Consider the following 72,089-nt stretch of genomic DNA (forward strand, 5'->3'; position numbering starts at 1 on the left):
ATATACAGTGTTGTGAATTCTGTGGCTGAGTTCACTTCTGTGGTCACAAGTGGTATTGCAGTCTCTGGGCTTCCTCCCTCAGGTGTTTTGGTGAGCTCGTTGGCTGCCTTGCTATTTAGCTCCACCTGAGTCTGTCTTCCTTGCTCCTTGTCAATGTTCCAGTGTTGGATCTGAGCTACTGCATCTTTCCTTGGGCCTGCTGCTCTGCTAGATAAGTGCTTCTAGTTTGTTTTCTGTTTTTTCTGTCCAGCTTGCTATTAACTTTTGCTGGAAGCTCTGAGAAGCAAAGGGGTGCACCGCCGTGCTGTTAGTTCGGCACGGTGGGTCTTTTTGCCCCTTTGCGTGGTTTTCGTTTTAGGGTTTTTTGTAGACTGCATAGTTCTCTTTGCTATCCTCGCTCTGTCTAGAATATCGGGCCTCACTTTGCTGAATCTATTTCATTCCTACGTTTGTCTTTTCATCTTGCTAACAGTCATTATATGTGGGGGGCTGCCTATTCCTTTGGGGTATTTCTCTGAGGTAAGTCAGGCTGTATTTCTATCTTCAGGCTAGTCAGCTCCTCAGGCAGTGCCGAGTTGCATAGGTAGTGATAGGCGCAATCCACTGCTGCTTATAGTTGTGTGAGGATAGATCAGGTACTGCAGTCTACAGAGATTCCACGTCTCAGAGCTCGTCCTATTGTTTTTGGTTATTGCCAGATCTCTGTATGTGCGCTGATTACTGCACGCTGTGTTGCCTGATTGCCAGCCATAACAGTACAAGGAGCCTCACCAATGATTCCCAATAGAGGGAAAAAAGAAATCCTGACATCATTTTTTTTTTCTTAGCTCTGTCTTCAGTCTTTTTTTTCCCCTAGACATTAGAGTGCTTCAGGACACAGCTGTGGACATGGATATTCAGGCTCTGTGCTCCTCAATGGATAATCTCGTTGTAAATGTACAAAAGATTCAAGATACTATTGATCAGAAATCGATGCTAGAACCAAGAATTCCGATTCCTGATTTGTTTTTTGGTGACAGAACTAAGTTCCTGAGCTTCAGAAATAATTGTAAGCTATTTTTGGCCTTGAAACCTCATTCTTCTGGTAATCCTATTCAACAGGTTTTGATTATTATTTCTTTTTTGCGCGGCGACCCACAGGACTGGGCGTTTTCTCTTGCACCAGGAGATTCTGCATTGAGTAATGTTGATGCATTTTTCCAGGCGCTGGGATTGCTTTACGATGAGCCTAATTCAGTGGATCAGGCTGAGAAAAATCTGCTGGCTTTATGCCAGGGTCAGGATGATGTAGAAGTATATTGTCAGAAATTTAGGAAGTGGTAAGTACTCACTCTGTGGAATGAATCTGCACTAGCGGCTTTGTTCAGAAAGGGTCTCTCTGAAGCTCTTAAGGATGTAATGGTGGGATTTCCTATGCCTGCTGGTTTGAATGAGTCTATGTCCTTGGCCATTCAGATCGGTCGTCGCTTGCGCGAGCGTAAATCTGTGCACCATCTGGCGGTATTGTCTGAGAGTAAACCTGAGCCTATGCAGTGCGACAGGACTATGACTAAAGTAGAACGGCAAGAACACAGACGTCTGAACAGACTGTGTTTCTATTGTGGTGATTCTACTCATGCTATTTCTAATTGTCCTAATCGCACTAGGCGGTTCGATAGCTCTGCCGTTATTGGTACTGTACAGTCCAAATTCCTTTTGTCCATTACCTTAATGTGCTCTTTGTCATCGTATTCTGTCATGGCGTTTGTGGATTCAGGCGCTGCCCTGAATCTGATGGATTTGGATTATGCTAAACGTTGTGGATTTTTCTTGGAGCCTTTGCGGTGTCCTATTCCGTTGAGAGGAATTGATGCTACACCTTTGGCCAAGAATAAGCCTCAGTACTGGGCCCAGCTGACCATGTGCATGGCTCCTGCACATCAGGAAGTTATTCGCTTTCTGGTACTGCATAATTTGCATGATGTGGTCGTGTTGGGGTTGCCATGGCTACAAACCCATAATCCAGTATTGGATTGGAACTCTATGTCGGTAACCAGCTGGGGTTGTCAGGGAGTACATGGTGATGTTCCATTTTTGTCTATTTCGTCATCCATTCCTTCTGACATCCCAGAGTTCTTGTCGGACTTTCAGGATGTATTTGAAGAGTCCAAGTCTGATGCCCTACCTCCGCATAGGAATTGTGATTGTGCTATCGATTTGATTCCTGGTAGTAAATTCCCTAAGGGTCGTTTATTTAATTTGTCCGTACCTGAACACACCGCTATGCGCAGTTATGTGAAGGAGTCCCTGGAGAAGGGACATATTCGCCCATCGTCGTCACCATTGGGAGCAGGGTTCTTTTTTGTAGCCAAGAAGGATGGTTCGCTAAGACCGTGTATTGATTACCGCCTTCTTAATAAGATCACTGTTAAGTTTCAGTATCCCTTGCCATTGATTTCTGACTTGTTTGCTCGGATTAAGGGGGCTAGTTGGTTTACTAAGATTGATCTTCGTGGTGCGTATAATCTGGTGAGAATCAGGCAGGGAGATGAATGGAAAACGGCATTTAATACGCCCGAGGGCCATTTTGAGTATCTAGTAATGCCATTCGGACTTGCCAATGCTCCATCTGTTTTTCAGTCTTTTATGCATGACATTTTCCGTGAGTATCTGGATAAATTCTTGATTGTTTACCTGGATGACATTTTGATCTTCTCAGATGATTGGGAGTCTCATGTGAAGCAAGTCAGAATGGTTTTCCAGGTACTGCGTGCTAATTCCTTGTTCGTGAAGGGATCAAAGTGTCTCTTCGGTGTGCAGAAAGTTTCATTTTTGGGGTTCATCTTTTCCCCTTCTACTATCGAGATGGATCCGGTTAAGGTTCAGGCCATCCAGGATTGGACTCAGCCGATATCTTTAAAAAGTCTGCAGAAATTCCTGGGCTTTGCTAATTTTTATCGTCGCTTCATCTGTAATTTTTCTAGCATTGCCAGACCATTGACCGATTTGACCAAGAAGGGTGCTGATTTGGTTAATTGGTCTTCTGCTGCCGTGGAAGCTTTTCAGGAGTTGAAGCGTCGTTTTTGCTGTGCCCCTGTGTTGTGTCAACCTGATGTTTCTCTTCCGTTCCAGGTCGAGGTTGATGCTTCTGAGATTGGTGCAGGAGCGGTTTTGTCACAGAGAGGTTCTGGTTGCTCAGTGTTCAAACCATGTGCTTTCTTTTCCAGGAAATTTTCTGCTGCTGAGCGTAATTATGATGTGGGCAACCGAGAGTTGCTGGCCATGAAGTGGGCATTCGAGGAGTGGCGTCATTGGCTTGAGGGTGCTAAGCATCGCGTGGTGGTTTTGACTGATCATAAGAACCTTACTTATCTTGAGTCTGCCAAGCGCTTGAATCCTAGACAGGCCCGTTGGTCGTTATTTTTTGCTCGTTTTGATTTTGTGATTTCATACCTTCCGGGCTCTAAAAATGTGAAGGCGGATGCTCTGTCTAGGAGTTTTGTGCCCGACTCTCCGGGGTTATCTGAGCCGGCGAGTATCCTCAAGGAAGGAGTCATTGTGTCTGCCATCTCCCCTGATTTGCGGAGAGTGTTGCAGAAATTTCAGGCTAATAAACCTGATCGTTGTCCGGCCGAGAAACTGTTCGTCCCTGATAGGTGGACTAGTAAAGTTATCTCTGAACTTCATTGTTCGGTGCTGGCCGGTCATCCAGGAATCTTTGGTACCAGAGAGTTGGTGGCTAGATCCTTTTGGTGGCCATCTCTGTCGCGGGATGTGCGTTCTTTTGTGCAGTCCTGTGGGATTTGTGCTCGGGCTAAGCCCTGCTGTTCTCGTGCCAGTGGGTTGCTTTTGCCCTTGCCGGTCCCGAAAAGGCCTTGGACACATATCTCTATGGATTTTATTTCTGACCTTCCCGTTTCTCAAAAAATGTCGGTCATTTGGGTGGTCTGTGATCGCTTTTCTAAAATGGTCCATCTGGTGCCCTTGGTTAAATTGCCTTCCTCCTCTGATTTGGTGCCTTTGTTCTTCCAGCATGTGGTTCGTTTACATGGCATTCCTGAGAATATTGTTTCTGACAGAGGTTCCCAGTTTGTCTCGAGGTTCTGGCGAGCCTTTTGTGGTAGGATGGGCATTGACCTATCTTTCTCCTCGGCCTTCCATCCTCAGACTAATGGCCAGACCGAACGAACCAATCAGACCTTGGAAACATAACTGAGATGTTTTGTTTCCGCTGACCAGGATGATTGGGTGTCATTTTTGCCGTTGGCTGAGTTCGCCCTTAATAATCGGGCCAGCTCGGCTACCTTGGTCTCTCCATTTTTCTGCAATTCTGGGTTCCATCCTCGTTTCTCTTCAGGACAGGTTGAGTCTTCGGACTGTCCTGGTGTGGATTCTGTGGTGGACAGGTTGCAGCAGATCTGGACTCAGGTAGTGGACAATTTGACCTTGTCCCAGGAGAAGGCTCAGCTTTTCGCTAATCGCAGACGCCGTGTGGGACCCCGACTTCGTGTTGGGGATCTGGTTTGGTTATCTTCTCGTCATATTCCTATGAAGGTTTCCTCTCCTAAATTTAAACCTCGTTTTATTGGTCCGTATAGGATTTCTGAGATTCTCAATCCGGTGTCTTTTCGTCTGACCCTCCCAGACTACTTTTCCATACATAATGTATTCCATAGGTCGTTGTTGAGGAGATACGTGGCACCTATGGTTCCATCTGTGGAGCCTCCTGCCCCTGTTTTGGTGGAGGGGGAATTGGAGTATATTGTGGAGAAGATTTTGGATTCTCGTGTCTCTAGACGGAAACTCCAGTATCTGGTCAAATGGAAGGGTTATGCTCAGGAAGATAATTCCTGGGTTTTTGCCTCTGATGTCCATGCCCCAGATCTTGTTCGTGCCTTTCATGTGGCTCATCCTGGTCGGCCTGGGGGTTCTGGTGAGGGTTCGGTGACCCCTCCTCAAGGGGGGGGTACTGTTGTGAATTCTGTGGCTGAGTTCACTTCTGTGGTCACAAGTGGTATTGCAGTCTCTGGGCTTCCTCCCTCAGGTGTTTTGGTGAGCTCGTTGGCTGCCTTGCTATTTAGCTCCACCTGAGTCTGTCTTCCTTGCTCCTTGTCAATGTTCCAGTGTTGGATCTGAGCTACTGCATCTTTCCTTGGGCCTGCTGCTCTGCTAGATAAGTGCTTCTAGTTTGTTTTCTGTTTTTTCTGTCCAGCTTGCTATTAACTTTTGCTGGAAGCTCTGAGAAGCAAAGGGGTGCACCGCCGTGCTGTTAGTTCGGCACGGTGGGTCTTTTTGCCCCTTTGCGTGGTTTTCGTTTTAGGGTTTTTTGTAGACTGCATAGTTCTCTTTGCTATCCTCGCTCTGTCTAGAATATCGGGCCTCACTTTGCTGAATCTATTTCATTCCTACGTTTGTCTTTTCATCTTGCTAACAGTCATTATATGTGGGGGGCTGCCTATTCCTTTGGGGTATTTCTCTGAGGTAAGTCAGGCTGTATTTCTATCTTCAGGCTAGTCAGCTCCTCAGGCAGTGCCGAGTTGCATAGGTAGTGATAGGCGCAATCCACTGCTGCTTATAGTTGTGTGAGGATAGATCAGGTACTGCAGTCTACAGAGATTCCACGTCTCAGAGCTCGTCCTATTGTTTTTGGTTATTGCCAGATCTCTGTATGTGCGCTGATTACTGCACGCTGTGTTGCCTGATTGCCAGCCATAACAATACAGTATAGAGCGCACTGAAGGTCTCTGCATGGCTGCAGCCTGCTATATACAGTATACAGTGCACTGACAGTCTCTCTGCATGGCTGCAGCCTGCTATATACAGTATACAGTACACTGACAGTCTCTCTGCATGGCTGCAGCCTGCTATATACAGTATACAGTGCACTGACGGTCTCTACATGGCTGCAGCCTGCTATATACAGTATACAGTGCACTGAGGGTCTCTGCATGGCTACAGCCTGCTATATACAGTATAGAGTGCACTGAAGGTCTCTGCATGGCTGCAGCCTGCTATATACAGTGTACAGTGCACTGAAGGTCTCTCTGCATGGCTGCAGCCTGCTATATACAGTATACAGTGCACTGACGGTCTCTGCATGGCTACAGCCTGCTATATACAGTATACAGTGCACTGAAGGTCTCTGTGCATGGCTGCAGCCTGCTATATACAGTATACAGTGCACTGACTGTCTCTGCATGGCTGCAGCCTGCTATATACAGTATACAGTGCACTGAAGGTCTCTGCATGGCTGCAGCCTGCTATATACAGTATACAGTGCACTGACGGTCTCTGCATGGCTGCAGCCTGCTATATACAGTATACAGTGCGCTGACAGTCTCTGCATGGCTGCAGCCTGCTATATACAGTATACACTGCACTGACGGTCTCTCTGCATGGCTGCAGCCTGCTATATACAGTATACAGTGCACTGACGGTCTCTCTGCATGGCTGCAGCCTGCTATAGACAGTATACAGTGCACTGACGGTCTCTGCATGGCTGCAGCCTTCTATATACAGTATACAGTGCACTGACGGTCTCTCTGCATGGCTGCAGCCTGCTATATACAGTTTACAGTGCACTGACGGTCTCTCTGCATGGCTGCAGCCTGCTATATACAGTATACAGAGCACTGACGGTCTCTCTGCATGGCTGCAGCCTGCTATATACAGTATACAGTGCACTGACGGTCTCTGCATGGCTGCAGCCTGCTATATACAGTATACAGTGCACTGACGGTCTCTCTGCATGGCTGCAGCATGCTATATACAGTATACAGTGCACTGACGGTCTCTGCAGGGCTGCAGCCTGCTATATACAGTATACAGTGCACTGACGGTCTCTGCATGGCTGTAGCCTGCTATATACAGTATACAGTGCACTGACGGTCTCTCTGCATGGCTGCAGCATGCTATATACAGTATACAGTGCACTGACGGTCTCTCTGCATGGCTGCAGCATGCTATATACAGTATACAGTGCACTGACGGTCTCTGCATGGCTGCAGCCTGCTATATACAGTATACAGTGCACTGACGGTCTCTGCATGGCTGCAGCCTGCTATATACAGTATACAGTGCACTGACGGTCTCTCTGCATGGCTGCAGCATGCTATATACAGTATACAGTGCACTGACGGTCTCTGCATGGCTGCAGCCTGCTATATACAGTATACAGTGCACTGACGGTCTCTGCATGGCTGCAGCCTGCTATATACAGTATACAGTGCACTGACGGTCTCTCTGCATGGCTGCAGCCTTCTATATACAGTATACAGTGCACTGACGGTCTCTCTGCATGGCTGCAGCATGCTATATACAGTATACAGTGCACTGACGGTCTCTGCATGGCTGCAGCCTGCTATATAAAGTATACAGAGCACTGACGGTCTCTGCATGGCTGTAGCCTGCTATATACAGTATACAGTGCACTGACGGTCTCTGCATGGCTGCAGCCTGCTATATACAGTATACAGTACACTGACGGTCTCTGCATGGCTGCAGCCTGCTATATACAGTATACAGTGCACTGACGGTCTCTGCATGGCTGCAGCCTGCTATATACAGTATACAGTGCACTGACGGTCTATGCATGGCTGCAGCCTGCTATATGCAGTATACAATGTACTGACAGTCTCTGCATGACTGCAGCCTGCTATATACCGTATACACTGCACTGACGGTCTCTGCAGGGCTGCAGCCTGCTATATACAGTATATAGTGCACTGACGGTCTCTGCATGGCTGCAGCCTGCTATATACAGTATACAGTACACTGACGGTCTCTGCATGGCTGCAGCCTGCTATATACAGTATACAGTGCACTGACGGTCTCTGCATGGCTGCAGCCTGCTATATACAGTATACAGTGCACTGACGGTCTATGCATGGCTGCAGCCTGCTATATACAGTATACAGGGCACTGACGGTCTATGCATGGCTGCAGCCTGCTATATACAGTATACACTGCACTGACGGTCTCTCTGCATGGCTGCAGCCTGCTATATACAATATACAGTGCACTGACGGTCTCTGCATGGCTGCAGCCTGCGATATACAGTATACAGTGCACTGACGGTCTCTGCATGGCTGCAGCCTGCTATATACAGTATACAGTGCACTGACGGTCTCTTCATGGCTGCAGCCTGCTATATACAGTATACAGTGCACTGACGGTCTCTCTGTATGGCTGCAGCCTGCTATATACTGTATACAGTGCACTGACGGTCTCTTCATGGCTGCAGCCTGCTATATACAGTATACAGTGCACTGACGGTCTCTCTGCATGGCTGCAGCCTGCTATATACAGCATACACTGCACTGACGGTCTCTGCATGGCTGCAGCCTGCTATATACAGTATACAGTGCAATGACGGTCTCTGCATGGCTGCAGCCTGCTATATACAGTATACAGTGCACTGACGGTCTCTCTGCATGGCTGCAGCCTGCTATATACAGTATACAGTGCACTGACGGTCTCTCTGCATGGCTGCAGCCTGCTATATACAGTATACAGAGCACTGACGGTCTCTCTGCATGGCTGCAGCCTGCTATATACAGTATACAGAGCACTGACGGTCTCTCTGCATGGCTGCAGCCTGCTATATACAGTATACAGAGCACTGACGGTCTCTCTGCATGGCTGCAGCCTGCTATATACAGTATACAGTGCACTGACGGGGTCTCTGCATTGCTGCAGCCTGGTATATACAGCATACAGTGCACTGACGGTCTCTGCATGGCTGCAGCCTGCTATATACAGTGTACAGTGCACTGACAGTCTCTCTGCATGGCTGCAGCCTGCTATATACAGTATAGAGTGCACTGAAGGTCTCTCTGCATGGCTGCAGTCTGCTATATACAGTGTACAGTGCACTGAAGGTCTCTGCATGGCTGCAGCCTGCTATACACAGTATATGCGGCGCCCCAGGGTCCCTGTCATCGCAGTGGTATTGCTTTCCTCTCGGAGAGAGTGATGCTACGTTTGGAGGCAAAGGAGGATAACTGCATCCATGTATCACAAATATGCAACACATTTAACACTCCAAGCCACCAGGGGGAGCTTCTGCTCCTCTTTATTAGGTCATTACCCATAAATATATATGCCCCCTGAGGAAGGAAGTCCCTACTTCCGAAACGCGCGTCGGGGAGGGCGGGAGTGCGCGTGTGAACCTGCTATACTACTAGGTATGTTATTAGAGACACGGCCACTGTGCAATATGGGAACTGTCTATTAGTTGCTATGGTCATGTGTTGTCTCTCAGGGTTGGTCCACATGCTCCCTCACCTGTTATGGACCTGGTGGTTAGGAGCACCCGGCACGACCTGATAGTTAAACTGACACAGGACAAGCTCTGGGATGTGGGAACTCTGCTGACCGCAACCCCTAATCCTATCACAACAACTAGAAATAGCCGTGGAGCGTTCCTGACTCTCCCTAGACGCCTCTTCACAGCCTAAGAGCTAGCTAGCCCTAGAGATAGAAAATAAAGCCTACCTTGCCTCAGAGAAATTCCCCAAAGGAAAAGGCAGCCCCCCACATATATTGACTGTGAGTAAAGATGAAAGTCACAAACGCAGAAATGAAACAGGTTTCAGCAAAGGGAGGCCAGACTTACTAAACAGACAGAGGATAGGAAAGGTATCTTTGCGGTCAGCAGAAAAAGCTACAAAAGACCACGCAGAGTGTGCAAAAAGACCTCCGCACCGACTAACGGTGCGGAGATGCCACTCTGCATCCCAGACCTTCCAGCTAGTAAGGCAAAATCATGATATACAGCTGGACAAGGCAACAATGAACAAATAATAACTGGCAGGAACTTAGCTTCTGCTGGAGTAGACAGGTCACCAGAAAGATCCAAGAGCGAACTGAACAAATGCAGGAACATTGACAGCTGGCATGGAGTAACGATCTGAGTGGAGTTAAATAGAGCAGCCAACCAAAGGATAAATCACGTCACCTGTGGAAGGAACCTCAGAAGCAGCAGCTCCACTCACAGCCACCAGAGGGAGTCCATGGACAGAACTCGCCGAAGTACCATTCACGACCACAGGAGGGAGTTCAACAACAGAATTCACAACAGTACCCCCCCCATGAAGAGGGGTCACCGAACCCTCACCAGAGCCCCCAGGCCGATCAGGATGAGCCAAATGAAAGGCACGAACTAGATCGGCAGCATGAACATCAGAGGCAAAAACCCAGGAATTATCTTCCTGACCATAACCCTACCACTTGACCAGGTACTGGAGTTTCCGTCTCAAAACACGAGAATCCAAAATCTTCTCCACCACATACTCCAACTTCCCCTCGACCAACACCAGGGCAGGAGGATCAACGGAGGGAACCATAGGTGCCACGTATCTCCGCAACAACGACTTATGGAATACATTATGGATGGCAAAAGAAGCTGGAAGGTCCAAACGAAATGACACAGGATTAAGAACTTCAGAAATCTTATATGGCCCAATGAAACGAGGCTTAAACTTAGGAGAGGAAACCTTCATAGGAACATGACGAGATGACAACCAAACCAAATCCCCAACACGAAGTCGGGGACCAACACAGCGCCGGCGGTTAGCGAAACGTTGAGCCTTCTCCTGGGACAATGTCAAATTGTCCACCACATGAGTCCAAATCTGCTGCAACCTGTCCACCACAGTATCCACACCAGGACAGTCCGAAGGCTCAACCTGCCCTGAAGAGAAACGAGGATGGAAACCAGAATTACAGAAAAAAGGAGAAACCAAAGTAGCCGAGCTGGCCCGATTATTAAGGGTGAACTCAGCCAAAGGCAAGAAGGACACCCAATCATCCTGATCAGCAGAAACAAAGCATCTCAGATATGTTTCCAAAGTCTGATTAGTTCGTTCGGTTTGGCCATTAGTCTGAGGATGGAAAGCCGAAGAAAAAGACAAATCAATGCCCATCTTGGCACAAAAGGACCACCAAAACCTCGAAACAAACTGGGAACCTCTGTCCGAGACGATGTTCTACGGAATGCTATGCAAACGAACCACATGCTGGAAAAACAATGGCACCAAATCAGAGGAGGAAGGCAATTTAGACAAGGGTACCAAATGGACCATCTTAGAGAAGCAACCACCCAAATGACCGACATCCTTTGAGAAACAGGGAGATCAGAAATAAAATCCATGGAAATATGCGTCCAGGGCCTATTCGGGACCTGCAAGGGCAAAAGCAACCCACTGGCACGAGAACAGCAGGGCTTAGCCCAAGCACAAGTCCCACAGGACTGCACAAAAGAACGCACATCCCGTGACAAAGAAGGCCACCAAAAGGATCTAGCCACCAAATCTCTGGTACCAAAGATTCCAGGATGACCAGCCAACACCGAACAATGAACCTCAGAGATAACTCTACTAGTCCATCTATCAGGGACAAACAGTTTCTCCGTTGGACAACGGTCAGGTCTATCAGCCTGAAACTTCTGCAGCACGCGCCGCAAATCAGGGGAGATGGCAGACAAAATTACCCCCTCTTTAAGAATACCCGCCGGCTCCGGAACACCCGGAGAGTCAGGCACAAAACTCCTTGACAGGGCATCAGCCTTCACATTCTTAGATCCCGGAAGGTATGAAACCACAAAATCAAAACAGGAGAAAAAGAGCGACCATCGAGCCTGTCTAGGATTCAACCGTTTGGCAGACTCGAGATAAGTCAAATTCTTGTGATCCGTCAAGACCACCACGCGATGTTTAGCTCCTTCAAGCCAATGTCGCCACTCCTCGAATGCCCACTTCATGGCCAACAACTCTCGATTGCCAACATCATAATTGCGCTCAGAAGGCGAGAATTTCCTAGAAAAGAAGGCACATGGTTTCATCACCGAGCCATCAGAACTTCTTTGCGACAAAACAGCCCCTGCTCCAATCTCAGAAGCATCAACCTCGACCTGAAACGGGAGCGAAACATCTGGCTGGCACAACACAGGGGCAGAAGAAAAATGACGCTTCAACTCCTGAAAAGCCTCTACAGCCGCAGAGGACCAATTGACCACATCAGCACCTTTCTTGGTCAAATCAGTCAATGGTTTAGCAATACTAGAAAAATTAGCGATGAAGCGACGGTAAAAATTAGCAAAGCCCAGGAACTTCTGCAGGCTCTTCACAGATGTCGGCCGAGTCCAATCATAAATGGCCTGAACTTTAACAGGGTCCATCTCGATAGTAGAAGGGAAAAAAATGAAACCCAAAAATGAAACCTTCTGAACTCCAAAGAGACACTTTGACCCCTTCACAAACAAGGAATTCGCACGAAGGACCTGGAACACCATTCTGACCTGCTTCACATGAGACTCCAAATCATCCGAAAAGACCAAAATGTCATCCAAATATACAATCATGAATCTATCCAGGTACTCTCGGAAGATGTCATGCATAAAGGACTGAAACACAGATGGAGCATTAGAAAGCCCGAATGGCATAACCAGGTACTCAAAATGGCCCTCGGGCGTATTAAATGCTGTTTTCCATTCATCGCCCTGTTTAATTCGCACAAGATTATACGCCCCTCGAAGATCTATCTTGGTGAACCAACTAGCCCCCTTAATCCGAGCAAACAAATCAGACAGCAGCGGCAAAGGATACTGAAATTTGACTGTGATCTTATTGAGAAGGCGGTAATCAATACAAGGTCTCAAAGAGCCATCCTTCTTGGCCACAAAAAAGAACCCTGCTCCCAATGGTGACGACGACGGGCGAATATGACACTTCTCCAAGGATTCCTTTATATAAATAGCGGCGTGCTCTGGCACAGATAAATTAAACAGTCGGCCCTTAGGAAACTTACTACCAGGAATCAAATTAATAGCACAATCGCAATCCATATGAGGAGGTAGGGCACCGGATTTGGGCTCTTCAAATACATCCCGGTAATCTGATAAAAACTCAGGGACGTCAGAAGGAGTGGAAGGCGAAATTGACAACAATGGAACATCACCATGTACCACCTGACAACCCCAGCCGGACACAGACATAGATCTCCAATCCAACACTGGATTATGGACCTGTAGCCATGGCAACCCCAAAACGACCACATCATGCAGATTATGCAACACCAAAAAGCGAATATACTCCTGATGTGCAGGAGCCATGCACATGGTCAATTGAGTCCAGTACTGAGGCTTATTCTTGACCAAAGGCGTAGCATCAATTCCTCTCAATGGAATAGGATACTGTAAGGGCTCCAAGAAAAAACCACAGCGCCTGGCAAACTCCAAGTCCATCAAATTCAGGGCAGCGCCTGAATCCACAAATGCCATAACAGAATAGGACGACAGAGAGCAAATCAGAGTAACGGACAAAAGAAATTTAGACTGTACCGTACCAATGGTGGCAGACCTAGCGAACCGCTTAGTGCGCTTAGGACAATCGGAGAAAGCATGAGTGGATTCACCACAGTAAAAACACAGCCCATTCCGACGTCTGTGTTCTTGCCGTTCAGATCTGGTCAAAGTCCTATCACACTGCATAGGCCCAGGCCTATGCTCAGGGAATACCGCCAAATGGTGCACAGCTTTGCGCTCACGCAATCGCCGATCGATCTGAATGGCCAAGGACATAGACTCATTCAGACCAGCAGGCGTGGGAAATCCCACCATGACATCCTTAAGGGCTTCAGAAAGACCCTTTCTGAAAATTGCCGCCAGGGCACACTCATTCCACTGAGTAAGCACAGACCACTTTCTAAACTTCTGACAGTACACCTCCTATTGAGATGCATTAATACTTTGGGCCAGCTGTACTGTTATGGACCTGGTGGTTAGGAGCCCCGGCACGACCTGATAGTTAAACTGACACAGGACAAGCTCTGGGATGTGGGAGCTCTGCTGACCGCAACCCCTAATCCTATCCCAAAACTAGAAATAGCCGTGGAGCGTTCCTGACTCTCCCTAGACGCCTCTTCACAGCCTAAGAGCTAGCTAGCCCTAGAGATAGAAAATAAAGCCTACCTTGCCTCAGAGAAATTCCCCAAAGGAAAAGGCAGCCCCCCACATATATTGACTGTGAGTAAAGATGAAAGTCACAAACGCAGAAATGAAACAGGTTTCAGCAAAGGGAGGCCAGACTTACTAAACAGACAGAGGATAGGAAAGGTATCTTTGCGGTCAGCACAAAAAACACTACAAAAGACCACGCAGAGTGTGCAAAAAAACCTCCGCACCGACTAACGGTGCGGAGATGCCACTCTGCATCCCAGATCTTCCAGCTAGTAAGGCAAAATCATGATATCCAGCTGGACAAGGCAACAATGAACAAATAATAACTGGCAGGAACTTAGCTTCTGCTGGAGTAGACAGGTCACCAGAAAGATCCAAGAGCGAACTGAACAAATGCAGGAACATTGACAGCTGGCATGGAGTAACGATCTGAGTGGAGTTAAATAGAGCAGCCAACCAAAGGATAAATCACGTCACCTGTGGAAGGAACCTCAGAAGCAGCAGCTCCACTCACAGCCACCAGAGGGAGTCCATGGAAAGAACTCGCCGAAGTACCATTCACGACCACAGGAGGGAGTTTGACAACAGAATTCACAACACTCACTGCCGGTTTTTTCTGTGGGAGGATCTGTCACTCATTTACTATGTGTCCTGTCTGTACGTCTTTTCTGTATGATTAATAAACTTTTGCATTGATTTTGGTGTCAGTCTCTGGACATTTGTACACTGATTTGTGTTTGTGGTGCTCTATTTATGGACTTCAGTGTGTCCGTGTACGTCCTGTAATATACCATGGGTTACGCTTATATGTATGACATTTTATATTAACATGATGCCCCATAGTTTTATGTGTTTTCTCATCTATCATATATAACTTGTAGTCTGTAGGGAAAGTTAGTCAGTTCCAGACGTAGTTCAGTTCCTGGTAGAGCTCCAGACAGGAGTTCTGTTAGTTCCAGACCAGAGTCTGAGGAGGATTGAAGGTTAAAGGAGCTGTGCATGCCCTCAAAGCTGCAGCTCCCAGAAAGAAACATTGAAAGGCAGAACTGTATTGCATGAAGGAAGTCGAAGCAAAGGAGAGGATACCAGAAAGGGACCAGTCCGCTCAAGCTGTCTCCTTGTGAGGTGCAAAATCCCGACAGCCAGAACACCGAGGGAGTAAGGACCTCTATGGCTTATTTCAGAGACCAGCAGGACAGCTAATTGCAGGTTACCTGTCCGGACTTACACCCAGGAGGCACGGTGACAACTACAGAGCCGGGTTATCTAAGAGACCCTATTAACAGGCTCAAGTCACCAGTCATACGAGTATTATCCTATCCTATATGGGGGACAGAGAGAACGAAACATGACATCTGTGAAACCCTTATGTGAAGCCATAGGCAGTAAGGGACTACACCACCGCAGCGCAAGGGAAGGCTACCGATTTCCACCTGGATAAGGGGACTCTGGACTTGCCTCCAAACTGGACAGATTCTGCCTGCCCTGTGATCTGGTACTCTGGACTGGGTCAGCCACTGTGACATCCCCCTGTGAACCGCAGGACCCGGTATCAAGTACCCCAACTATCTCACAACTTTGCAGTCCCTACAAAGTAAATTTGTACCCACGCACTAAGATACTGCTTTCATGGACCCTATAGTATGATATCATCAAATATGCCCCCAAACACAGTAAGGTACCACCACAGTGAATTCCTCCACAATATTCTCCACATGCACAGGATGATGACCCAATATTACCATCCCCCCTCAGAGTATGATACCTCAACACTGACCCCAACACAATGTGATGGTGCCCATAGTCCCCTACACACACAGTATGATGGCCCCAACAGCCCTCCATACAATGATAGCCCCACACAGCCCTCCATACAGTATGGTGGCCCCCATAACCCTCCACAATGTATTATGGCCCACACACATAATAATGGCCCCCACTAACCCTCCACACAGTATAATAGCCCCCAGAAAGCCAACTCAACAATAAATTAGCTCTCCAAATAGCTCTCCAAATAGTATGATGGTTCCCAAATAGCATGATGGTGCCCAAATTGATTTCCAAATAGTATTATGGCCTCCACATAGCCTTGAGGCCAACCGGACACCTGAGGTGCGGAAGCCAGCCGTCACCAGCTAGAAGAGGCTTAAGCTGATACTCAATGCCCCTGCTAGACAGTCATCAAGAGGTCTCGTCCCATCTTCTAGCATCCGACCTGCATCTGACTGCCGCCAGTGCTATAACTGCGACTGACCTAGAGATATTAGCATCACCTGCCAAGAGAAATAGAAGAAGATCCTCACATCCAAGGCTCAGGGGCCTAATGCAGAAATCCATTTTATGGGTGAGGCGGACCCGTGGAAACTTGCAAACGGTTACGCTTGGTGACACCATTACTGTAAGGCTGAGAGACACCGGTGCAGAACAAACTCATCCGCCATGAAATTTTGTTCCCTGAAGGATTTACCATTGGGACGAGCCTGTCACAGGGATTGGGGGTGTTCACCCACCTTTACCAATGTCGCAGGTTTTCCTAGGCTGGGGTGCCGCAAGGGATTTAAGGGAATTTGGGGTGTCCGAGAACCTCTCCACAAATGTTTTATGGGAGAGCGATCTGGGATGGTTGGTCACTCAATGTGAGGGAATGTTTCTCAGGATACTGTAAAAGGAGCGATCATCAGTGCTAAGGGTGATGGGGACAGGCACATGGATTCTAAAGAAGGTGATGATTGTGTGCAGCTGACCATTGTCACGATGGGAGCTGCCCATTTAGCAGCACTGCTCCTGAAGTATTAGGGGAGGATGGGGACTGGTATGGGGATTATTAAGAAGGTGACTGCGTGTTGCTGACTAGTGCAAACACAGACTGAAATGGCCGTGGTTGCTGCCTCATGATTAGCACTACTGAGCTATTATGGGAGGATGGGAACAGACGCGGGGATCATAAAGAAGGTGGTCATGTGCAGCTGGCTAGTGTAAAGACAGACTGTGATATGGCTGGTGGTAGCTGCCTTATTATTAGCACTGCTCCTGAGGTATCAGGAAAGGCAGGGCAAGTTTTATCCCCAGCCTATCAAAATTGTGGGAAAGTGTGTCCCATAGGCTGTCAGGGAAAAGGAAAAGTGTTACCCACAGCCTGTCAGGGTGATGGGAAAGTGGTACCATAGACTGTCAGGGTGATGGGATAGTGTTATCCACAGTATGTCAGCATGGTGGGAAGGTGTGTACCACAGCCTGTCAGGGTGAGGGAAATGTGTGACCCACAGCTTATCAGAGTGATTGAATAGTGGTACCCACAGCCTTTCAAGATGATGGGAAAGTGCTATCCACAGCCTATGAGGGTGAAAAGAAAGGGTTACTCACAACCTGTTAGGCTGATGGGAAACTGTTGTTATCACCGGAGAGACAGTCTACATAGCTCCTTTCACCCTCAGGCAGAGTACCCAGAAGGCAGGCATTGCGCTGCCTTCTGGACATTTATCTTCCAGCAATCTAACAGAAACAGTTACTGACCCAGAGCAGGTCACAGACGGTTCAAGTGAAATTGGGGTCTTAACGTCATAGAGAAAAATTGTAAAATCCATAAATACATGTCCGGAGAGGGGACATATCACCCTCACATTGAACATATGGGATTAATTATATCTGGGGAAGTGAGAAAGAGCTGACACTTCAACCTACATTGAAGTAGTACCTTCTGCTGTGAACAGGTAATTAAACAGAAGAATCTGATGAGAACCAGTCAACAAGCCTAAGTTTCGTATACTCAGAGGCAGAGAAGTACAGGGGCTTTCTCTGTTCAAAGGAGTCAGTTTCCTCTGTTTAAAGGAGACAGTGGTCAGTGATGAATAATGGGGTTTGCATCGATCCGATATTTATAAGATATATATATTTGGCATCGTAGTGCAGGGACAAACATAACGCATTCACTCACAACGCCTCCAACTTAATGTCAACCAGATGGATGATGCTATCCATGCCATGTTTCATCCTTATAGACAGCTAAAATCATGATAGGAAACATGACAATGATATCTCCTGCCTGGGGCTTCCAGGAGCAAAGATAGCCTGAAAGTTGGGGATCTCATAAAATGCTAAAAACCTAGCACACAACCAACCCCTATATGGGCTCTCCAAGGTGAGGTACATGGCGTAACCTTGATCTTGCTGCAGTTCTGTCAGTTTTCCTAAGAAGTACCTTCCTCCACTAACCTATAATCCATTGACACAGATTTAGGACTTTTTCCCTTGTTATTCCTTTTATTTTATGTGATTGTTTATACCATGTTATCTTGTTCCCACTTTTTAATATCTTTGTATATTTTTTTATAAACACTGCCTACTTTTCCAGATTTAATACATAAAATCCAATACCTCAGTTCCTCTTGCTCTGTAAACTGCACCCCTTAAGCCATACACTACCTGTAATGGTTGTCCAATCGGCCTGTATAAAGAATTAGTGGCGGCAGCTGGTAACGTATATACTCGTGTATAAGTCGACCCGAGTATAAACCAAGGCACCTAATTTTGCCACGAAAAACTGGGAAAACTTATTGACTCGAGTATAAGCTGGGTATGTATTGTCCCCTCATCCCTATGCTGGTATGCATGGCTCCCCATCTCTATCTTTGTATGCATGGCTCCCCATCCTTGTCCTTACATGCATGGATCCCCATCCCTGTCATTGTATGCATGGCTCCCCATCCCTGTCTTTGTATGCATGGTTACTATAAAAAAAACACATCCTACTTATCTTCCTTGCGCTCCCTTGCTGTATCTCGTTCCGATGCCAGCAGCTCTTCCAGCCGAGCGATCACGTGTCCCTGAATATTCACTCCACGCCTATGGGAGTGGAAATAGGTGAATATTCATTACCTTAATGAGCAGGGGACACGTGATCGTCTGCTAGCACTGCAACAAGATGCAGCAAGGGCGCGCAAGGAAGGTAAGTAGGATGTGTGCTGGAAGCTGGCAGCTGCGGCTGTAACTGTGCGCTATAAGAGAAATGAATATTCACTGCCAGAGCAGTGAATATTGATTTCTCTTTAGCAATGGGCACAGGCTTTAGCCGCAGCCACCAGCTCCTGCCTCCTGTGACCCAGTGCTCTACAGCTCCCCCTCCCTGCCGTCTTTCTAGGACAATGACTCGTGTATAAGCTGAGGGAGGCATTTTCAGCACAAGAAAATGTGCTGAAAAGCTCAACTTATTCACGAGTATAGGGTTGAACGAAACGGATCGGTCATTTTCATAAATCGGCGACTTTTAGGCAAAGTCGGGTTTCATGAAACCCGAACCGATCCTACAGTGGGATCGGCCATGTGGTACACGATCAGAGCGCCAAAGTCGCTTTTCATATGACGCTGTCACCGCCGTTTTTCATCCAATGAAGGAGGACGCAGAGTGTGGGCAGCGTGATGACATAGGTCTCGGTCCCCACCATCTTTGAGAAGGGCATGGCAGTGATTGGCTTGCTGTCTGTGGCATCACAGGGGGTATAAAGGGGCGTGCACGCCGACCGCCATCTTACTTCTGCCGATCTGAGCATAGGGAGAGGTGTTGCTGCAGTTAGTCAGAAGCAGGGACAGAGTTAGGGAGGAAATATAAACCCCCAAACCACTTGTGCTGGAGCGATTTTCACTGTCCCACACCACCTTTTTGTGCAGGGACAGTGGAGGTCGTATTTTAGTGCAGCAGCTGCATAGCTGTGTGCACGGTGCTGTGCAAACCAACTGCATTTTTTAAAGCAAAATTCCTGTTGCTCCTTTCTGCACAGTTACCTATCTTGTTTATTTGTCCACATTTTTGTGTTAAGCAGTCCTTTTTATTGCTGCCATACTTGTCCTGAGCTCATTGTAGGGAGCTTGTTATTTTTATTTATTTTTTTTAAATAATAATTCCAGCCACTTTCTGGCACGTTCATAGTTTACTGTTATACCACTGGGCCAGAGTTGTGCTTCTGTGTCTCCCCCCCAAAAAAAGGGAGATTAAAATTTGCACACAGTGTATATTCTGCTGTACTGCTAGTGTGTCGTATATATCAGGCAGCCACTTTCTGCCACGTTCATAGTTTACTGTTATACCACTGGGCCAGAGTTGTGGTTCTGTGTCTCCCCCCCCCCCCCCAAAAAAAAAAAAAAGGGAGATTAAAATTCGCACACAGTGTATATTCTGCTGTACTACTAGTGTGTCATATATATCAGGCAGCCACTTTCTGGCATGTTCATAGTTTACTGTTATACCACTGGGCCAGAGTTGTGCTTCTGTGTCTCCCCCCCAAAAAAAAGGGAGATTAAAATTTGCACACAGTGTATATTCTGCTGTACTGCTAGTGTGTCGTATATATCAGGCAGCCACTTTCTGCCACGTTCATAGTTTACTGTTATACCACTGGGCCAGAGTTGTGGTTCTGTGTCTCCCCCCCCAAAAAAGGGAGATTAAAATTGGCACACAGTGTATATTCTGCAGTACTGCTAGTGTGTCGTATATATCAGGCAGTCACTTTCTGGCACGTTCATAGTTTACTGTTATACCACTGGGCCAGAGTGTGGTTCTGTGTTTTCCCCCAAAAAATGAGGAAGTCTGGTGGAAGAGGCCGTGGGCGGGGGTTGTCAGCTGGTACTGATGGTGGTGCTGCATCTGGTGGTAGTGGCAAAAGCACAGTAGCACCTAAGGCTGGAGGTGTTGAGCCTGCGTCATCATCTGGCTACACAAGGCCTCGAAGGCTCCCTTACCTGGGAGTAGGAAAACAGCTTTTAAAGCCAGAGCAGCAGGAAAAAGTTTTGGCTTTCCTTGCTGACTCAGCCTCTAGCTCTTTGGCCTCCTCTTCCCAAAGTTCAAAATGTCACAGCAGCCAGTCGTCAGTGGATGCTCCCGGTCAGGAACAAGACGTTTCCTTGTGTCCTTCTCCCAAACCAAAAGTGAAGAATGCGTCAGGCGACACAACAGGTTACTCCATGGAGCTCTTTACACATACCGTGCCTGGGTTAGAAAGGGAAATTGTACCCTGCCCATTACAAGAAGAATCGGACATGAAGTGCACTGATGCACAGCCACAGCTAGATTATGATGCTGTTCCATCGAGTCAGATCACTACATTGCCCTCGCAGTTTGCTGAGCCAGAATCTGACTCTGATGAGACTATGGTGCCCTGTCCCGAACGCTATAGCACCTTACACGGTGACACTAAGGAAGGTGCACATGACATTGAGGAGGAGGAGGTGATAGATGACCCAGTTGTTGACCCAGATTGGCAGCCATTGGGGGAAGAGGGTGGCGCTGCAACTAGCTCAGAAGCAGAGGAGGGTTATCCACAGCAGCACCAATCTACATCGCAACAGCTGTCATCTGGCAGGCGCGTATCAGGCAAAAAACATTTGACAAAACCAGTTTTAGGACAGCGTGGCCATCCTGTGATGACCAAGATCCCAATGATCAGTCAAAAGTGATCTGTAAAAAATGCTCAAAGACCTTTAGCAAAGGGAAGATTCTTAAGAATATAAATACAACGTGCTTGCGTAGACATTTAAACAGCATGCACTTGCAAGCCTGGACTAACTACCTAACGTCCCGTACCGTTGGTGCACCAGGTCTGAATGAAGGTAGTCAGCACTGCAACATTGCTTCCCTCACTGTAAGCCCACCGGTTAGGACACCAGCAGCAAATGTGGAGGGATCGTCGCTAGGCCAAAGCAGTCAGGGAGTCAGAAGGTTATTGGTAGGAAGCACTGTATGTAGGCCAACATCACCAACTCACTCTCAATCTGCCATGTCCACAACCACCACCACCGCTAGTTCCACCATAGGCAGCTCTCCAGTCCAGCTCACCCTAGAAGAGACTCTTGTAAGGAAACGAAAGTACTCATCCTGTCATCCGCGTACAAAGGGTTTGAACGCCCACATTGCCAGACTTATCTCGTTAGAGATTATGCCCTACCGGTTGGTTGAAAGCGAAGCTTTCAAAGCCCTGATGGCCTACGCAGTACCACGCTATGACCTACCCAGTCACCACTTCTTTGCGAGAAAAGCCATCCCAGCCCTCCACCAACATGTCAAAGACCGCATTGTTCATGCACTGAGGCAGTCTGTCAGTGGGAAGGTGCACCTCACAACAGATGCATGGACCAGTAGGCATGGCCAGGGATGTTACGTGTCCATCACGGCGCACTGGGTTAATGTCGTGGATGCAGGGTCCACAGGGGACAGCAATAGTGGGACAGTTCTGCCTAGCCCACGATCTAGGAAACAGTTGGCTGTAGACGTTTGCCACCCCACCTCCTCCTCCTTCTCCAGAAGCGAAAGCTCATCCACAGAGCGCTGTCGCACGACCACTCCATCCGCAGCTGCCAGTGTTGCACACGAGGTGTCCCATTACGGAACAGCTAGTGGGAAGCGTCAGCAGGCCGTGTTTGAAACGAAGTGTTTGGGCGACAACAGACACACCGCGGAAGTTCTGGCCGAGTTCTTGCAGCAAGAAACTCAGTCATGGCTGGGCAGTGTACATCTTGAGGCAGGCAAGGTAGTCAGTGATAATGGAAGGAATTTTATGGCTGCCATAGCCCTTTCACAACTCAAACACATACCTTTCCTGGCTCACACTTTGAACCTGGTGGTGCAGTGCTTTCTTAAAAATTATCCAGAGTTACCAGCCCTGCTCCTGAAGGTGCGAAGACTTTGCTCGCACATCCGCCGGTCGCCCGTACACTCCAGCCGTATGCTGAACCATCAGTGATCGCTCAATCTTCCACAGCATCGCCTAATTATCGACGTTGCAACAAGGTGGACCTCCACATTGCACATGGTTCAGAGGCTGTGTGAACAGAGGCGTGCTGTCATGTATTTGTGGGAGGATACGCATACACGGGCAGGCAGTTGGATGGCAGACATGGAGTTGTCTGGTGTGCAGTGGTCTAAGCAACAAGACCTCTGTCAAGTCCTTCAGTGTTTTGAATAATGCACATGGCTGGCAAGTGCAGACGACACCATCATAAGCATGAGCATCCCACTTATGCGTCTGCTGATGCAAAGTTTGACGCACATCAAGGAGCTGGCGTCTGCAGCCGAGGAGGAGGGAATCCTTGATGACAGTCAGCCATTGTCTGGTCAGGGAACTGTCCAGAACGAGGTGGCGGTCGAAGAGGATGAGGAGGAGGATGAGGGGGATGACTATATATGGGAGGAGGATGCTTCTCAGGGGCCACTTGAAACTGGTGGCGTTGCAAGGTCAGGTACAGGTTTCTTGCGGGACACTTATGATGTGGATTTCCAAGAAAGTGCTCCTCAACCCAGCAGGACCAGTGAATTGACACCAGGAACATTGGCCCACATGGCTGAGTATGCCTTGCGTATTCTAAAAAGGGACCCCCGCATTGTTAAAATGATGACCGATGACGATTACTGGTTGGCCTGCCTCTTGGATCCACGCTATAAAGGGAAAATGCAAAACATCATGCCACATGAGAACCTTGAGCAAATATTGGCTACCAAACAAGCAACTCTTGCAGACCGTTTGGTTCAGGCATTCCCAGCACAAAGAGGTTGTGATGGTCCTCACACTTGCCGTAGGGGGCAACACGGCAGAGGTGCTAGAGGTGCAGAAATCTGAAGTGGCGTTGGACAGAGGGGTTTTCTGACAAGGTTGTGGAGTGATTTTTCAATGACCGCTGACACAACAGGCACTGCTGCATCTATTCAAAGTGACAGGAGACAGCATTTGTCCAGTATGGTTACAAACTATTTTTCATCCCTTATCGATGTTCTCCCTCACAGGTCATTCCCCTTTGATTACTGGGCATCTAAACTAGACACCTGGCCCGAATTGGCAGAATATGCATTACAGGAGCTCGCTTGCCCTGCTGCCAGTGTGCTTTCAGAAAGAGTCTTCAGTGCTGCTGGTTCAATACTGACCTGAAAAAGGACACGTCTGGCTACCCAAAATGTAGATGATCTAACCTTCATTAAAATGAACCAATCATGGATTGCCAATTCTTTTGCCCCACCTTCCCCTGCTGACACGTAGCTTGGGTAATAAATGACTCGCTTTTGCCCTCCTCTTACTGATTTTGCCAATTCCTCCATTTGCAGCTGCTGAATGTCCACCATAGGCCATTTTTATACCTCCCTAAATGGGCTGACTCCCCCCACAGGACCGTGGTCACCACTTAGCGCAAGCACCCTTGCAAGTGCCGTTTGCCTGGACAGGTGGGTGCGCCCACTCTACCTCTACTAAACAAAGCTGAGTTTCAATCTACAGGCTTTCGGCCTCTATCAACAATATGAAACTGCATTTGGCCTGGTTCTTGGTTTGGGCCTAGTGACGTCTGCTGCTGCCTCTTGGTTTCCTCAAAGAAACAAAGCTGAGTTTGTATCTACAGGCTTTCGGCCTCTATCAACAATATGAAACTGCATTTGGCCTGGTTCTTGGTTTGGGCCTAGTGACGTCTGCTGCTGCCTTTTGGTTTTCTCAAAGAAACAAAGCTGAGTTTGAATCTACAGGCTTTCGGCCTCTATCAACAATATGAAACTGCATTTGGCCTGGTTCTTGGTTTGGGCCTAGTGACGTCTGCTGCTGCCTCTTGGTTTCCTCAAAGAAACAAAGCTGAGTTTGAATCTACAGGCTTTCGGCCTCTATCAACAATATGAAACTGCATTTGGCCTGGTTCTTGGTTTGGGCCTAGTGACGTCTGCTGCTGCCTCTTGGTTTCCTCAAAGAAACAAACCCGAGTTTCAATCTACAGGCTTTCGGCCTGTATTTAGAATTTGAAACTGTATTTGCCCTACTAGTTTGGTTGGGCCCTACTAACAGTGTCTGCTGCTGCTTGTTGTTGTCCTCCACTGAACAAAGCAATGCTGCCTGTTTACTCCTGTTACCATTTTTTTTCTGCTTTTAGCCTCCTTTTTTATTTTGGGCCTATATCTGTGTTTCCTCCTCATCCTGCCTATTACCCAGCCACTGCTTGATGGGTCTGCTGGTACGTTGACCCAGACCACTACATTCCCCTTGCACTCTACACAGCCAGAATCCGACCCAGGTCCCCCTTCCCGCATACTATACCACCTTACACGGGGACAAAGAGGAAGGTGCATATGAAAGTGCAGGTTCCTTCATCAGGTGGGGGGGCATACTCGTTGGCGACGTCACTGTCACAGGGCCCGTCATAGTACGCAAAAGTGTCACTGCCAGTGGGAGGCGCCCCTGCCATCAAACACAATGCCGTACTTTGAGGGGCCCTGTGTCAGTACCAATGAAAAAAGAAAAAATTGAGCCAGCCCTCCCCCCCACAACTTTAACCAAATGACCCCCAATTTTCAATAACTAACTATTATTATAAGGTTAATTAAGATTGACAAGCTTAAGTAACAAGAATTGATGTTTTTAACATTAAAATGGGCTCTGTAGGTGTTTTTCTGTCCTCCACTCACTGCCGACTTTTATTCCCCATTGACTTGCATTGGGTTTCGTGTTTCAGTCGGCCCCCCGACTTTTCGCAATGATCGGCCGATTTCACCCGACCCGACTTTTGACAAAGTCGGGTTTCGCGAAACCCGACTCGATCCTGAAAAAGTAAAAGTCGCTCAACCCTACACGAGTATATACGTAGTTCCTTTTATTATTGTGCAATTGGCAGTGATCGTATCGGGGTATATACAGTATCTATATTCCATGTGTTGGATTCGGAGGTGTATATACCATATTAGTTGCTTTGAGTACCATAGTGCAAGTCCAAAAAACCTGTATTTCAACATGCATGACATTAGTGAAAGGACAGAGGTAAATTTCCCTATAGTGGTGAATTTCCAAGTATGGAGTCCAGCGCGTTGGTGCGGGACTCTGCCGTGGGGGTGAAGGGAAGGTTTTTTGACTTGCACTAATAACACTATATGGGCACTTGTACACTTCTGATTTTCGTTCTCAGTTCAAAACAAAATCACTTGGCACAATAAATTCAGTTTTTGTGTATTATGGCTTTTTACATGGTGGATAAGTTGTGTTCATATATAAAAGGGACATAGTCTAGCAAAAATTATATGGGCATTCATTCTTACATAGTATATGTGGTTTTTGGCATGCCTTCCCTCACACGAAAGGCACCTTGTTGATATTGTTAAGTTGTTTACATGTGTGTTTTTTTAGGATAATGTGTAAATAAAATATTGTAATTTATTAAATGAACACATTGTTTCTAGTGGTCGTTATTGTGTGTTCTTGGCAATTTGACTATGCTAGGTCACACTGTTGGATTATATATATATATAAAATACATGTAGTGAAAAGGCGTAGGGCTAGATGATACAAATATCATGTCCTAATGTATCGTGAGCTGTGGCCCAGGGCATAGTCAAGAAAAGGGGTATCCTATGAACAGACAGTTAAATAGATAGAAAAAGTAAGTAAGTTCAATACCTGAATATGCACCTGGAGCACAGCATAAAGACAGATGGAGTTCCCCCCCCCCCTCACCATTTGCTTCTTCCAAGGGTATCCCACCTACACCTTTTCAACAACATGTGTCATGATCCCAATGGCAGGGGATCACAAAAGGACAAGCACAAAAACAAAACAAGCTCTAGGGTGATGGAACCTGAGCTGACCGCGATCCTGAACCTAAACACACAACTAGCAGTAGCCGGGGAACGTGCCTACGATGATTCCTAGACGTCTCGCGCCAGCCGAAGGATTAACTTCCCCTATTAGAAGAAACACAGACCTCACTTGCCTCCAGAGAAACACCCCACAGAAATAGCAGCCCCCCACATGTAATAACGGTGAAATGAGAGGAAAGCACATACGTAGTTATGAAAATAGAATCAGCAAAAATGAGGCCCGCTAAAGCTAGATAGCAGAGGATACAAAAGTGAACTGCGCGGTCAGCGAAAAACCCTTCAAAAAACCATCCTGAAATTACTTGAACTCATGTGCCAACTCATGGAACATGAGGAGTAATTTCAGCCCACTAGAGCAACCAGCAGCAAGGAATCACATATCTGCAAGCTGGACTAAGACAAAAACAAAGCAAAACGTGGAACAGGAAAATCAAAACTTAGCTTGTCCTGAAGATAACAGACGCAGGGAGCAGAGGTAAAAAGACACGCTGATTACATTGATAGCCGGCGAGGAAATGACAAAAAAGCCAGGTTAAATAGGAAACTCCCATAACCTGATGGAACAGGTGGAAACCAGAGACCGCAGAGAACACAAGTCACCCAGTACCATCAGTAACCACCAGAGGGAGCCCAAAAACAGAACTCACAACAGTACCCCCCCCTTGAGGAGGGGTCACCGAACCCTCACGAGAACCACCAGGGCGACCAGGATGAGCCCTATGAAAAGCACGGACCAAATCGGCAGCATGAACATCAGAGGCAATCACCCAAGAATTATCCTCCTGACCATAACCCTTCCACTTGACCAAATACTGGAGTTTCCGTCTGGAAACACGAGAATCCAAGATCTTCTCCACAACATACTCCAATTCACCCTCCACCAGCACCGGAGCAGGAGGCTCAAGCGAAGGAACAACAGGTACCTCATACTTCCGCAACAACGACCGATGGAACACATTATGAATAGCAAACGATGCCGGGAGATCCAAACGAAACGACACAGGGTTAAGAATTTCCAAGATCCTATAGGGACCGATGAACCGAGGCTTGAACTTAGGAGAAGAGACCTTCATAGGAACAAAACGAGAAGACAACCACATCAAGTCCCCAACAAGAAGTCGAGGACCCACGCGGCGACGGCGATTAGCAAACTGCTGAGCCCTCTCCACATGACTCCAAATCTGATGCAACCTATCCGCCACCATGTCCACTCCAGGACAATCAGAAGGCTCCACCTGACCAGAGGAAAAACGAGGATGAAACCCCGAATTACAAAAGAAAGGAGAAACCAAGGTAGCAGAACTAGCCCGATTATTAAGGGCAAACTCGGCAAGCGACAAAAAGGAAACCCAGTCATCTTGATCAGCAGAAACAAAACACCTTAAATAAGTTTCTAAAGTCTGATTAGTTCGTTCCGTCTGGCCATTCGTCTGGGGATGGAATGCAGACGAAAAGGACAAATCAATGCCCATCTTAGCACAGAACGTCCGCCAAAATCTAGACACAAACTGGGATCCCCTGTCAGAAACGATGTTCTCCGGAATGCCATGCAAACGGACCACGTTTTGAAAAAACAGAGGGACCAACTCAGAGGAGGAAGGTAACTTAGGCAAGGGTACCAGATGAACCATCTTAGAAAAGCGGTCACACACAACCCATATGACGGACATTTTTTGAGAGACAGGGAGATCCGAAATAAAGTCCATGGAAATGTGCGTCCAAGGCCTCTTCGGGATAGGCAAAGGTGACAACAATCCACTGGCCCGAGAACAGCAAGGCTTAGCCCGAGCACAAACCTCACAAGACTGCACAAAAGAACGCACATCCCTCGACAAGGAAGGCCACCAAAAAGACCTGGCCACCAAGTCTCTAGTACCAAATATTCCAGGATGACCTGCCAACACAGAAGAATGGACCTCGGAGATGACTCTACTGGTCCAATTATCCGGAACAAACAGTCTTTCCGGCGGACAGCGATCAGGTTTATCCGCCTGAAACTCCTGCAAAGCACGTTGCAAGTCTGGGGAGACAGCCGACAAAATCACCCCATCCCTAAGGATACCAGTGGGCTCAGAATTTCCAGGGGAGTCAGGCACAAAACTCCTAGAAAGAGCATCTGCCTTCACATTCTTTGAACCTGGCAGGTATGAAACCACAAAATTGAAACGGGAGAAAAACAGTGACCAACGAGCCTGTCTAGGATTCAGACGCTTGGCAGACTCAAGGTACATCAGATTATTGTGATCAGTCAAGACCAGCACACGATGTCTAGCACCCTCAAGCCAATGACGCCAGTCCTCAAATGCCCACTTCATGGCCAAAAGCTCCCGATTACCAACATCATAATTCCGTTCAGCGGGCGAAAATTTTCTAGAAAAGAACGCACATGGCTTCATCACTGAGCCATCGGAGCTTCTCTGTGACAAAACCGCCCCCGCTCCGATCTCGGAAGCATCAACCTCAACCTGAAAAGGAAGCAACGTATCTGGCTGACGCAACACAGGAGCAGAAGAAAACCGGCGCTTAAGTTCCTGAAAGGCCTCCACAGCCGCAGGAGACCAATCAGTAACATCAGCACCCTTCTTAGTCAAATCCGTCAAAGGCTTAACAACACTAGAAAAATTAGTTATGAAGCGACGATAAAAATTAGCAAAGCCCAAGAACTTCTGTAGACTCTTAAGAGATGTAGGCTGCGTCCAGTCACAAATAGCCTGAACCTTGACGGGATCCATCTCAATAGTAGAAGGGGAAAAAATATACCCCAAAAGAGAAATCTTCTGGACTCCAAAGAGACATTTAGAACCCTTTACAAACAAAGAATTGGCCCGCAGGACCTGAAACACCTTCCTGACCTGCTGAACATGAGACTCCCAGTCATCAGAAAAAAACAAAACATCATCCAAATACACGATAATAAATTTATCCAGATATTCACGGAAAATATCGTGCATAAAAGACTGGAAGACAGAAGGAGCATTAGAAAGTCCAAAAGGCATCACCAAATACTCGAAATGGCCCTCAGGCGTATTAAATGCGGTTTTCCACTCATCACCCTGCCTTATCCGCACAAGATTATACGCACCCCGAAGGTCAATCTTAGTGAACCATTTAGCCCCCTTAATGCGAGCGAACAAATCAGTCAACAATGGCAAAGGATACTGATATTTGACTGTAATCTTATTCAAAAGACGATAATCTATGCAAGGCCTCAAGGAACCATCTTTTTTGGCCACGAAAAAAAAACCTGCTCCCAAAGGGGACGAAGATGGACGGATATGTCCCTTTTCCAAGGACTCCTTAACATAATTCCGCATAGCAGTATGCTCTGGCACTGACAGATTGAACAAACGACCTTTAGGGAATTTACTGCCAGGAATCAAATCTATAGCACAATCGCAATCCCTGTGAGGAGGAATCGAACTGAGCTTAGGCTCCTCAAAAACCTCCCGATAATCAGACAAAAATACCGGAACCTCAGAAGGAGTAGATGAAGCGATAGAAATCGGAGGTGCATCATCATGAACCCCCTGACATCCCCAGCTTAACACAGACATTGTTTTCCAGTCCAGGACTGGGTTATGAGTTTGTAACCATGGCAGACCAAGCACTAAGACATCATGTAAATTATACAGTACCAGGAAGCGAATCACCTCCTGATGAACGGGAGTCATATGCATGGTCACTTGTGTCCAGTACTGAGGTTTATTCATAGCCAAAGGTGTAGAGTCAATTCCTTTCAAAGGAATAGGAACTTCCAGAGGTTCCAGACTAAACCCACAGCGATTGGCAAATGACCAATCCATAAGACTCAGGGCAGCGCCTGAATCCACATAGGCATCGACGGAAATGGATGATAATGAACAAATCAGAGTCACAGACAGAATGAACTTAGACTGTAAAGTACCAATGGCAACAGACTTATCAACCTTTTTTGTGCGTTTAGAGCATGCTGATATAACATGAGCTGAATCACCACAATAAAAACACAATCCATTTTTCCGCCTATAATTTTGCCGTTCACTTCTGGACTGAATTCTATCACATTGCATTATCTCAGGTGCCTGTTCAGAAGACACCGCCAAATGGTGCACAGGTTTGCGCTCCCGTAAACGCCGATCAATCTGAATAGCCATAGTCATGGACTCATTCAGACCTGTAGGCGCCGGGAACCCCACCATAACATCTTTAATGGCCTCAGAAAGGCCATCTCTGAATTTTGCAGCCAGAGCGCACTCATTCCACTGAGTAAGCACCGACCATTTCCGAAATTTCTGACAATAAATTTCTGCTTCATCTTGCCCCTGAGAGAGAGCCAATAAAGCTTTTTCAGCCTGAATCTCTAGGTTAGGTTTCTCATAGAGCAAACCCAATGCCAGAAAAAACGCATCCACATTGAGCAACGCAGGATCCCCTGGTGCCAATGCAAATGCCCAATTCTGAGGGTCACCCCGCAGGAAAGATATAACAATCTTGACCTGCTGAGCAGGGTCTCCAGAGGAGCGAGATTTCAAGGAAAGAAACAACTTGCAATTGTTCCTAAAATTCAGAAAACTAGATCTATCTCCAGAAAAAAACTCTGGGATAGGAATTCTAGGTTCAGACATAGGCGTATGTACAACAAAATCTTGTATATTTTGAACCTTAGCAGCAAGATTATTCAGGCTGGAAGCCAAACTCTGGACGTCCATGATAAACAGCTGAGGTCAGAGCCATTCAAGGATTAAGGGGAGGAAAGAAGCAGCCAAGCTGCAATTAAGGCTAGGCAGCAAACACTGAGGAGGGGAAAAAAAAAAACAAAAAACTTCCTCAGACTACTTTTCCTCCTACTTCAGCCAAAACGATGACCAATTTTTTAGGCCGGCTATACTGTCATGATCCCAATGGCAGGGGATCACAAAAGGACAAGCACAAAAACAAAACAAGCTCTAGGGTGATGGAACCTGAGCTGACCGCGATCCTGAACCTAAACACACAACTAGCAGTAGCCGGGGAACGTGCCTACGATGATTCCTAGACGTCTCGCGCCAGCCAAAGGATTAACTTCCCCTATTAGAAGAAACACAGACCTCACTTGCCTCCAGAGAAACACCCCACAGAAATAGCAGCCCCCCACATGTAATAACGGTGAAATGAGAGGAAAGCACATACGTAGTTATGAAAATAGAATCAGCAAAAATGAGGCCCGCTAAAGCTAGATAGCAGAGGATACAAAAGTGAACTGCGCGGTCAGCGAAAAACCCTTCAAAAAACCATCCTGAAATTACTTGAACTCATGTGCCAACTCATGGAACATGAGGAGTAATTTCAGCCCACTAGAGCAACCAGCAGCAAGGAATCACATATCTGCAAGCTGGACTAAGACAAAAACAAAGCAAAACGTGGAACAGGAAAATCAAAACTTAGCTTGTCCTGAAGATAACAGACGCAGGGAGCAGAGGTAAAAAGACACGCTGATTACATTGATAGCCGGCGAGGAAATGACAAGAAAGCCAGGCTAAATAGGAAACTCCCATAACCTGATGGAACAGGTGGAAACCAGAGACCGCAGAGAACACAAGTCACCCAGTACCATCAGTAACCACCAGAGGGAGCCCAAAAACAGAACTCACAACAAACATGTATTTTGCATATGATATACCTAGGATTTCTTACTGGTGGTGAGACAAATCTTACTAATGATATATCAGAACATTTATAGGCGGATATCACCTGACTTTAAAGTCACATTAACCTTATTGACATTTGTTTTGACAACAGCTTATATTGTATACCTAACTTATAGGACAGTAGAGCTTCCCTCCTTCTGCGCACTGTGTTTTTGGGATACCTTTTATGTTGCATTTACTCTATTTTTGGATTAATAAAGATTGTTTTCATATTCTACATTCTGGTTCTCTTCCTCAGCTATGTTATGTTAGTCTGAATCTGTGTGTGTTTACAAAGAGAAGTCAGGACCTGGAATGGAGCAGGTAATTGAGGAATGGGGCACTGGTAAATATATAACTTATTAGTTAAAGATGATTTATATTTATCTTATTACTTTTGATTAGCTGTAAAACCATTTGACAGAATACTGATATTGCAATGATTTCATACTTTGGAATTTAATACGTGTTAAGAAAATATGAATTCAGCAAGTTAATGGTTCATTTTATCTTTCACAGACTAGAGAAAAGTATTGACCCTTGCAACATAGATTGAAATATTTTTTTCACTGACTTGTTTATACTTTCCCACCAAACCTCAATTTTCAAAAGGGTAATGTAAGATAAGGATCACTACAAATATAAAAACAACTCATAATGAATGTGCCATGCTGTGACTGTACGTGATTCGGGAAACGAGTCCTGAAGCATCACTAGGACTGGGGCCCTTACTATCCCTAATCCCAAAGGTACCTCTAAAGGTGAGGAGGTTTCGACAACCAGCCTTACTGTTCTCCTGTTGTTCCCTAAGCTGTCCCCTCCCCCAGGGGGGCTGAGACAGATATGCTAGTGTATAAACACGCAAGACAAACAGGGATAACAAAAGCAACTGACATACAAAAACACTCAACAAAGGTTGAGAGGTACATAGGGAAGGGTAAGTATGTACAAACCAAATGGGAATAGGTAAATGAGGAATGCATACACCCCAAAACAGCATGGAAAAATCTCCAGCAGCAATGCGAACTTCAACTCAGTACAGTGACTCCAAGGAGTTAGGAAGTAAAACTTTCACTGGTAACAAAGAGAAGATCTTCCCAGATTTTATAGGGAGAGAAAATGACCAGGTCAGGAACAGCTGTGAGATGGAGCTGCAAGTTTCTAACCAGCATAAAAAGGGTTGTGAACTCTTCAGCACCAAAGGAAAAAAAATGAATTTAATATGAAACACAAACACACAGGCTAAATGGAAGATCTGCGATTCACAATATGTAGTGATCTTCACACTCCAGATCACCCAGGAGGACATGACCCACTCATGATTGAACATGTACATCAAGGACAGCTGATGTACATTTTCTTGCTGCAACTTCCAGGATTTGGGAAAACTCTCCTTCCATTGTTTATCTCCTGAAATAGAATAAAATAAAGAAATAATAAAAAAGTAATAATGAATAAAGTCCTAAGTGCTTTTAAAGAGGACTTTTCACCAAATTTTCCATATTAAGCTGGACACACGCTATAATGGTGGTTGCAGAGAGGAATAAAACATTTTTTTTTAATCTTGCCTCTCCGAGTCCAAGAAGGCATTACCAGAGAGATGTCACTGAGGGTGTGGGAAACACCCGCCAGGGCCGTGGGTTACTCGGTACCAGGTCTAGTACTTAAAGGGATATGTTACGGCAGCGGTGACCCAGTCCGTGGCCCTGGGCACTTATGTTAAAGGAAAGGTCTTTAAAGGGGTTTGTTAAATGCCACCTGTGGCATTCGGTCAGGGAAGACCGATGCTGCTTAAAAAGGTCCGCTGGGATTATGTTATGGCAGCAGGGATGGTATGGCTTCCTATAGGTGAAGCTGGGTCCCCCAGGGCTCCTGGTGTAGTAAATAAAGATGGCAGATGTTGTAGAAAGAAACAGAGGACACAAGTTGCAGTCTCTTTACTTTTTTACTGAAGAATTCAGACAGCCACAGTCCAGGGTACCGGATCACAGGTGCTGGTATGGTCCGGCCGGCTTTGAAGTGAGTCTGGAATCCCCCTAACCAGGTGGGGTTGGAAGCCTTACTTCTAGTGCTGTGTTGTAGTCCCTTGCTGCCTTAGACTACTTTCACACTTCCATCGGTACGGGCCCGTCGCAATGCGTCAGGCCGACGTACCGATGGACATTGTGAAATAACTGCATGACATGGGCAGCGGATGCAGTTTTTCATCGCATCCGCTGCACATTCTGCAGTCCGGGGGGGAGGGGGCAGAGTTTCGGCCACGCATGCGCGGTCGAAAATGGCGGACGCGACGCACAAAAAAAGTTACATGGATTTTTTCTGTGCCGACGGTCCGCCAAAACATGACGCATCCATCGCACGACGGATGCGACGTTTGACAATCCATCGTGATCCATTGCTTATACAAGTGTATGGGAAAAAAACGCATCCTACAAGCACATTTGCAGGATCCGTTTTTTTCCCAAAACGACGGATTGCAATGGAGCTCTAAAGATGGAAGCTTGAAAGTAGCCTTAGGGCTCACACAAGGTCCTCACGTTTTCTCTGTCCCCCTTTAGGTAGGACACTACCCACATGACAGGTAACTTGAGCCTTTTTACAGGATCTCTATCATGACCAGGGCTCTATCTGCTACAGTTTCTTCAGGTGTTAATGGTGGACAAGTAATTTGCAATCTGCTGTCCGCTGGTTTCTGCGCTCAGCGTGGAGGAAGCTCAGTCGCAGCTTCTCTCCAGCTCTTAAAGGGAAGGTGCCACCAGTTTTCTTGTATTTTGTTTTTTTGTGAAATTAAGCTTAAAATAGTAATTAAAATGTATTAATGCAATGTTTGCACTGTTTGCAAACATTTCTATATGAAAAATATTATATATTTTTCTACAAATATACATATTTACCACTAGGGGGAGCATTTTCCGTTTTAGACCTCAAGCAGCTATAGTAAGATTTAGCAGCTCTGCCCCAGGGATATTAGACCACCCAAAAGGGGAGGGAAATGGTGATGTCAGCAGTTACTGCCCCAACAGTAAGAATGAAGAGCAGCATCACAGGGCAGCACCATTTTGTGCAGCAGTTACTGCATCAGAGGAGCAGAACACAGTGGGCTCAGCAGCATCTGGACCCAAGAAGAGTGAAGACATGTGGTGTGCATGGAGCAGCATTAGGAGCTGTCTGGGAGCTCCAGCTCTGCAGTGAATAGCCAGGCATTATGGAGGGAGGGGAGAGATGCATTGTATGGCTAAGGCCGGGGTCACACTAGACCGTAATACGGACGAGTGCAATGCGATAAAAAAATCGCATAGCACTCGTCCCAATGTTAATCTATGGGGCAGCTCCCATCATCCGATATTTTCTCGGCCGTATTCAGGATCCAAGTGAAATCGCAGCATGCTGCGATTGTCAGCGAATCTCGGCCGAGAATCGCCAATGAAAGTCTATGGGGGTGAGAAAAAATAGCACAGCACACGGACCATCAGTGTGACTTGTGAGAAATTCTCAGGCATTGGGCAGGTGACAGGAAAGGCTCAGCCATTATTTGCTCATTTTGCAAGTGTTTGAGAAAATCTCACCATACGGATGCCATACGGATGTCACACGGATCATTGGATGTGAGAAAATCGCTTCCTCGCACTGCACACGGATCACTGTTTTGGTAACATTTGTGCGATTCTCGTCCGTCAAAAACGGACCTTTTTTTATACGTTGTGTGTGTCCCCGGCCTAAGAGTGACTGATGGGAGAGAAAGAGACGTGAAGTATGATGAGTGAGACACATATGGAGTGTGATGGGGAGATACACATTGAGGCTGTGTGCACACGTTCAGGATTTTTCGCTTTTTTTGCGTTTGTTCGCTATAAAAATGCGATAAAAACAATTTAAAAATGCATACATATGCATCCCATCATTTATAATGCATTCCGCAATTTTTGTGCATATGTTGCATTTTTTCTGGGGAAAAACGCATCGCAGTAAAAAACGCAACATGTTCTGCGCATGTTGTGTCTCCTCCTTTGATGTGGGCTCCGGCGCTGAGCCCACATCAAAGTCACGACATGTCGGCTGTTTTGTACAGCTGACATGTGCGCGCAATAGCGTCAGGATGGTCACCATAGAGGTCCTTGAGACCTCTATAGTTACTGATGCCGGCCTGCTGTGAGCACCACCCTGTGGTCGGCACTCATAGCAAGCCTGTAATTCAGCTACGGAGCAGCAATCTGATGATCGCTCCTATGTAGCTGAGCCGATCGAGTTGTGCCAGCTTCTAGCCTCCCATGGAGGCTATTGAAGCATGGCAAATGTAAAAAAAAATGTTTTTAAAAATATGAAAAAAATAAAAAAAAATAAAAAATAAAAAATTAAAGTTTAAATCACCCCCCTTTTGCCCCATCAAAAATAAAACAATAAAAAAAATCAAACCTACACATATTTAGTATCGCCGCGTTCAGAATCGCCCGATCTGTCAATAAAAAAAAAACATGACTGTCATGTGCCTGCAATAGCGGCGGGTGAAATCGCGATTCAACCGTTCCTCTGTATGTGTTTTCCGTCCGGCGGAAACAGCTGTTTTGACGGATCCTGCAAAAAACGGATGAAACGTGTGGCCATCCGGCGCTAATACAACTCAATGAGAAAATAACGGATCCGGCGAAAAAAAACTGATCTGGCAGAAAAAAAAGGAACTTGTGGAAAAAACGTATCTGGCGGGAAAAAACGGATCCGGCGGAAAAAACTAATCTGGCAGAAAAAAAAGGAAATTGTGAAAAAAAAATGGATTCGGCGGAAAAAAATGGATCAGGCGGGAAAAATAGGATCCGATGGAAAAACACTGAGCTGGCAGAAAAAAAAGGAAACTGTGGAAAAAAACGGATCAGGCGGAAAAAAATGGATCAGGTGGAAAAAAACTGAACTGGCAGATAAAAAAAAGAACTTGTGGAAAAAAACGGATCCGGCGGAAAAAACTGATCTGGCAGAAAAAAAGGGAACTTGTGGAAAAAAAAACGGATCCGACGGGAAAAAAAAGGATCCGATGGAAAAAAAACTGATCTGACAGAAAAAAAAAGGAAATTGATGAAAAAAACGGATCAGGCGGGAAAAAATGGATCCGATGGAAAAAAAACCTGATCTGGCAGAAAAAAAAGGAACTTGTGGAAAAAAACGGATCAGGCGGGAAAAAATGGATCCGATGGAAAAAAAACCTGATCTGGCAGAAAAAAAAGGAAATTGTGGAAAAAACGGATCCGGCGGGAAAAAACTGATCCGGCAGGAAAAAAGTGGATACGGCGGGAATTAACGGATCCAGCAGGAAAAAATGGATCCGGCGGGAAAAAACGGATCCGGCGGAAAAAACGGATCCAGCGGGAAAAAATGGATCCGGTGGAAAAACGGATCTGGTGGAAAAAACGGATTCTGCAAATGTGCTCGCAGGATGCGTTTTTTTCCCATAAACTTGTATTAGCGACGGATGGCCACACGTCGCGTGATCGCGTCTGTCGTGCAACAGATCCGTCGTGTTTTGGCAGACAGTCGGCACAAAAAAAGTTCAAGTAAACTTTTTTTGTCCAGCGCGTCCGCCATTTTCTACCGCGCATGCGCTGCCAAAACTCCGCCCCCTCCTTCCAGACTTCAGAATGGGCAGTGGATGTGTTGAAAAATTGCATCCGCTGCCCACGTCGGGCACAAATTTCACAACGTGCGTCAGTACATCGGCCCGACACATAGCGATGGACTTGTACAGACCCAAGCGTGAAAGAGGCCTTTATGAGGGTTGAATTAAAACAAAACAAAAAAAACGCGTGGGCGCCCGTGCAATTTTCTGCGCCAGAGGGGGAAAGCCGACGGCCGGGGACAATATCTGTAGGCTGCTATGAATACCAGCCCACAGCTATCTGCGTAGCCTTTACTGGCTATTAAAATAGGGGGACCCCCCCCAAAAAATGACGTGGGGTCCCCCTATATTTTATTGCCAGAAAGGCTACGCAGACAGCTGCGGGCTGATATTCATAGCCTAGAGAGGGGCCATGGATATTGCCCCTCCCCGGGCTACAAATACCAGTCCGCAGCCGCCCCAGAAATTGCGCATCTGTAAGATGCGCCAATTCCGGCACTTAGCCCCTCTCTTCCCACTCCCGTGTAGCGGTGGGATATGGGGTAATGAAGGGTTAATGTCACCTTGCTATTGTAAGGTGACATTAAGCCGGGTTAATAACGGAGAGGCGTCAATAAGACGCCTATCCGTTTTTAATCCAATAGTAAGAAAGGGTTAAAAAAAACACGCACACATTAGGAAAAAAGTATTTTAATATTCTTCATTTCACCATACTTACCATACTTCAGCGCCTGCAAAAAACGTAAAATAATAAACCGTATACTACCTGTCCGCCGTAGTCCAATTAATATCGAGTGTCCCACGACGATCTCCCCTATAGAACAGTGATATCGGGTGATGTCACTGCTCTATAGGACCCTCAGTGACACACTGACAGGAGACAATGGCTCCTGCAGTGCATCACTGAGAGGTTACCTTAGGACAAGGTCTCACTTTATGGCAATTGCTGCCTGGGAAAATTTCTCATACAGCAATGGCATAAAGTGAGACTAGGGACTTTTTTTTTACAGCGGTGGAGGAATACAGTGGTGGAAGGATAACTTCCTGCTGTCATTGTGTTCCTGGAGCCCCTAGAGAGCAGTCGCATTATCTGATGCTGCTGCTCTCCACGGGAGATCGTCGTGGGACACTCGTGGATTTCTGCGGACAGGGAGTATATTGGTTGTTTGTTTTTTTCATATTTTTTTTATAGATGACACTGGCTTCGGGGAACAAAGTGACAAGTAATGGTGAGTATGAAATCTATGTTTAATGTACTGTATGTCTATAAGTATGTAATGTATTGTATGCAGCATGTATGTAGCATGTATGTATGGAGTATATATGGAGTATGTATGGAGTATTTTTTTTTTTTTTCATTCAACACATTAGCCGGATGATGGGACTATTACTGTCCCATAATTGGCTAATGTGTCAATCACTGTAATTGTAGCAGGCATCGTCCGATGGGACTTGTAGTCCCATCGGACGATGCTTGCATACACGAATAGAGACCCCCCCACGCCGCACAGACCCCCCCACGCCGCACAGAGACCCCCCCACGCTGCACAGAGACCCCCCCCACGCCGCACAGAACCCCCCCACGCCGCACAGAGACCCCCCATGCCGCACAGAGACCGCCCCACACCGCACAGAGACCCCCCAAGCCGCAGAGACCCCCACGCCGCACGGAGACACCCCCACGCCGCACAGAGACCCCCCAAGCTGTACTGAGACCCCCCACGCCGCACAGAGACCCCCCATGCTGTACTGAGACCCCCCACGCCGCACAGAGACCCCCCACGCCGCACAGCAACCCCCCCACGCCGCACAGAGACCCCCCCACGCCACACAGAGATCCCCCACGCCGCACAGAGACCCCCCACGCCGCACAGAGATCCCCCCACGCCGCACAGAGACCCCCACGCCACACAGAGACCCCCCCAAGCTGCACAGAGACCCCCCATGCCACACAGAGACCTCCCATGCCGCACAGAGACCCCCCCACGCCGCACAGAGACCCCCCCACGCCGCACAGAGACCCCCCCACGCTGCACAGAGACCCCCCACACCGCACAGAGAGGGAGAGCGACACAGGGGGAGAGTGCAGTTTACCGGAGATCACTGGGATTGTGGGGAGGCGGAGACAGAGCAGAGGGAAGCACACAGGGCAGCATGTGAGAGCAGAGGATGTCTGCCCAGAACCTGCAGTGCCTGCAGTACAGAGGAGCAGTCAGTGCTTCTCTCCTGTGATAGAGAGCAAGTGGAGCTCAACAAATAGCACTGGACTATAATAAAATGGCAGCCAATCACACCTACAGCAGTGAGTTGTGCAGCCCACAGAGGCGTGCCCAGCTCACTGCTAATGCTGCTGCAATGTTACAGATAGGGTCCGAGCCGGTCTATTATCTCCTATGTCCATGGGGTGCCGTAATCTGACACTGATAATGCCCTGCTACTGCTGCAAAACCAAGATGTCAGCCCCCAGTGCATTCTTTCTACTCTTATAACACACGGAATCTGTTTTACATGCATTCAAATCTGGGTTATAACAGCATGTTATGCTACATTACATTGATTAATTAATGATCTACAAACGCGGTACCTTCCCTTTAACTCTCCTTTGCTCTTTTTCCTCCTTCACGCTCTCTACAGCATGTTCCTGCCTTTTCTCTCTCCTTTCCAGGAGCTGCAGCACCTCACGTGGCTGCACGGCTCCACATTTTCCTCACAGAAGCTGCAGATCTTCTTGTCTGCACAGCCCCTTTCCTCTGTCTCTCTCACAGACTTACTGACTACTTTCCCCCCAGCCAGAATATATATAGGGGAGCCACTCATTAACTGTGTCAGAGCTCCCCCTTCTGGCCTGGAGTAAGAACATGTTGAATGTTTGTGAATACCTGATAAAAGGAATCTTTTCTCGTTTCCAAGCATGACATCACTCTCCCCGTGAGGAAAGCAATGCCACTGTAACAACCAGGAACCTGGGGTGTTACATGTGCACTTCTTCCTCTTTCTGATGCTGACTAATCATTAGCAGGCAGCAACACACTGGGCAAAGACGAAAACACCCAAGTAATAGCATTGACAATCAGTCTGCTCTTCTCATTGCAATTTGATGACATTTGCTGGAGCAGAGCAGAGCTGAGTGTGATTAGCAGACAGCTTTTAGCTCTCATCTTTGACAGTCTCATTACATGCACTTCCATTAACTCTCCTCACATAGTCCTGCCAGCTCTACCAATCAAAAGCAGGCATCCACAAACAAGTGAAAAAATAACATGCCCCCACAATAGCATTGACAAAATAATCAGCATACCTGAACGAGATTAACAGCTTTCCTCTCTCATCTCTGGCATTTAGTGTGGGGGTAGGGGCAGTGCTGCAGATATAGAGTCTAATTACAAACACATCCAGTAGCTCTCCTCTCAAATAGATGCAGCATATATTGCATTGTATGTCCAGATCAATAAGAATTTGAGGAAATGTATTGAGGAAAATTACCCGATTTGCAGGTCTGTCAGTGGCAAAAATATGATTTATCTAGAGAGGGGAGTGAGGGAGTGGTTAACAGGGCATTTGCCTTGGGTACCACTGGCCGATCTGGTGCCTGGCACAGGCACTTTTGCTGTTCCCCGGTGACATGCCCACCAGGGCCGTGGGGTACTCGGAACTGGTCGGACAGTTCTTTGGGGAAGTCACAGGGCCGTGACCCGACTCTGTGGCCCTGGCAGGGCCAAGTGCCATAAAATGGGGAATATGTATATGGGATTTAAAGTGACGCCACCTGTGGTGTTCGGCAACGGATGGCCGACGCTGCTAAAGGAGACCGGTGCGGCTGATAATGACGCAGCTGGGATGGTTCTGCTCCCCACAGGTGGAGAGGGATTGTGGGTCACAGGGACCCAGAAAGAACGATCAACATATCCAAATAGCAAAATGTTTAACCCCTTTCTGCCATTAGACGTACTATTCCGTCCATGTGGGGTGGGCTTTACTTCCCAAGGACGGAATAGTACGTCATAGCCGATCGGCCGCGCTCACGGGGGGAGCGCGGCCGATCGCGGCCGGGTGTCAGCTGCTTATCGCAGCTGACATCCGGCACTATGTGCCAGGAGCGGTCACGGACCGCCCCCGACACATTAACCCCCGGCACACCGCGATCAAACATGATCGCGATGTGCCGGCGGTGCAGGGAAGCATCGCGCAGGGAGGGGGCTCCCTGCGGGCTTCCCTGAGCCCCCCGCAGCAACACGATGTGATCGCGTTGCTCCGGGGGTCTCCCACCTCCCTCCCTGCACCAATATGGCCGCGGATCCGGGTCCTGCAGGGAGGGAGGTGGCTTACCAAGTGCCTGCTCAGAGCAGGCACTTGGTAACGCTGCACTGCTCTCAGACAGATCGGTGATCTGTCAGAGTGCTGTGCAAACTGGCAGATCACCGATCTGTATTGTCCCCCCCTGGGACAAAGTAAAAAAGTAAAAAAAAATTTTTTTACAAGTGTGTAAAAAAAAAAAAAAAAAATCCTAAATAATGAAAAAAAAAAAAAATATTATTCCCATAAATACATTTCTTTATCTAAATAAAAAAAAACCCAATAAAAGTACACATATTTAGTATCGCCGCGTCCGTAACGACCCGACCTATAAAACTGGCCCACTAGTTAACCCCTTCAGTAAACACCGTAAGAAAAAAAAAAAAAACGAGGCAAAAAACAACGCTTTATTATCATACCGCCGAACAAAAAGTGGAATAACACGCGATCAAAAAGACAGATATAAATAACCAGGGTACCGCTGAAAGCGTCATCTTGTCCCGCAAGAAATGAGCCACCATACATCAACATCAGCAAAAAAATAAAAAAGTTATAGTCCTCAGAATAAAGCGATGCAAAAATAATTATTTTTTCTATAAAATAGTTTTTATCGTATAAAAGCGCCAAAACATAAAAAAAATATAAATGAGGTGTCGCTGTAATCGTACTGACACGAAGAATAAAACGGCTTTATCAATTTTACCAAACGCGGAACGGTATAAACGTCTCCCCCAAAAGAAATTCATGAATAGCTGGTTTTTGGTAATTCTGCCTCACAAAAATCAGAATAAAAGGCGATCAAAAAATGTCACGTGCCCGAAAGTGTTACCAATAAAAACGTCAACTCGTCCCGCAAAAAACAAGACCTCACATGACTCTGTGGACTCAAATATGGAAAAATTATAGCTCTCAAAATGTGGTAACGCAAAAAATATTTTTTGCAATAGAAAGCGTCTTTCAGTGAGTGACGGCTGCCAATCATAAAAATCCGCTAAAAAACCTGCTATAAAAGTAAATCAAACCCCCCTTCATTGCCCCCTTAGTTGGGGAAAAGTAAAAAAAATTTAAAAAATGTATTTATTTCCATTTTCCCATTAGGGTTAGGGCTAGGGCTAGGGTTAGGGTTAGGGCTAGGGCTAGGGTTAGGGTTAGGGCTTGGGTTAGGGCTAGGGTTAGGGCTGAGGTTAGGGCTAGGGTTAGGGTTAGGGCTAGGGTTAGGGTTAGGGCTAGGGTTAGGGTTAGGGCTAGGGTTAGGGCTAGGGTTAGGGCTAGGGTTAGGGCTAGGGTTAGGGCTAGGGTTAGGGCTAGGGCTAGGGTTAGGGCTAGGGTTATGGTTAGGGCTAGGGTTAAGGCTACAGTTAGGGTTAAGGCTACAGTTAGGGTTAAGGCTACAGTTAGGGTTAAGGCTACAGTTAGGGTTAGGGTTTGGATTACATTTGCGGTTGGGAATAGGGTTGGGATTAGGGTTAGGGGTGTGTCAGGGTTAGAGGTGTGGTTAGGGTTACCGTTGGAATTAGAGTTAGGGGTGTGTTTGGATTAGGGTTTCAGTTATAATGGGGGGGTTTCCACTGTTTACACACATCAGGGGCTCTCCAAACGCAACATGGCGTCCGATCTCAATTCCAGCCAATTCTGCGTTGAAAAAGTAAAACAGTGCTCCTTCCCTTCCGAGCTCTCCCGTGTGCCCAAACAGGAGTTTACCCCAATATATGGGGTATCAGCGTACTCAGGACAAATAGGACAACAACTTTTAGGGTCCAAGTTCTCCTGTTACCCTTGGGAAAATACAAAACTGGGGGCTAAAAGATAAGTTTTGTGGGAAAAAAAAGATTTTTTTAATTTTCACGGCTCTGCGTTATAAACTGTAGTGAAATACGTGTCGGCTCAAAGTTCTCACAACACATCTAGATAAGTTCATGGGGGGGTCTAGTTTCCAATATGGGGTCACTTGTTGGGGGTTTCTACTGTTTAGGTACATCAGGGGCTCTGCAAACGCAATGTGACGCCTGCAGACCATTCCATCTAAGTCTGCATTCCAAATGGCGCTCCTTCCCTTCCGAGCCCTCCCATGCGCCCAAACGGTGGTTCCCCTCCACATATGGGGCATCAGCGCACTCAGGACAAATTGGACAACAAATTTTGGGGTCCAATTTCTCCTGTTACCCTTGAGAAAATACAAAACTGGGGGCTAAAAAATAATTTTGGGGGGAATTTTTCTTTTTATTTTCATGGCTCTGCGTTAGAAACTGTAGTGAAACACTTGGGGGCTCAAAGTTCTCACAACACATCTAGATAAGTTCCTTGGGGGGGTCTAGTTTCCAATATGGGGTCACTTGTGGGGGTTTCTATTGTTTAGGTACATTAGGGGCCCTGCAAATGCAATGTGACGCCTGCAGACCATTCCATCTAAGTCTGTATTTCAAATGGCGCTCCTTCCCTTCCGAGCCTTCCCATGCGCCCAAACGGTGGTTCCCCCCCACATATGGGGTATCAGCGCACTCAGGACAAATTGCACAACAAATTTTGGGGTCCAATTTCTCCTGTTCCCCTCGGGAAAATACAAAACTGGGGGCTAAAAAATAATATTTGTGGGAAAAAAAATTTGTTTTATTTTTACGGCTCTGCATTATAAACTTCTGTGAAGCTCTTGGTGGGTCAAAGTGCTCACAACACATCTAGATAAGTTCCTTAGGGGGTCTACTTTCCAAAATGGTGTCACTTGTGGGGGGTTTCAATGTTTAGGCACATCAGTGCCTCTCCAAACGCAACATGGCGTCTCATCTCAATTCCTGTGAATTTTGCATTGAAAAGTCAAACGGCGCTCCTTCCCTTCCGAGCTCTCCCATGCGCCCAAACAGTGGTTTACCCCCACATATGGGGTATCAGCGTACTGAGGACAAATTATACAACAACTTTTTGGTTCCAATTTCTTCTCTTACCATTGGGAAAATAAAAAATTGGGGGCGAAAAGATCATTTTTTTTTCACAAAAATGATTTTTTATTTTTACGGTTCTGCATTATAAACTTCTGTGAAGCACTTGGTGGGTCAAAGTGCTCACCATACCTCTAGATAAGTTCCTTAGGGGGTCTACTTTCCAAAATGGTGTCACTTGTGGGGGGTTTCAATGTTTAGGCACATCAGTGGCTCTTCAAACGCAACATGGCGTCCCATCTCAATTCCTGTCAATTTTGCATTGAAAGGTCAAACGGCACTCCTTCCCTTCCGAGGTCTCCCATGCGCCCAAACAGTGGTTTACCCCCACATATGGGGTATCAGAGTACTCAGGACAAATTGTGCAACAACTTTTTGGTTCCAAATTCTTCTCTTACCATTGGGAAAATAAAAAATTGGGGGCGAAAAGATCATTTTTTTTACAAAAAATATTTTTTATTTTTACGGTTCTGCATTATAAATTTCTGTGAAGCACTTGGTGGGTCAAAGTGCTCACCACACCTCTAGATAAGTTCCTTAGGGGGTCTACTTTCCAAAATGGTGTCACTTGTGGGGGTTTCAATGTTTAGGCACATCAGTGGCTCTCCAAACGCAACATGGCGTCCCATTTCAATTCCAGTCAATTTTGCATTAAAAAGTCAAATGGCGCTCCTTCGCTTCAAGCTCTGTCATGCGCCCAAACAGTGGTTTACCTCCACTTATGTGGTATCAGCGTACTCAGGACAAATTGTACAACAAGGTTTGGGGTCCATTTTCTCCTGTAACTCTTGGCAAAATAAAACAAATTGGAGCTGAAGTAAATTTTTTGTGAAAAAAAGTAAAATGTTAATTTTTATTTAAACATTCCAAAAATTCCTGTGAAACACCTGAAGGGTTAATAAACTTCTTGAATGTGGTTTTGAGAACCTTGAGGGGTGCAGTTTTTAGAATGGTGTCACACTTGGGTATTTTCTATCATATAGACCCCTCAAAATGAGATGTGGCCCCTAAAATAAAATGGTGTTGTAAAAATGAGAAATTGCTGGTCAACTTTTAACCCTTATAACTCCCTAACAAAAAAAAATTTTGGTTCCAAAATTGTGCTGATGTAAAGTAGACATGTGGGAAATGTTACTTATTAAGTATTTTGTGTGACATATCTCTGTGATTTAATTGCATAAAAATTCAAAGTTGGAAAATTGCAAAATTTTCAAAATTTTCGCCATATTTCCGTTTTTTTCACAAATAATCGCAAGTAATATCAAAGAAATTTTACCACTATCATGAAATACAATATGTCATGAGAAAACAATGTCAGAATCACCGGGATCCGTTGAAGCGTTCCAGAGTTATAACCTCATAAAGGGACAGTGGTCAGAATTGTAAAAATTGGCCCGGTCCATAACGTGCAAACCACCCTTGGGGGTAAAGGGGTTAAAAATAAACAACTTTATTGAAATCACAAATATAAAACATATACACATATACATATAATGCTGAGAACAGAATGGATGAGTGGTGCCACCTGGTGCACAAAGACACCACATAGGCATAAAAACATATTAGGGGCGCATGGAGCCGGGAACATCCATACCCATACTGGTAAATAGGTGGACCAATCAGGGGTAAAAAACTACCTCATGCAAGTATACATACAGGAAACCGTTCTTTACCTAGTGTGATGAGATATATATAACTCCCATATGATCCACCATAACAGATGGCAAAAAAATAAGCATATCACTAAAGGACCAATGGTCCACAATGTCAGATCTAAGAAATATACCAATTACCTCTAAATAGAGCACCGGGTAGGATGTACACAGGGTCCGTGCGCCCTCCCCAACGCACGTTTCGGATATCACACCTTCCTCAGGGGGATAAAGGTGGACAGCTAGGTGTGTGATTTTATATCTAACGATACCGGAAGTAACCGGGACTGAACCGAAAATGACATATCGTAGTCATGGTAACTATTATACATTCCCCTTAATACAATAGAATAAAGGCACCCAAAGCCGTGGGAGTCTACCCAAACATACCAGGCGGGGCACGCGCCGCAGATCGCCGACCGCCGACCAATCACAGGGCCCTGTGAAGATCGGCGGCGGACGAACACACAGCGCAGGCGCCTACCAGGCAAGGGGACATAGACGCGCGTGCGCAGAATGGCAATACACCACCGCAGCAAGATAGAGGATAACGTGCCCAGAGCAGGTGCCAGCAAGGCAAAAGGCACAAGCGCGCATGCGCTAAATGATGTCGGAAACCGATACCACCATCATAAGAGAGGGAATGACGTGCCCAGGTAGGGACAAAAAACAATATATGCAAACGCAAAAATATATATATATACAAGAAACACATACATAAAGAAACACTCAGGGATGTGGATAGTGATGCAATATAATATCACAAAACAGATACATCAACACATAACTTATTAGAAAAGATAGCTATGACCGAAGTAGAAAGTCCAAACGTCCTTAAACTGGAGAAGGCTTCAGAGGTATCAACCGGCAGCACCTAATGCTGCTCAATAATAGAAGCTACCAGTCCAGCGGAACAGCAGATGGAATCTTGGAACGTAAGCGTATCCACACATCCACAGAGTGCAACAGGAACAGCACAAAAATAAACGACAACACCTAACCAAAAACAAAATATGAAAATTAGTAACATAAAAAATAATAAAAGAATAAATAAAAACCGCAGCAGTGTCCCGCAAAGATGTAGAAAGCGAACGGTGATCACAGGAAGGATGAGAAATTGAGCGCCTCGTTAAGACCCCGTGGACAAACAGTGCCCAGAGTCCATATCCAGCTGGACTCGAGCTGTGCCAGACGTTGAGAGATATTACCACCACGAATACCCAGGTCGATTGTATCAATACCCTTTACACGCAACTCCTTACTATTACAGCTATGATGTATCTTAAAATGCCTGGGTATGGTTTTAAGGAGGGCTACATCAACCTGGTCACCGGCCGCCTGGATGCCACGCACGTGCTCCCTGATCCGTACCTTAAGTTGGCGTGTGGTAAGACCTACATAGATCAGGGAGCACGGGCACGTGGCATAATATATAACATTCCTTGACTCACAGGTGATAGACTTCTCGATTTGATAGGTCTTACACCCAGATGAATCAACAAATGAGTCACTACGATCCACATTTATACAGGCGACACAGTGACCACAGGGCCTGCAGCCCCTCCTAACTGGGATGTCGTCCAGAAACATTCTGGGGGAACCACCATTATAATGACTACAGGTCAGACGGTCACACAAGTTCCTGGCATGTTGAAAGGTAATAGCGGGCTGATTGGGGAGAATCTTAGCGATGGTATTGTCAGTCATCAACATAGGCCACGCTCTTTTGAGAGCTGCACGTACTGACTCTGATTGGGTGTTAAAATTGGTGATGAATCTTACCACTCTAGAGTCATTCGTGCCACAGGTGGAGCTGGGTCCCAGGGCTACCGGTTCAATTTATGCTAGGCTTTGTGTACCTTGTGGTGCAGGACTCAGGGCGCAAGAGATCACTGGAGGACACAAGGGCTGTAGTTTTCTTTTCCTTTACTTGATGGTTGATAGTACAGACTGGGGCTCTGGTAACAGATCATAATGGAGAGCCGGGCAGCCTGGAAGCAATTTTGGATACACCTGGAGAAGTAGGTACGGAGGCCTTCCTTCTGCGCTGTCCTCCCTTTTTCCTTTCTGCCTCACAGCTCACCCTCCTGCTGCTGTCTCTGTTTTTAAAAACAAACCGTTGCCCGCGTGGCAGGCAGCTCAAGCCTATCACAGGTGCCATTCCTCTGGGACATGGGAACTCTGCTGACCGCAATCCCTAAACCTATCAAACACACTAGAAATAGCCGTGGATTGCGCCTAACGCTCCCTATGCAACTCGGCACAACCTAAGAAACTAGCTAGCCCTGAAGATAGAAAAATAAAGCCTACCTTACCTTAGAGAAATTCCCCAAAGGAAAAGGCAGCCCCCCCACATATAATGACGGTGAGTAAAGATGAAAATACAAACACAGAGATTAAATAGATTTAGCAAAGTGAGGCCCGACTTACTGAACAGACCGAGGATAGGAAAGGTTACTTTGCGGTCAGCACAAAAACCTACAAAAAGACCACGCAGAGGGCGCAAAAAGACCCTCCGCACCGACTCACGGCGCGGAGGCGCTCCCTCTGCGTCCCAAAGCTTCCAGCAAGCAAGACAACAAATTAAATAGCAAGCTGGACAGAAAAATAGCAAACCCAAGAAATACAAGCTGGAACTTAGCTTCTGATGGGAAGACAGGTCACAAGAACGATCCAGGATGAAATTAGACCAATACTGTAACATTGACAGGTGGCATGGAGCAAAGATCTAAGTGGAGTTAAATAGAGCAGCAGCTAACGAATTAACCTCGTCACCTGTGAAACTCAGAAACACCCACCAGAGGAAGTCCATGGACAGAACCAGCTGAAATACCATTCATGACCACAGGAGGGAGCCCGACAACAGAATTCACAACAGTTGTTGTGATGCTGTATTTCACTACTGTTGGCTGTTCTGATAATGCATTTCTGTACTGTTTGTGGTTCGGGTGTCCGTCCACAAAATATTGTTCCAATATAAATTTCTGCATTGTTGGTGGGTGCGATTATGTATTTCTGTACTGCTGGTGGTTGTGGTGATGTACTTCTGTACTGCTAGTGATTTTGCTGATTATTTCTGTACTGTTGGTGGTTTTGTTGCTGTATTCATGTACTGATGGTTGTACTGGTGATGCATTTCTGTACTGTTGGTGGTTTTTGCAATGTAGTTTTGTACTGTTGGTGGTTCTGGTGATTTATTTATGTACTGATGATAATTCTAATAATGCATTTCAGTAATGATGGTGGTTGTGATGCTGTATTCATGTACGAACAGTGGCCTTTATGATGCATTTCTGTACCACTGGTTCATCTGGTAATGTGTCCCTGTACTGTTGGTATTCCTGATGATGTATTCATGTACTGCTGGTGGTTCTGGTGATATATTTCTGTGTTGTTGGTAGTTCTGATGATGTGTTCATGTACTGTTGGTGGTTTGTTGCTATATTTTGGTACTAATAGTGGTTTTAGTGTTGAATTTGAGTAATATTATTGATTGTGATCCTGTACACATGTAACAATTCTTATCTTGTCAGATAACATGATAGATGGCCATGTTAATAATGTATGGGTCCATCTGACAGGTTAAGGATTACTACATTTCTATTATGCTAGGATTATTAACTAGAATATTAAGTACTGTAGCATGACAAATCCTAATAAGGTGTAATATGCTCACAGTCAGGATCTGGTTCTGCTTGCCGGTTCCAACAGTCATCACATGAATACTCATATGTCTTTTTCACACTTATAGCCACATAACAACTAGCTTGTCTCTTAATGAAGCATTGAATGGTAGTTTTTTTTACTGTACATTGAAAGTATAAGAGCATCTAGTCAACTGTACGTATGAAAAATGCATACATAATGACTACTAAAACCACTTAACCACAAAACTACATTTTTGCCCCAGGTACAGTAGAACCTAGATTTGCCTCTGCTTTGTTCTTTTAGGAGCTGTGTGAAAATCTAATGTAGTTTTAGGTTAAATTCAGGAGAAGTATGGAAAATTCTGAAGCTTTCTGTTTTGGGAGTGGTGCTGGAACCACGGTGCTGTAGTCTGAGGAGTGCCTGGAGGGGTGTAACTAGGTGAACACCTAACTCTTCACAGTCTTCACTCTTCACTAGCTCCATATGTACACAAGGTGCTACACCAGGAAGGACCTCCGACATATGGCAGGTGACCCCCAAGGGGCCGGAAGCTGGAATAGCCAAGAAAGAAATATTTATATAGTACAGGCGGGCACGGCAGGGACACAGGAGTGGCAGGTGCTGGTGGGGACAGCTTGATTACAGGCAGGCACTGGCAGGTGCAGTATACAGATGGGCAGTGGCAAGTACAGGCAGGCACGGCAGACATACAGTTGGGCACGGCTTGTGCAAGTAGGTACGGCTGACATACAGGCAGGCACTGGCAGGTACGGCTGTCTTACAGGTATGCACGGCAGGTGCTGGCAGGTACAGCTGATATATAGGCAGGCACAGGCACGTACGGCTGGTATACAGCCGGGCACAGCAAGTGCAGGCAGGTTTTGGTAAGTACAGCTGATATACAGGCAGGCACAGGCAGGAAATGGAAGATAAACTAGAACAGGAGACTTGAGAGCTAACATGCAACTAAAAAAGTGTAGATGTTGTTCAGATACCTCCCATCAGGTGGAAATGCCTTAAATAATAAGCGTCTCAAAGCTATTGGCTATGGACACTTTAGGATGGCACGTGCTGTCCCTTTAAGAAGGAGGGAGCGCGCATGCACCTTAAGCACAGTGCCTGGGGATCTGCAAGCCTTGTGCAGACTCCCGGGCACCAGCAGGAGGAGTAGGAAGTGCGGGTCCTGCACCACGGCAGTGAGTCAGCATCCCTGCCGAGGGAGGAAGGAGCATGCAGAAGCCCCAGTGTTACACTTTCACAAACTTTCAAGCTGCATACGAGCTTGATAGTAACCTGGAAAGGTTATCTTCATGTCACAGAACTATTAAATTGTGTAATGTACCACTAATAACCCCTTTCAGGTTGACCTTCATTGGAAAATAATGGCGCATGTAAAACTATTTTGTCAGGTAAATATATAATTTGAGAAGAAGTCTGTGTTGTAGATTTGTACACAACCTTGTAAAGTGTTACAAGTATGTTTCACCTAGTCAGGTGGATCCTTCAAGCCCTTGATCCAGATGAGCAGTAGTTGTCATGCAACATGGAGAGATGATGTTGGTGAAGCATGGCGGTCCGGGGAAGCAACAAAGGCTGTAGAGACTGCACAGCAACTGGAGTAGTTGGGTAGAAGTCCAGAGATGGAGACTCAACATATGGAGACTGATGAAGCAGAGTCGAGATAGCAGAAATGAATAGTAGACTTAGCCATAAGACTTGACTGATTATGTTATAAAGTTTTATGCAGAACGGTCAAGTGGCATAACAGAGCTGAGTGATGTAACAGAGCTGGGTAAGAGAGGAGACTCAATATAGAGATAGTCAGTGGAGATAAGAGATGTAGCAGAGCCCAGCAACATAGCTGGATACGTGAGATGCATACCCCCACATGCATAAGTACATGTGGGGATTCCTTAGCAACCAGGCAACCCCCACATGTACTTATGCGGGCTAACAGATGTAAATAATTCAGCTGCGGCAAGAAAAACTAAATCTCCGAGCACCAAAAAATACTCGGAGGACCCCCGAGCATGCTCGAGAAATCTCGAGCAACGAGTATATTCGCTCATCCCTAGCAGGCATATTTCTGAGGGGTGTGTGTTATGGACCTGGTGGTTAGGAGCACCCGGCACGACCTGATAGGTAAACTCACACAGGACAAGCTCTGGGATGTGGGAGCTCTGCTGACCGCAGGCCCTAATCCTATCACAACAACTAGAAATAGCCGTGGAGCGTTCCTGACTCTCCCTAGGCGCCTCTTCACAGCCTAAGAGCTAGCTAGCCCTAGAGATAGAAAATAAAGCCTACCTTGCCTCAGAGAAATTCCCCAAAGGAAAAGGCAGCCCCCCACATATATTGACTGTGAGTAAAGATGAAAGTCACAAACGCAGAAATGAAACAGGTTTCAGCAAAGGGAGGCCAGACTTACTAAACAGACAGAGGATAGGAAAGGTATCTTTGCGGTCAGCACAAAAAACTACAAAAGACCACGCAGAGTGTGCAAAAAGACCTCCGCACCGACTAACGGTGCGGAGATGCCACTCTGCATCCCAGAGCTTCCAGCTAGCAAGACAAAATCATGATAACCAGCTGGACAAGGAAACAAACAAATAATAACTATCAGGAACTTAGTTTCTGCTGGAGAAGACAGGTCAACAGAAAGATCCAAGAGCGAACTGAACCAATGCAGGAACATAGACAGCTGGCATGGAGTAACGATCTGAGTGGAGTTAAATAGAGCAGCCAACCAAAGGATAAACCACGTCACCTGTGTAAGGAACCTCAGAAGCAGCAGCTTCACTCACAGCCACCAGAGGGAGTCCATGGACAGAACTCGCCGAAGTACCATTCACGACCACAGGAGGGAGTTCGACAACAGAATTCACAACAGTACCCCCCCTTGAGGAGGGGTCACCGAACCCAGAGCCCCCAGGCCGATCAGGATGAGCCAAATAAAAGGCACAAACTAGATCGGCAGCATGAACATCAGAGGCAAAAACCCAGGAATTATCTTCCTGACCATAACCCTTCCACTTGACCAGGTACTGGAGTTTCCGTCTCGAAACACGAGAATCCAAAATCTTCTCCACCACATACTCCAACTCCCCCTCGACCAACACCGGGGCAGGAGGATCAACGGAGGGAACCATAGGCGCCACATATCTCCGCAGCAACGACCTATGGAACACATTATGAATGGCAAAAGAATCTAGAAGGTCCAAACGAAATGACACTTTAAGAACTTCAGAAATCTTATATGGCCCAATGAAACGAGGCTTAAACTTAGGAGAGGAAACCTTCATAGGAACATGACGAGATGACAACCAAACCAAATCCCCAACACGAAGTCGGGGACCAACACAGCGCCGGCGGTTAGCGAAACGTTAAGCCTTCTCCTGGGACAATGTCAAATTGTCCACCACGTGAGTCCAAATCTGCTGCAACCTGTCCACCACCATATCCACACCAGGACAGTCCGAAGGCTCAACCTGCCCTGAAGAGAAACGAGGATGGAAACCAGAATTACAGAAAAAAGGAGAAACTAAAGTAGCCGAGCTGGCCCGATTATGAAGGGCGAACTGAGCCAAAGGCAAGAAGGACACCCAATCATCCTGATCAGCAGAAACAAAGCATCTCAGATATGTTTCCAAAGTCTGATTAGTTCGTTCGGTTTGGCCATTAGTCTGAGGATGGAAAGCCGAAGAAAAAGACAAATCAATGCCCATCTTAGCACAAAAGGACCGCCAAAACCTCGAAACAAACTGGGAACCTCTGTCTGAGACGATGTTCTCTGGAATGCCATGCAAACGAACCACATGCTGGAAAAACAATGGCATCAAATCAGAGGAGGAAGGCAATTTAGACAAGGGTACCAAATGGACCATCTTAGAGAAGCGATCACAAACCACCCAAATGACCGACATCCTTTGAGAAACAGGATGATCAGAAATAAAATCCATGGAAATATGCGTCCAGGGCCTCTTCGTGACCGGCAAGGGCAAATGAACCCACTGGCACGAGAACAGCAGGGCTTAGCCCGAGCACAAGTCCCACAGGACTGCACAAAAGAACGCACATCCCGTGACAAAGAAGGCCATCAAAAGGATCTAGCCACCAAATCTCTGGTACCAAAGATTCCAGGATGACCAGCCAACACCGAACAATGAACCTCAGAGATAACTCTACTAGTCCATCTATCAGGGACAAACAGTTTCTCCGTAGGACAACGGTCAGATCTATCAGCCTGAAACTTCTGCAGCACGCGCCGCAAATCAGGGGAGATGGCAGACAAAATTACCCCCTCTTTAAGAATACCCGCCGGCTCCGGAACACCCGGAGAGTCAGGCACAAAACTCCTTGACAGGGCATCAGCCTTCACATTCTTAGATCCCGGAAGGTATGAAACCACAAAATCAAAACGGGAGAAAAAGAGCGACCATCGAGCCTGTCTAGGATTCAACCGTTTGGCAGACTCGAGATAAGTCAAATTCTTGTGATCCGTCAAGACCACCACGCGATGTTTAGCTCCTTCAAGCCAATGTCGCCACTCCTCGAATGCCCACTTCATGGCCAATAACTCTCGATTGCCAACATCATAATTGCGCTCAGCAGGCGAGAATTTTCTAGAAAAGAAGGCACATGGTTTCATCACCGAGCCATCAGAACTTCTTTGTGACAAAACAGCCCCTGCACCAATCTCAGAAGCATCAACCTCGACCTGAAACGGGAGCGAAACATCTGGCTGGCACAACACAGGGGCAGAAGAAAAACGACGCTTCAACTCCTGAAAAGCCTCTACAGCCGCAGAGGACCAATTGACCACATCAGCACCTTTCTTGGTCAAATCAGTCAACGGTTTAGCAATACTAGAAAAATTAGCGATGAAGCAACGGTAAAAATTAGCAAAGCCCAGGAACTTCTGCAGGCTCTTCACAGATGTCGGCTGAGTCCAATCATAAATGGCCTGAACTTAAACAGGGTCCATCTCGATAGTAGAAGGGAAAAAATGAAACCCAAAAATGAAACCTTCTGAACTACAAAGAGACACTTTGACCCCTTCACAAACAAGGAATTCGCACGAAGGACCTGGAACACCATTCTGACCTGCTTCACATGAGACTCCCAATCATCCGAAAAGACCAAAATGTCATCCAAATATACAATCATGAATCTATCCAGGTACTCTCGGAAGATGTCATGCATAAAGGACTGAAACACAGATGGAGCATTAGAAAGCCCGAATGGCATAACCAGGCACTCAAAATGGCCCTCGGGCGTATTAAATGCTGTTTTCCATTCATCACCCTGTTTAATTCGCACAAGATTATACGCCCCTCAAAGATCTATCTTGGTGAACCAACTAGCCCCCTTAATCCAAGCAAACAAATCAGACAGCAGCGGCAAAGGATACTGAAATATGACCGTGATCTTATTAAGAAGGCGGTAATCAATACAAGGTCTCAAAGGGCCATCTGTTATGAACTGGTGGTTTAGAACCACAATGGACCTGGTGGTTAAGAGCACACAAAATGACCTTATAGTTACTAATAACATAGGACGAGCTCTGAGACGTGGGAACTCTGCTGACCGCAATCCCTAATCCTATCATACCACACTAGAAGTAGCCGTGGAGTGCTCCTGACCAGACCTAGGCGCCTTGGCACAGCCTAAGAAACTAGCTAGCCCAGAAGATAGAAAAATAAGCCTACCTTGCCTCAGAGAAATTCCCCAAAGGAAAAGGCAGCCCCCCACATATAATGACTGTGAGTAAAGATGAAAATACAAACACAGATGAAATAGATTTTAGCAAAGTGAAGCCCGACTTACTGAATAGACCGAGGATAGGAAAGATAGCTTTGCGGTCAGCACAAAAACCTACAAACTACCACGCAGAGGGCGCAAAAAGACCCTCCGCACCGACTAACGGTACGGAGGTGCTCCCTCTGCGTCCCAGAGCTTCCAGCAAGCAAGACAAACCAAAATAGCAAGCTGGACAGAAAAAATAGTAAACAAAAGAAACACAAGCAGAACTTAGCTTATGCAGGGCAGACAGGCCACAAGAACGAGAGAGCAAGACCAATACTGGAACATTGACTGGAGGCAAGGAACAAAGAACTAGGTGGAGTTAAATAGAGCAGCACCTAACGACTTAACCTCGTCACCTGAGGAAGGAAACTCAGAAGCCGCAGCCCCATTCACATCCACCAGAGGAAGCCCATGGACAGAACCAGCCGAAGTACCACTCATGACCACAGGAGGGAGCTTGACCACAGAATTCACAACAGCCATCCTTCTTGGCCACAAAAAAGAACCCTGCTCCCAATGGTGACGACGACGGGCGAATATGACCCTTCTCCAAGGATTCCTTTATATAACTCCGCATAGCGGCGTGCTCTGGCACAGATAAATTAAACAGACGGCCCTTAGGAAACTTACTACCAGGAATCAAATTAATAGCACAATCGCAATCCCTATGAGGAGGTAGGGCACCGGATTTGGACACTTCAAATACACCCCGGTAATCTGATAAAAACTCAGGGACTTCAGAAGGAGTGGAAGGCGATATTGACAACAATGGAACATCACCATGTACCCCCTGACAACCCCAGCCGGACACAGACATAGATTTCCAATCCAACACTGGATTATGGACCTGTAGCCATGGCAACCCCAAAATGACCACATCATGCAGATTATGCAACACCAAAAAGCGAATATCCTCCTGATGTGCAGGAGCCATGCACATGGTCAATTGAGTCCAGTACTGAGGCTTATTCTTGGCCAAAGGCGTAGCATCAATTCCTCTCAATGGAATAGGATACTGCAAGGGCTCCAAGAAAAAACCACAGCGCCTGGCAAACTCCAAGTCCATCAAATTCAGGGCAGCGCCTGAATCCACAAATGCCATAACAGAATAGGACGACAGAGAGCAAATCAGAGTAACGGACAAAAGAAATTTAGACTGTACCGTACCAATGGTGGCAGACCTAGCGAACCGCTTAGTGCGCTTAGGACAATCGGAGATAGCATGAGTGGATTCACCACAGTAAAAACACAGCCCATTCCGACGTCTGCGTTCTTGCCGTTCAGATCTGGTCAAAGTCCTATCACACTGCATAGGTGTTAGGACTACAGAGATGGGTACGAGAGTGGACCCTCTGGACCGTGGAAGTCCCCCTCGTGGGCGAGCAGACCCGGTGTTAACCAACCCCTATACAGGGGCTGTTTAGGAGCAGGCCCAGAGGTTACCTTACCACGGTAGCGGATACCAGAAGGGACGGCTCAAGTAAAGGGAAGGCTGAAGAATGGACAAAACTGAGGACCGGAATCAGCAGCGGAAAATCCAGAGGCAGAAGACACGGGAACGGAAGGCAGGAACGGCAGAGGAGAACCAGGGACGGAGAGGGAACTGAAACAAAGAAACGGAAAACAAACACAGTAAATACTAGCGCCGAGCGCAGAGCTAGTACAGAGGTACAGCGAACGGCCAGAGACTAAGCAAACGCTAAAGACACTCAGGCACCTCCTAGCAGAGGAGGTGGCCTGAAATACCGTGCTCTCCACGGAGATTGGCTGCAGATGCACCACATCCGGTGCTTAGGAGATCCGGAGCCGAGAGGCTGTATCTAACGCTGAAGCCTGCGCGCCTGCGCAGGAGCGCCGGAAGTAGGGACGCAGGAACGAGCGATGCTGGAAGAAGATGGCGCAGCCCGAGAGGAGGAGAGGACAACGCGCCGAGCGCTGAAAGAAGAGCGAGCGAGGGGAGCGGAAGCGGCACGCTGAGGACCAGGAGCAGAGCGGTGAGCAGCCGCAGGAGCAGAGCGGTGAGCAGCCGCAGGAGCAGAGCGGGGAGCAGCCGCTGTAACAGTACCCCCCTCTTTAAAATCTCCCTTCCTAAAACTAGAGAGGAATTTGTTAAGTAGACGAGGTGCATCGATATTCTCTCGAGGTTCCCAGGATCTCTCCTCAGGCCCAAACCCCTTCCAATCCACTAGGAAAAACTCTCTCCCGCGAACACTCTTCTTGGCTAGAATATCCCTCACCTCAAAGATGTTATCAGCATGGACTGGCTGAGGAGAGGTACAGGAAGAAGGATGGAAGTGATTAAGAACAACAGGCTTGAGCAGAGACACATGAAAAGTGTTGGGAATCCGGAGCGAAGCGGGCAACTTCAGCTTGTAGGCAACTTCGTTGACTCGACTCAGAATCTCGAAGGGACCGATGAAACGAGGACCAAGTTTATAGGATGGTATCTTGAGCCTAATGTAACGAGAGGCAAGCCAAACTTTATCGCCTGGTAAAAATGAGAAAGAATCTAAGCGCCTCTTGTCGGCATGTCTATTCATTTTAACAGATGTCTTTTTGAGAGCTTCTTTAACCTCACCCCAAATTGCAGAAAAATTTAAAGTCAAAGAGTCTGCTGCTGGAACTCCAGTAGTGGAAGAAATTGGAAGAGGCATATTCGGATGTTGTCCGAATACGACAAAAAAAGGAGACTTAGCTGAGGATTCACTAGAATGATTGTTATAGGCGAATTCGGCCCAAGGCAGAAGGTTTACCCAATCATCTTGGTGGGAATTGATGAAATGACGAAGATAGGCCGTCACAATCTGATTTGTCCGTTCAGCTTGACCATTAGTCTGAGGGTGATAGGCTGATGAAAAATCTAGTGATACCTTCAAAAGCTTGCATAACGCTCTCCAGAATCGTGACGTAAACTGGACTCCTCGGTCAGACACGATGTTTAGAGGGAACCCATGGAGTTTGAAGATATTGGAAATAAAGATCCTCGCCAATTCTGGAGCTGAGGGAAGTCCAGACAAGGGAACGAAATGGGCCATCTTAGAGAACCGATCTACCACCGTAAGGATGACTGTACAACCAGAGGATCTGGGTAAATCGGTAATGAAGTCCATGGCGATGTGTTGCCAAGGACTCGAAGGCACAGGAAGAGGAAGTAACCCTCCACGAGGTAATTGTCTAGGTACCTTGCACTTGGCACAGGAAGGGCAGGAGACGACAAACTCCTCGACATCATGACGTAACGAGGGCCGCCAATAGTAGCGAGAGATGAGAAGGGAGGTTTTTCTAATCCCGGCGTGGCCTGCCAATTTGGAGGAATGTCCCCAACGCAGCACTGTCTCTCTGTCCTTTTCAGTGACAAAAGTCTTACCCGGAGGTGGACAGCTTATACTTAAAGGGGCCACAGTAACGATTTTACCAGGATCTACAATATGCGCTGGTTCCTCGTCGATGTCCTCAAGCTGCGATAGTCTGGACAGGGCATCTGCTTTGACGTTCTTGTCGCCAGGTCGAAAACGAAGCTCAAAGTCGAATCGGGCAAAAAACAGGGACCATCGAGCTTGCCGTGGATTAAGTCTGCGTGCGGTCTGAAGATAGGCCAAATTCTTGTGGTCAGAAAAAATCACAAACGGATGAACGGCTCCTTCCAGAAGATGCCTCCACTCCCCTAGTGCCAGCTTTATGGCCAAGAGTTCCCGGTCCCCAATGGTATAATTACGTTCCGATGCTGAGAATGTCTTGGAAAAGAAGCCACAGGGAACCAGGCGACCAGTAGAAGATCTTTGAGAGAGCACTGCCCCGGCACCGGTAGAAGAGGCATCCACCTCGAGAATGAATGGTCTATTGATCTTCGGATGATGTAAAACTGGAGCGGAGGAAAAGGATTGCTTCAGAAGTTCAAAAGCTATTTCGGCCTCTGGAGTCCAAGTTTTCGGATTGGCACCTTTACGAGTGAGAGCAGCAAGAGGCCGAACTACCGAGGAGAAATGTGAAATAAATTGCCTGTAGTAGTTGACGAACCCTAGAAAGCGCTGGATGGCTTTTGTTCCATAGGGACGTGGCCAACTGAGAATGGTTCTCAGCTTCTCAGGGTCCATCTTGAGACCAGTATCCGAAATGATGTATCCGAGAAAAGGCAGTGAAGTCTGTTCGAAGAGACACTTCTCAAACTTAGCATAAAGACGATTCTCTCTTAGGCGTTGCAAAACCAAACGGACGCTTCTTCTGTGAGATGGTAGGTCAGCCGAAAAAAATTAGGATGTCGTCTAGATATACTACAACACAAGAGTAAAGAAGGTCTTGGAAAATGTCATTGACGAATTCTTGGAAGACTGCGGGAGCATTGCAGAGACCGAACGGCATGACTAGGTATTCATAATGCCCGTCCCGAGTATTAAAGGCAGTCTTCCATTCATCGCCGGCCCGAATTCGAACAAGATTATAAGCACCTCGAAGATCCAGCTTCGCAAAGATTCGTGCCCCTCTTAATCGGTCGAAGAGTTCAGGAATAAGGGGCAGAGGGTACTTGTTCTTGATAGTAATGTTGTTCAAACCTCTGTAATCAATGCAGGGTCGAAGAGATCCGTCTTTTTTCTTGACGAAGAAGAACCCCGCACCGGCAGGGGAAGAAGACTTTCGGATGAATCCCCTAGATAGATTCTCTTGGACGTACTCAGACATAGCTTTAGTCTCAGCAGGAGACAGAGGGTAAATCCTCCCTCTAGGTGGAGTGGAACCGGGAAGAAGTTCGATCGGGCAATCGTAGACTCGATGCGGAGGAAGACTCTCTGCTTCTTTCTTGTCAAAAACATCAATGTAGGACTGATATGGAGTAGGTAGTCCGGAGAGAACGGAATCAGTCGGAAGCGAAACTACAGGGCGAACAGGCAGAAGGCATTGTATTTGACACGTAGATCCCCAATGGAGTACATCACCTGAACGCCAGTCCAGGGTGGGTTCGTGCAAACGGAGCCAAGGTAAATCTAGAAGCAGAGTATGGGTTAGATTAGGCAAAACATAGAGAGTTATCTTCTCACGATGAAGAGCCCCGATACATAGGTCTATCTCCTCCGTAATCAAAGTGACGGCGTCTTGCAAGGGTCTCCCATCCACGGAAGCAATCTGACGAGGGGAATCCAACGAGAGAACTGGAACGCGAAGCCTCCGAACCGCCTCAAGACTGATAAAGTTGCCCGCCGCGCCCGAATCCACATACGCGACCTCAGAAAAACGCTTCTGATTAAGCACTAACAAAACGGACAGAAACAAGGGTTGAGAGGAATCAGAAACACCTAGGGAGGCCTCTCTTACCTGTCCTAGGCGGAGGAGTTTTCCGGCCTCTCAGGACATGCTCGTAGTAAATGTGAGGCGCTACCGCAGTAAAAGCAGAGTCCTTGGGATCGTCTCTTCCGACGGCGTTGCTCTGCTAGCTTGACCCGATCTATTTGCATGGGCTCTGGCAAGGAAGTTGTGGTAGATGACAAGGAACGCGGACTTCCTGACCTGCGGATGGGAGGTAGAGAACGAACAGACCTCTTTTCTCTAGTGGTCTCACGCGTTCGCTCCTGAAAGCGTAGGTCTATGCGCATGGACAGGGAAATGAGGTCATCTAAAGATGTTGGGGTATCCCGTCCAGCCAACTCATCCTTTATTCGACTGGACAGGCCTCGCCAAAAGGCGCCTACCAGGGCCTCGTTGTTCCACCCTAATTCAGAGGCTAAAGTACGAAAACGTATGGCGTATTGGTCAACAGATAGAGAACCTTGCTGGAGGTTGAAAAGCGACTCAGTTGTGGAAGCTAAGCGCCCGGGCTCATCAAAAACCCTGTGGAAAGTCTCTAAGAAAGAAGCTAGTTGGGTAACTACAGGATCATCCCACTCCCACAGAGGATTGATCCAGGCCAAAGCCTCCCCCTCTAAATGAGATACTATAAAAGCCACTTTGGCCCGGTCGGAAGGATACTGTTGGGGAAGGAGCTCAAAGTGAAGGCAACACTGGTTCAGGAACCCCCTACAGAGCTTGGGATCCCCGCTAAACCTGGGAGGTTTGCCGAGGCGAGGAAGCGGATGGGGCGAGGGAGTCGAATCTTGAGAAGCCTGAGCGGAAGCCGTAGAGAGAGACTGCAAATTAAATAAACGGTCGTCTATGGAAGCCAAATAGGATAGCATACGCGCCTGCGTATCGCGTTGTTGGGAGAGTTCCTGCTGCAGGGCTGCAATTTGATTAGTATTAACAGGGTCGGCGGTTTGCAAAGAGGTTAGGTGAGACTCCAAATTTTTTAAGAAGGACATGATGCGCTGCTGATTGTCGCGTATGTGCGCCAATTCCTTCTGAGCAGAAAACGCGGCACCCACGGGGTCCATGGCCTGAGTGTACTGTTAGGACTACAGAGATGGGTATGAGAGTGGACCCTCTGGACCGTGGAAGTCCCCCTCGTGGGCGAGCAGACCCGGTGTTAACCAACCCCTATACAGGGGCTGTTTAGGAGCAGGCCCAGAGGTTACCTTACCACGGTAGCGGATACCAGAAGGGACGGCTCAAGTAAAGGGAAGGCTGAAGAATGGACAAAACTGAGGACCGGAATCAGCAGCGGAAAATCCAGAGGCAGAAGACACGGGAACGGAAGGCAGGAACGGCAGAGGAGAACCAGGGACGGAGAGGGAACTGAAACAAAGAAACGGAAAACAAACACAGTAAATACTAGCGCCAAGCGCAGAGCTAGTACAGAGGTACAGCGAACGGCCAGAGACTAAGCAAACGCTAAAGACACTCAGGCACCTCCTAGCAGAGGAGGTGGCCTGAAATACCGTGCTCTCCACGGAGATTGGCTGCAGATGCACCACATCCGGTGCTTAGGAGATCCGGAGCCGAGAGGCTGTATCTAACGCTGAAGCCTGCGCGCCTGCGCAGGAGCGCCGGAAGTAGGGACGCAGGAACGAGCGATGCTGGAAGAAGATGGCGCAGCCCGAGAGGAGGAGAGGACAACGCGCCGAGCGCTGAAAGACGAGCGAGCGAGGGGAGCGGAAGCGGCACGCTGAGGACCAGGAGCAGAGCGGTGAGCAGCCGCAGGAGCAGAGCGGTGAGCAGCCGCAGGAGCAGAGCGGGGAGCAGCCGCTGTAACAATAGGCTCAGGGCTATGCTCAGAGAATACCGCCAGATGGTGCACAGCTTTGCGCTCACGCAAGCGCCGATCGATCTGAATGGCCAAGGACATAGACTCATTCAGACCAGCAGGCATGGGAAATCCCACCATGACATCCCCAAGGGCTTCAGAAAGACCCCTTCTGAAAATTGCCGTCAGGGCACACTCATTCCACTGAGTAAGCACAGACCACTTTCTAAACTTCTGACCCTGACACAAAGCCAGCAAGATTTTCTCTGCCTGATCCACTGAATTTGGTTCATCATAAAGCAATCCAAGCGCCAGAAAAAATGCATCAACATCACGCAATGCAGGATCTCCTGGCGCAAGGGAAAATGCCCAGTCTTGAGGGTCACCACGCAACAAAGAAATAATGATTTTTACTTGAGGAGGAGCGGGGTTTCAAAGCTAGAAACAGTTTACAATTATTTTTGAAATTCAAGAACATAGATCTATCCCCAGAAAATAAATCAGGAATAGGAATTCTAGGCTCTAACATAGGATTCTGAACTACAAAATCTTGAATGTTTTGTACTCTTGCAGTGAGATGATCCACACAAGAGGACAGACCTTGAATGTCCATATCTACACCTGTGTCCTGAACCACCCAAAGGTTTAGGGGAAAAGAAAGACAAAACACAGTGCAAAGAAAAAAAATGGTCTCAGAACTTCTCTTATCCCTCTATTGAGATGCATTAATACTTTGGGCCAGCTGTACTGTTATGGACCTGGTGGTTAGGAGCACCCGGCACGACCTGATAGTTAAACTCACACAGGACAAGCTCTGGGATGTGGGAGCTCTGCTGACCGCAGGCCCTAATCCTATCACAACAACTAGAAATAGCCGTGGAGCGTTCCTGACTCTCCCTAGACGCCTCTTCACAGCCTAAGAGCTAGCTAGCCCTAGAGATAGAAAATAAAGCCTACCTTGCCTCAGAGAAATTCCCCAAAGGAAAAGGCAGCCCCCCACATATATTGACTGTGAGTAAAGATGAAAGTCACAAACGCAGAAATGAAACAGGTTTCAACAAAGGGAGGCCAGACTTACTAAACAGACAGAGGATAGGAAAGGTATCTTTGCGGTCAGCACAAAAAACTAGAAAAGACCACACAGAGTGTGCAAAAAGACCTCCGCACCGACTAACGGTGCGGAGATGCCACTCTGCATCCCAGAGCTTCCAGCTAGCAAGACAAAATCATGAAAGCCAGCTGGACAAGGAAACAATGAACAAATAATAACTATCAGGAACTTAGTTTCTGCTGGAGAAGACAGGTCACCAGAAAGATCCAAGAGCGAACTGAACCAATGCAGGAACATAGACAGCTGGCATGGAGTAACAATCTGAGTGGAGTTAAATAGAGCAGCCAGCCAAAGGATAAACCACGTCACCTGTGTAAGGAACCTCAGAAGCAGCAGCTTCACTCACAGCCACCAGAGGGAGTCCATGGACAGAACTCGCCGAAGTACCATTCACGACCACAGGAGGGAGTTCGACAACAGAATTCACAACAGGTGTGTACTGTATGAAAAAAAATTATTTTTCCTTTTTCTATTAAAATGAATTTAATGGTTGTTGGGGTAACAACTGATAATGAATTGAGGGTGGTGGATGGGGGACAGTGAATGATGATATATTGAGGTGGGGGAGCAAATGATGAGGAATTGAGGGTGTGGGATGGGGGACAGTGAATGATGATGTATTGAGGTGAAGAAGAGAAAATAATGATGAATTAAAAGTGGAGGTGGGGAGAGCAAATAATTACTTGAATGTGATGGGTGGGGAGAGCAAATGATGAATTGAAGGCGGGGGTTGGAGAGAGCTAATAATGATGAATTGAGGGTGGAGGACAGCAAATTGTAATGGAGGGTGGCAGATGGGAAAAGCAAATAATGATGAATTGACTGTGGGAGACAGCAAATGATAGTGAATTGAAGGTGGGGGGCATAAACGATGAGGAAAAGGGATGAGCGAACATGCTCGGATGACGTCTTATCCGAGGATGCTCGAGTGTTATCCAAGCATCTGGGCGTGCTCATATATTATGTTAGATCCCCTGTGGCTGCATGATTTGTGGCTGTTAGACAGCCTCAACACATGCTGAGATCACCTGTTTGTTGGGGAATCCCCACGAGTTGAGGCTGTCTAACAGCTGCAAATCATGCAGCCACAGGGGCTCTAACATATTATGCAGAGCAGAGGCAGAGCAAGGGTTAACGTGAGAATTTAGTATAACAGATATACTCCAAGCAGGAAGGAGGTGTAAGATAGACAGTATGGTAGAACAAGTGATTGGAAGCTTAACTGCAACAACTGTGAACGGAGGGAGGGTAAAGTTCAAAGTAATCAAACTGATTGATTCGGCGATGTAGAGGAGGAGTCTCCGAGATGATGGCGGTGGCATCCCGGTCTGGATGCTTGAAGGATCCAGTGTCGTCCTGCTGAGGAAGGAGGATGGGGGTCTGTCGTCGTCGGTGATTCTCTGATGTCCAACCACATTTCCTGCGTTCAGAAGAAGAATACCCGGGAGAGAATCAGTCCTTCTTGTTCACGGTTGGCATTGCCCGTGAGTGTATGGATGCAAGTAAATCAAACAGACACACTCCGCGTGCGGCCTGGTTTCTCTGTCGGGGAGTGTGCAACTCAGGGCCTGGTCATGGGGGAGAGTCATGCCAAGAGATGTCACGGAAGTTGGCAGGGACAGCGGTATCTCGGTACGTTGGTAGTCTCTGGCAGTCACCTGCGGGCCCCTATAGCTTAGGCCTGCTTTCTCCTGACACCGCAGCGTAGAGAGCATAACACCTCACTTCTGCGCTCTGCAACTTCCCTCCACAATTCCCAAGCATTGCCTCCCTTTTATCCTAACCACTCCCCCTTGCTTTTGGTTCAATGGTCAGTCCGGAGAACTAACCTCTTCCTCCTGCATCTCGTGTGACAGCATCGGTGGTTCCGGGTCCGTCCCGGATGAAGCACGCTGAGTCTGGCTCTCCTCCTTACACCCAGATGCATGCTCTAATAAAACGTTTTCCGAAAATATTCCCTCATCACTAATGATGTATTAAGACTAGGGAGAGGAGGGGTGAGACCAAATGATGATGAATTTAGGGTGGGGAGAGCAGTTTATAATGAATAGAGGATGGGGAAACAAATGATCATGAATTGAGGGTGGAGGTACTAAATGATGATGTATTGAGACTGGGGGTCGACAAATGATGATTAATTGAGGGTGGAGGATGGCGAGCAACAAATAATGATAAATTAAGGGTGGGGAGAGCAAATGGTGCTGCTGTATTGACTTTGACCAAATGATGATGATTTAATGGTGCAGGAGAGCAGTTGATAATGAATAAAGGGTGGGGGTGGGGGTGGGGGTGGGAGAGAGCGAAGACATGACATAATGAATTGGGGCAGAGGGGGGCATGTAAATATAATGAATTGGGGGACCCAGAGGTACAGAGTGGGGGGCATTGAGAATGCAGGAGTGTGATTGTTAATTCTCTGTGCCCACCACGAAGAAAACTATCCATCTCTCTTCAGCCCATCCATGCTGAACAGAAGGGATGAAGCTGGTGTGGGTACTAGGCAAGCAAAATCACAGAAAAAAAGTAGAGATGATTACCTGCTCAGGCCTCCAAACAAATGCACAGACAGGGTACAGAGGACCCGATTAATGATAGCAGAAACACAGGTGCAGCAATACCGATATAGCAATCACTCTCAACCTACCAATCCATGGAAAGGGTGATTGCTTGGTATATTAGTGCACAAAAGATAAAAGATAATAATCTGTATGCAGCATTATTCACACAGGCAATGCCGAGCATCTGGCTAACAGCCTATTAATAGCGCACATACAGGCTGGCCACCAAGTGCTACAAAAAGCATGCTGTGTGAAAAGAGGCCATAGTTTACAGAGCCATCTGGGTCCAACTGCACCCTGCAAGATAAAGTGCAAAAAATCATATCAATATATGTAAGGTATTAGTTATTTTTGGGGCCACAATATGTAAGCTGGCAGCCCACGTCAAGGGCCCTTACACTTGCCAGTCCTAACGATAAACATGAAAACAGAGTTCACTGACACAAAAAGAGGATTTAAAAATCCCCCCAAAATTTGAAAAATCACAGAAAAACCATATCCTGTTCCTCCTCCTCCTTCTCATTATCACCCAAACCACACTGAGAAGATGAGGCTGACATCGGTAGTATCACTCTGTGTACTTTCTTCCTCCATTTCTATCTGGTCCACATGCAAAGCTTCCTCTTTAATTGTGAGCTTCGAGCATTTGAGTAGATGAAGAAGCGGGATGGTTACCCTGATTATGGCATCATCGACGCTCAGCATTTTTGTTTATTCCTCAAAGTTTTGGAAAACCTTACAAATGTCAGACATCCATGACCACTTGTCAGATGTTATGTGTGGAGGCTGATCAGGTTACTGTCGGGCATGTTATAGCTGGTATTCAACTACTGCCCTCTGCTGCTCACAAAGCCATGCCAACATATGTAGTGTGGAGTTTAAACACGTGGTCACGTTGCACACCAGTCGATGAGCTGGCACTTGCAAGCACTGCTGCAGTACTGCTAGACTGGGTCAGCTGTAGCTGATTTGCAGAAATAGGAACCCATGCAGCATGCCTTCACAAGTAGCTCAAGCAAATCTGGGTAGATATTTAGAAACTGCTGAGTTACTAAGTTGAGCACGAATGTCAGGCATGGTATGGGTGCGAGCTTGCCAAGCTTCAGAACTGCCACCAGGTTACATCCATTATCACACAAGACCATGCCTGGCTGTATATTTAGCGACGAGAGCCACCGCTATGTTTGGTCTATTATACCTTTCAACAACTCTGCAGCTATGTGCTTTTTGCCATCTAAACAAACAAGTTTCAGCAGAACCTGTTGCCGCTTCGCCGAAGGCAGTGCTGCGGTGCTTCCAGCTTGCAACGGATATGGATGACATGCTCCGAGATGACAATTCAGAGATGGAGGATGAGAAGGAAGAGAAGGCTGTGCAGGAATTGGTGTAGGAGGTGGAGAAAACTGTGATAGAATTAGGGCCAAAATATTCTGCGTCGGTGGCACAGGTGCAGTTCACCCATTGTATAGTCAGGGAAATGTAGCAACCCTGGCCACAAGCACTCATCCTCATCTCTGTCATTAAGCGGACCTTCCCAGTAACTGCATTGATCAGGGAATGGATGATGTTGTGGGACACGTGCTGGTGTAAGGCGGGGATGGCACACCGGGAAACAATAGTGGTGGCTGAGGACCGAGTGCCGAAGGATGGCCGCCTCCATAATGTTGCTGAAAGCATCAGTGCATAAATGGCAATATTTCCAGGGCAAGCAGTGTGGAAATGTGCCTGTTTATTGTTTGGGCATGTGGGTGGGTGGCTGGGTATTTTCTTTTGCGTTCAAAGGCCTGGCGTAGGGACAGATGCCCGCTGCCCTGGGACAAGGAATTGGATGTAGTTGCTTGCGTATGTGCCATGCCAGGTGCAGGACAAGAGGCACCAGTGCCAGCGTCCTGGACTGGAGATTAACAAGCACATAGCACAGGGGAAGAGGCAGTGGTGTCACCCACAGACACTGATTGTGGCCCACCTAGTTGGATGCTTGGATAACTTGTCTGAGCATGCTGGTGGTGGTCAGACTAATCTTGGTACAGCACAGGTTGCAAATGACCATTCTTTTACCTTCCTCACTTTCTTTACAAAAGAGCAAGACTGAGGGATATCTAACCCTTGGCCTGGGAACTTGCCGCATTTGGTTGCTCTGTTGTACACTTGCCTACCTTCTCCCTCAGGCCAACCCACTGGCACTTCCTACCTGTTGTTGCGCTGTGGATCCCTCCCCCTCTGCTGGCTTCACTCTTCATGGCACTTTCCCAGGACCACACTCTGGTCCTCCTCCTGACTTGTCGACTTAGCAACATCACTTTTTGGCATCTGTGTCTCATCATAATCTTCCTCTTTAGATAATAATTGCTGTTCCCCACCGTCATATTCTTCTGACCGTGGCTGCTCCAATATTTGGGCATCACTAAACATGAGCACAGTTTTACCTGGCCCACGGCCTCTGCATACACCATCAGCAGCATGTCCACTTTTAAATTAGGTTTATATGCATGCAAACTTTCCGGTATTAACAGGAAAAAGGAAATATTTAGCCTTGACAAGAGCAGCAGCAGTATACAAGTACTGGAATAGCAATATTAAACCCTGCCTAGATGCCTCTAATCCTAAACTTTCCCTCCACTGAATTCAAGTAACAGCGGTTTTAAAACTGAAAAGAAAATATTTAGCCCTGGTAGGGACTGTTGTTTTAACGGTGCAGCAGCAAGAGTATAGAGTTCTGCAATAGCAATATTAAACTCTGACTATATCCCTGATCTAAAATACGCAGTCTCTCCTATAACAACTCTCCCTCTCCCTGAATTTATACCTGAACACAGTGTGTGGAGCATTACGTCACCGGGTTTTATATAAGACCCCGTGATGCAACATGTCTACGGCATTCCTGTATATGACGGGCATACCCCTCATGTTCATTGGTTGTCTAATAGGCGCCCAACATGCTGGCAGGGAACTCCAGCATGGTGCTTGAGCACTGGCAATACTCAATCGAGTAACGAGCGCGCCCGACCACCGCAATGCTTGATCGAGCAGTGGCGAGCACGCTCATTCATCACTAATTATAACAAATGGAAAAAAATATATATAGCACTTATTTACCGTAGTTCTTTCCCTTTTATCTAATAAAACTGATTGCCTATGTATGGAACTGTGCAGTATGTACTCTCTGTATTGACTGTACATGTTCACCAAGGTATGAAAATGGAAAAAGAGTCTTCCTGTATTTCAGTTGGCCCTTAAAAATAACAAGCTGTCCCCATACCTACATTACGAAGTCTACTCCTTCCTCTGTTTCTTATATCTGGTACGCCTACTTTCCCTCTTTAATCACCGATAGGACCTATTCTGTGTGAGAAATAATTGGGTACCTTTGGAACTGCGGCAAATGTTTCATCACAGAGCTTCACATTACAGTTTTAAATTAAATTTCAAATGTGAGGTTATATGAAATATAGATGCAATGAATGGTAGATTATGTTCTCTCCCTGGTGCTTTAAACATGCTTGATACACAGAGCAGTGAAGGGCATCAAGGGACAACTATCCAGCTCTAGTGCAGTAATACCTAAATGACTAGAATACCCTGTACAGCTGTTTTCTTTTAGTATTTTTCACAGGAGCTGCAGACATGGCAATCATTTTTGTCTGACAAAAGCGGAGCTTTCTATTATAGGAAATGAAAACACTTAACACATGTAAAATCAGTCTTAGAATAAAAGCCATTTGGTACCATCAAATACTGAATACAATTTAGACATATTCAGATTCTTAAAGGAAAAAGATGGTATAAAATGCAAGAAGATAATGAAAAACTCAATGTACAATCATTGGAAATATCTGAATAGAGATATGTACGGCGGTGCTTAACCCCCGAAAAGGAACCTATCACTTTTAATATACAATCCTTGATGTATTGAAATGCAACCCTATTCACTGCAGAAAGATCTGAGCTGATAGAGCAGGAGAAGCTGGGTAAATCTTTTACAAGTTTTTTTGAGAAAAGATTCATTATTTATTTAACTTACTTTTATAGCGTTATAATTCCATGGCACTTTACATACATTATCATCGATGTCCCCAAATGGAGCTCACAATCTAGATTCTCTATCAGTATGTCTTTAAGTGTGGGAGAAAACCGGAGAACCCAGAGGAAACCCACACAAAAACACAGAGAACATACAAACTCCTTGTAATATAACCTGTATTCGTTTGATTCCCCTCCATTTTCTAGCCAGTGGGTGGTCCTGTTTATTGACTGACAGCTATCTCTTCACAGTCATACAGGGAAGACTCTTAATCACCGAGTCCATGAGACTCCTAGTTAGGGCAGGTGCAGACCACCATTTTATCTCCGGCCGAGAAAATAGGTCCAATTATTCTAATCAGACTCTGTGATCAAAATTCGATCAGCGTGGGATCCAATTTTCTCTAAGGTGGACAGAAAAAAAAAAGTTTCTCCAGCTTCTCCATTCAGTCGGTCAGGGAAAATTGGACATATGCAGAATCCCACAGAATAACATGGGGACAAGTGCTATCTGTCAAAACCATGGATAGCACTTGCCCGATTTATAAGGTCGTCTGCATATGCCTTTATAGAAAGGGCACAGATTTAAATGAATGAAAAATAGGCTACACTGAATACCACATAAATATATATCGTTAAGTTCTGACCTTTCTGCTTTATAAACATTGCCTGCAGATTAGACAAAATGTTTAATGCAACAGGTTCACTTAATGTTTAGAGAATTTTGGACCTTTAGAACAAGCAATTTTTATTTTTTTCCTGAACTAAACATAACATTCAGTATTTTTCTTAAAAAAATATACTAACAAAATACAAATAACTAATACTAATTTGATTATTTAACCCCTTAACGACCGCCGATACGCCTTTTAACGGTGGCAGCTAAGGGTACTTAAACCACAGCGCCGTTGATTAACGGCGCTGTGGAAAAAGTAAATAGCGCCCCCCCAGAGTCGGATTTTCTCCGGGGTCTCGGCTGCCGGGGGTAGCCGAGACCCCAGAGAACATGATTCGTGTTTTTTTTTACCGACCCCGCATTTGCGATCGCCAGTAATTAACCGTTTACCGGCGATCGCAAAAAAAAAAAAAAACGCAATCTCTTTTTAATTTCTCTGTCCTCCGATGTGATCGCACATCAGAGGACAGAGAAAAGGGGTCCCAGATAGCCCCCCGATAC

The sequence above is a fragment of the Ranitomeya imitator genome, chromosome 4 (genome assembly GCF_032444005.1).
Source record: "Ranitomeya imitator isolate aRanImi1 chromosome 4, aRanImi1.pri, whole genome shotgun sequence".
Taxonomy (NCBI): domain Eukaryota; kingdom Metazoa; phylum Chordata; class Amphibia; order Anura; family Dendrobatidae; genus Ranitomeya; species Ranitomeya imitator.